Raw genomic sequence first — 72,089 nt, forward strand, 5'->3', positions numbered from 1 at the left:
GAATTCTGAATCTGAATTCTGAATCTGAATTCTGAATCTGAATTCTGAATCTGAATTCTGAATCTGAATTCTGAATCTGAATTCTGAATCTGAATTCTGAATCTGAATTCTGAATCTGAATTCTGAATCTGAATTCTGAATCTGAATTCTGAATCTGAATTCTGAATCTGAATTCTGAATCTGAATTCTGAATCTGAATTCTGAATCTGAATTCTGAATCTGAATTCTGAATCTGAATTCTGAATCTGAATTCTGAATCTGAATTCTGAATCTGAATTCTGAATCTGAATTCTGATTCTGAATTCTGAATCTGAATTCTGAATCTGAATTCTGAATCTGAATTCTGAATCTGAATTCTGAATCTGAATTCTGAATCTGCATTCTGAATCTGAATTCTGAATCTGAATTCTGAATCTGAATTCTGAATCTGAATTCTGAATCTGAATTCTGAATCTGAATTCTGAATCTGAATTCTGAATCTGAATTCTGAATCTGAATTCTGAATCTGAATTCTGAATCTGAATTCTGAATCTGAATTCTGAATCTGAATTCTGAATCTGAATTCTGAATCTGAATTCTGAATCTGAATTCTGAATCTGAATTCTGAATCTGAATTCTGAATCTGAATTCTGAATCTGAATTCTGAATCTGAATTCTGAATCTGAATTCTGAATCTGAATTCTGAATCTGAATTCTGAATCTGAATTCTGAATCTGAATTCTGAATCTGAATTCTGAATCGTAATTCTGAATCTGAATTCTGAATCTGAATTCTGAATCTGAATTCTGAATCTGAATTCTGAATCTTAATTCTGAATCTTAATTCTGAATCTGAATTCTGAATCTGAATTCTGAACCTGAATTCTGAATCTGAGTTATGAATCTGAATTCTGAATCTGAATTCTGAATCTGAATTCTGAATCTGAATTCTGAATCTGAATTCTGAGTTCTGAATTCTGAATCTGCATTCTGAATCTGAATTCTGAATCTGAATTCTGAGTTCTGAATTCTGAATCTGAATTCTGAATCTGAATTCTGAATCTGAATTCTGAATCTGAATTCTGAATCTGAATTCTGAATCTTAATTCTGAATCTTAATTCTGAATCTGAATTCTGAATCTGAATTCTGAATCTGAATTCTGAATCTGAGTTATGAATCTGAATTCTGAATCTGAATTCTGAATCTGAATTCTGAATCTGAATTCTGAATCTGAATTCTGAATCTGAATTCTGAATCTGAATTCTGAATCTGAATTCTGAATCTGAATTCTGAATCTGAATTCTGAATCTGAATTCTGAATCTGAATTCTGAATCTGAATTCTGAATCTGAATTCTGAATCTGAATTCTGAATCTGAATTCTGAATCTGAATTCTGAATCTGAATTCTGAATCTGAATTCTGAATCTGAATTCTGAATCTGAATTCTGAATCTGAATTCTGAATCTGAATTCTGAATCTGAATTCTGAATCTGAATTCTGAATCTGAATTCTGAATCTGAATTCTGAATCTGAATTCTGAATCTGAATTCTGAATCTGAATTCTGAGTTCTGAATTCTGAATCTGAATTCTGAATCTGAATTCTGAATCTGAATTCTGAATCTGAATTCTGAATCTGAATTCTGAATCTGAATTCTGAATCTGAATTCTGAATCTGAATTCTGAATCTGAATTCTGAATCTGAATTTTGAATCTGAATTCTGAATCTGAATTCTGAATCTGAATTCTGAATCTGAATTCTGAATCTGAATTCTGAATCTGAATTCTGAATCTGAATTCTGAATCTGAATTCTGAATCTGAATTCTGAATCTGAATTCTGAATCTGAATTCTGAATCTGAATTCTGAATCTGAATTCTGAATCTGAATTCTGAATCTGAATTCTGAATCTGAATTCTGAATCTGAATTCTGAATCTGAATTCTGAATCTGAATTCTGAATCTGAATTCTGAATCGTAATTCTGAATCTGAATTCTGAATCTGAATTCTGAATCTGAATTCTGAATCTGAATTCTGAATCTGAATTCTGAATCTGAATTCTGAATCTGAATTCTGAATCTGAATTCTGAATCTGAATTCTGAATCTGAATTCTGAATCTGAATTCTGAATCTGAATTCTGAATCTGAATTCTGAATCTGAATTCTGAATCTGAATTCTGAATCTGAATTCTGAATCTGAATTCTGAATCTGAATTCTGAATCTGAATTCTGAATCTGAATTCTGAATCTGAATTCTGAATCTGAATTCTGAATCTGAATTCTGAATCTGAATTCTGAATCTGAATTCTGAATCTGAATTCTGAATCTGAATTCTGAATCTGAATTCTGAATCTGAATTCTGAATCTGAATTCTGAATCTGAATTCTGAATCTGAATTCTGAATCTGAATTCTGAATCTGAATTCTGAATCTGAATTCTGAATCTGAATTCTGAATCTGAATTCTGAATCTGAATTCTGAATCTGAATTCTGAATCTGAATTCTGAATCTGAATTCTGAATCTGAATTCTGAATCTGAATTCTGAATCTGAATTCTGAATCTGAATTCTGAATCTGAATTCTGAATCTGAATTCTGAATCTTAATTCTGAATCTGAATTCTGAATCTGAATTCTGAATCTGAATTCTGAATCTGAATTCTGAATCTGAATTCTGAATCTGAGTTATGAATCTGAATTCTGAATCTGAGTTCTGAATCTGAATTCTGAATCTGAATTCTGAATCTGAATTCTGAATCTGAATTCTGAATCTGAATTCTGAATCTGAATTCTGAATCTGAATTCTGAATCTGAATTCTGAATCTGAATTCTGAATCTGAATTCTGAATCTGAATTCTGAATCTGAATTCTGAATCTGAATTCTGAATCTGAATTCTGAATCTGAATTCTGAATCTGAATTCTGAATCTGAATTCTGAATCTGAATTCTGAATCTGAATTCTGAATCTGAATTCTGAATCTGAATTCTGAATCTGAATTCTGAATCTGAATTCTGAATCTGAATTCTGAATCTGAATTCTGAATCTGAATTCTGAATCTGAATTCTGAATCTGAATTCTGAATCTGAATTCTGAATCTGAATTCTGAATCTGAATTCTGAATCTGAATTCTGAATCTTAATTTTGAATCTGAATTCTGAATCTGAATTCTGAATCTGAATTCTGAATCTGAATTCTGAATCTGAATTCTGAATCTGAATTCTGAATCTGAATTCTGAATCTGAATTCTGAATCTGAATTCTGAATCTGAATTCTGAATCTGAATTCTGAATCTGAATTCTGAATCTGAATTCTGAATCTGAATTCTGAATCTGAATTCTGAATCTGAATTCTGAATCTGAATTCTGAATCTGAATTCTGAATCTGAATTCTGAATCTGAATTCTGAATCTGAATTCTGAATCTGAATTCTGAATCTGAATTCTGAATCTGAATTCTGAATCTGAATTCTGAATCTGAATTCTGAATCTGAATTCTGAATCTGAATTCTTTTTTTTTTGTACGCTTTATTTTTAGAGGGATTAACCAAATGTTTTCACCCTCATTTTTAAGTTTGAACTTTCTACATCACACTAGATTTCACTATATAATGCACTGTTTTTAAGAAATTCAATAAGTTTTTTCTCACTATCCTTGTTGTTTTCAAGGATTTTTTCTAGTCCACCTTCTATTTCAAAGTTTTGTCTCTGGGTGGAATATTTTCTGCAGTCTGTCAAAAGATGTTTCACTGTTATCACTACACCACAAGAACTACACGTTGGTTCTTCCTTCGCTTCCAGTATGTGACCGTGAGTCAACCTCGTGTGTCCCGTTCTTAGTCTCGTGAGAATCCTTTGCTCCTTCCTGCTTTTGACGTCCGTCCATTTTCCTGTGATAGATTTTATTTCTCGAAGTGCTGTGTCCTGTTCGTTCCACCATTTTTGTCCATGTGATCTCCACAGTATTTGTCGAACCCACTTTTGCGCGTCCGCTTTGGGTGTTTTTATCTGGATAATTTCACCGTCTCTTCCAAGATTTGCCAGTCTGTCTGCTTGTTCATTTCCAACTATTCCAATATGGCTCGGAATCCAAACTAGTGCTACGTGTTTTAGATTTTTGTGTTTCAAAATGCTTTGAATGATTGGATGTTTTACTCCACTTTCTAGGGCTGAAAGCACGCTGGCTGAATCTGTGAATATTGCTGTTGATCTATTTGCAATCTGGACGGCCATTTGAATTGCTAGCGCTTCAGCTGAAAATATGGAATACGAGTTTGGCAGTTGACTAGCAATATTTTCATCGGCTTCGTGAAATATCCCAATTCCAACTTTCCCGTTTGCTAATGATCCGTCGGTATAGATTTTTTTGCTGCAACGATATTCAGTGTTGTTAAGATGAACATACATTGCAGTCGCAGATTTTTTATTTCCTCCGGTTTTAAATCGATTTTTTATGGTCCAGTCAATTTTGGGAAGATTATTATTCCAAATTTTAGCATTTTCAGTTTGTAGCTTTAGAACAGGGGGGATTTTGTGGTTAGTGATACCTTCAAGAAGAACATTAGCTCTGTTTAAGATATAGTTTTCGTTGAAATTTACCCTTTCAGCTATCCAAGTAGCTTTTCTTGTCCAGTTTTCGGCAGCAAGATATTCAAATGGAAGAACACCGTTTTCTACGTATAATGCTGATATTGGTGTAGTATAAAATGCACCAGATGCCGTTCTCAACATATTATGGTAGATGGTTTTCAGTTTTAATATTTCTTGCGGTTCAAAGCATTCCCATCCGTAGAATAGTTTGGATATCACAGTAGCAAAGCCAATTTTTAGTAGTGTTTCACGACTACCATATCTACTAATTATTTTAAGAAAACGATTTCTTATTTCACAATCCTTTTGCAAAGTTTTGATGTGAGAGTTGGCATTTCCTTTTTGATTTATGCTAACGCCCAATATTCGCATGTTTCTTTTTCTTAAAATTTCTGTTCCGTTTGCTGTGAGCGCTTTCAATCTATAGAAATAGTGCCGACCTTTCGTTCCGGAGCAAGTGTGAAGAAGAGAGCTCTTTTCGGCATTTATTGAAAAGCCATTTTTTTCTGCCCATCGTATCGTTGCATCAATCCCTTTTTGTAGGTTTTTTCTACAAATTGCAGAAAATTTACTCCCACAAATGAGTAAAATGTCGTCGGCATATATTAATACGGTTGTGCATCTAGGAATCGATTCGAAGACACCGTTTATCACCAACAGAAATAATGTTGGTGAAATCACGGAGCCCTGAGGTACCCCGGTTTCTTGTTGGCGTGCGGAAGAAAGTGCACCACTTACTCCCACGCGGAATATTCTATCCTTAAGAAAATTTCTCACCATTTGGTAAGTTCTGTTTCCGATTTTCGATTTAATCAGAGCTTGTAATATACTTTGTCGCCAGGTTCGATCGAAAGCTTTCGAGAGGTCTAGAGACACGAGCTCTGAATGTTTGTTTTCGTGACGGTGTTCCGTTAAAATATCTTTTAATTGGCTAAGATAACTAGTGGTGCCTCTGCCACTACGGAAAGCATGCTGATTTCGGCGAAGGATATTATTTTCTTCTAGGTAATGCTGTATTCTACGATTGATCATCCTTTCGTATATTTTTGCAATACACGAAGTCAGAGCGATTGGGCTAAAGCTTACAACTTCGCCAGGTTTAGGAATTGGAATGATTCTGCTTTCTCGCCATTCCGCTGGGTAATCTCCTTTTTGCCAAAGAACGTTGAAAAATTTTAGAATTATCCTTTTTGCAATGGGTGGCATGTTCGTAATCATGCTATAGGTAACATCATCCGGACCTGTTGCTTTACCAGCGCACTTGCTGAGAGCAGAGTTCAGTTCTGCTCCTGAGAAATCAGTATCCAAAGTTTCGTTGACGGAAATAGACGGGGGTAGCTGACACATGTTTTGATCAGGATAGTTGTGCGTGAAATTATCTTGGAAATTATCTGCAATGTGATTTGCTATTTCTAGTGGGTCTTCAGTATATTCTCCGTTTATCGTTAATGTAATGGTTCGGCCAGTTTTCTTTCCTGTAATTTTTCCGAATCTTTGCCACATTAGGGAGGCTGGTGTTCGGTTCGTACTGCAAGTTTCCGCTTGTGGGACGAACCACGCTAGGCCTACTATTGTGTGGTGGTTGCTACAATTCTATCTGTCTCAACCACTGCAAGGTAGTAGGCCCGTGAGGAACAAATCGATGAAATGTGATGAAAAGTTTTCAAATTAAAATTACCCTTCCGCTCAATTTTCAACATCTTTCATCTTATTCTAATCTTCTATCCGTCTATAATCTTTCAATTCTTGAATATTCTTTCTCAAAGAATATAAATTTCACCGATATAGCCGATAAATAATTACACAAAATAAAATTTACGGTGATTAACTCTTCATTTAAAAGAATCTGAATTCTGAATCTGAATTCTGAATCTGAATTCTGAATCTGAATTCTGAATCTGAATCTGAATTCAGAATCTGAATTCTGAATCCAAAAACTGAATCTGAATTCTGAATCCAAAAACTGAATCTGAATTCTGAACCTGAATCTGAATATTGAAACCCAATTTTGAGTCACAATGATAACATGATCTTTGAATTGTTCTTCAACATACACCAACTGTCCACTAGAAATGAGGTTGTCGCCGCATTACTGATTGAATCTTGACATAGCATATGAGATCCTCAGACCCAAAGACTTTTATGCACTTGAACCCCTTTGGCTCCAAGAACCTCATATGTCAACGTACCTAAATATATCGCTACTTTCGCTCGATGGGCTCTTGATGACGGAGCAAGCAAAAGGATTCAATTCTGTGTGTTCAAGGGATGTTCAGAAATTGTGTAAACGTCTTGATGGCTGACAACGCCGGTTTGAACGACATAGTTTCAGCTGTTGCTCGACAAAAGTGTCCTTTATTCAATTAAACATGAAAGGAGCGATCTGGTGCGCTGTCAGGTGCTATATACTAGCAAGGATGTAGAAGGACAAATTTCATCACGTGTCCGAATGTGTTACTGGATCAAACATATCAAACAATCCTCATCGCAACAAAGCTCAGGTAATTAAAGGCATTGCCCAGAGCTAGTATCATCTCACCATGATGATGCCGTCTCGTTATCGCCTCTAAATATGTAGGAACCGGCACTGTCCAGTACTCTGGTTGAGCAAACTAACGATTCCAGACTGTTATTCGTAGATACGAGTTTAAAGAGCCGCCAAATGGTTTACATATGTTGATATGTAGGTAAGTAGCTGCTAGTCCCACAATAGCATAGACCGGATTCTATGTTGTTCACTTTCCACATCCCCGATGTTCAGATCGTGCTCGAACTCGTAATACGCTGGTAATTGAAGTGATTTACATTCTTGTTTGCTAATTTTCCGATTATTCTGTTCCGTTTCCTGAACTCGGTTAGGCTGGTTGGCGAAGACCATACAAAGATTAATATATAGGTACATGTATAGGTAGTCGGAAAACACACAACATGTGGACGAGGTGGTATTTTGTCCCGGAAATCACTTCTTAGCTGGTATAGAAATTGGGTAGCTGCCCCTATTCTGAGGCTGTAACTATTTGCTAACGAATAGATGTAGGTAAGTGAAGACAAAGATTGGCGCTCAACTCTAAGCAATTCTGAAGGAGCTATTGTGAACATATTCGCTCAGTTTGCAGGATCGGTTTAAGTGCAAGCCAAGTCCTATGGGAAATTGAATGTATACACAACGCAAACAACCATGATCTTATGATTTAGATTCGATTCTCTTCAAATTGATCGAACGTCTTAATAAGTTTGCATACAATTTCAAACCAAGCAAGATTTTAACCAACAGCATTTAATTTTGAATAATTCCATGAAGCTATGGGAAATTGACGCATTTAACCATTTTTACATCGTGTCTTTATGATAAAAAAAGTTATCCACCGATAAAATAAACAAAATTCGGTGGTTAAATCGTGCGCAAAAGGGTAGACCCGTTAGCACAGAGAACAGACGTACAAGCTCGAACGAAAAAATCTTCCAAAAAGTGAGTAAAATTTTAAATGCTGACATCCAAAAAATACGTTGAAAATTGACTTGAAACAGTGCCATCAATTGCGCCATTCGAAAGTTACAAATCAAATTTTCAAGTGCTCAGTTTTCGAAAAGGCGTAATCGTATATGAACTGATTGATGATTAAACTAATGCCGTTCCAAAATAAACTGGTTGAATTTATTGCTCGATAAATGGAATAAGATCTAACTTTGGCTGGACAGAATTCCACTTCGTTTATTTTTGCACTACTGAGGCAGTCTAAATGACTAACAGTTTTACAATCAGTTTTTGCACTTCTTAGACGGTTATCGTCAGAGGAAGAATCGGCTATATCCAGTCAATGAGGAACATTCTCGACGATCAGCCTTACCCATCAGAACTGAACCTATCCATCTCAAAGCGGGTTATTTTCGAGTATCACTTTGGCATCCCATTGTTCAAAATTTAGTACTTAAAGCTTGAAGGAAATAGTTATTAGCTTTTAAGATATTTTTCCGTTATGCAACGTGACGAAAGTGTTACGAAACATCAACAGCTATTTTCTTGAATAATGCCAAACAGTTAATAAAAAACCGACCAAAAATTTTTTTCTTCAGTTCGGTTTTGACAGTTCTTTTTGGTGTGTTTGGAGACATCTGGTGGCCCAGCAAAAAAAACAAAAATTTGTTAAAAATGTTCGTTGGAAATTTTACAAAAGTTTCGTGGATAAGCTTGTACGTCTGTCATCGTGCCTTGAGTGTGGTGAAATTAAGAAAAAATTCGCGAAGCGAATCGATACAAAATTTATAACGGGCACCTGGCGGATCTCCTGTTAGAAATTTATCATCGAAAAGCCTCGCCTGAATGATTGGAAGAGATACGAGAGGAAAAATTATATCTAGTTCTAAATTTGGCAGACATTCTGCGAAAGATTAAAATCGATAAGGAATTCATAACGATTGGCTAAATCAACATCCAAATTTACCAAAAAATACCTACAAAAGCGACCGTTCTCCTTCCATGGCGCTTTCAAATGTTTCATAAAGTTTATACCTACTCTATTTTGCTTGGATCTGGATTCCTGCCATTAAGCTAAAAATGTGATGAAGTGATAAAAAATGAATAATGTTGTTTTCTTGCAGAAGGTGGATAAATCTGCTGAGCTCGTTATAGCCTAGATGGAATAGACAATATAGATGGTAAATATGCTGCCCAAATATTGTAGTCAATATACATTTTTATTAGATATCTCAAAAACAACTTGACAGACCGCCACAAAATTTTGCGCATGTGTGCGCATTACATTACTATGACCTGGATTACTATTTGAGTTTATCTTCAAACAACTGAACTGATTTTCATAAATTTACCATGTTGACAAACTGAAATATCACAAAACTGAAATAATTGAAAACCAACCACTTTTAATATTTTACTATGAGCTTCTAATCTACTTGAATTCATATGAATCAAAAGTTGTTCAATACGAGTTCAACGAAATCAGTCATCTTTGATACAAAACACCCACGTTTTAAATGACTTTTTGGGTTTAAGGTCGTTTTCTGAAAAATCCACATTCAAAACCCAAATCGGAACCCAATTTTTCAAAAGGCGTTTGATAGCAGACATTTGAACAATTTCAAAATAGTATAGTTGATGAAAATCGGTTCAGTAGTTTTGATTTTATAACCAACACTATAATCCAGGTCTTTATTGTTTATTGTTTATTGTTTATTATATTGGTATCATCTGACAAAGGTGGGTGTCTGAATGAATAAAACTTAAATCTAGGTTTACATAAATCGTTTTCTAGTTTCTAAGTCGTTCACTCATGCTATGCTCAATCCGTTGTTTGAAAGTTGCAATGGACACATTAAAATCGAATAGGGTATAATTACGGAGGAAGCATATTTTTGCGGCACGAAGGGGGTCGTTACTGCCATAGCGCGTACTTCGTGTTTCCAATGAGAGCCAGTCTCGATTACGAAGGGTTCGTTCTGGAGCATAAATGTTACAACGGGAAAGCAGCCAACAGCAGTCAATTTCATTTCTCAAGATCTTTGCCACGAACAGTGATCGACCAATGGAATGACGATCCGCCAGCGTATGGAGTCCAAGCAGAGCACATCGTTGTGGATAAGGCGGTAGATTTAACGGGTTTTCCCAAGGTAGTTCACGGAGAGCATACCGCACAAATCGCCGTTGAATTGCTTCGAAACGCGCAACCCACAAAGCCTCAAACGGCCACCATACCAGATTCGCAGATTCCAATATTGATCGAACCAGGCAGCAATATAAAGCTCGTAGGCAGACGGGATCGGTGAATTCTGTACTCAGGCGTATAATGAATCCCAGCATCCTGTTGGCCTTCTCGAGTACCACAGAGTAATGGGGCTTAAAAGTCATATGACGGTCCAATAAAACTCCAAGATCCTTTATCTGATCCACACGTTGCAGTGACTCACCCAGTATGCTGTATTCATATATGAATTGATGTTTCCTCCGACCGAATGTAATAACACAACACTTAGCAACGCTTAAAACCAGTAAATTATCAGCACACCAGTTCACAACCATGTCCAGGAAGCCTTGTAACTCGTAACAATCAGCTAAACTGTTTATGACCAAAAATATTTTTAGGTCATCCGCATACAGGAGAACTCCACAGCCAATCAGAAGCAAATTAATGTCATTACAGAACATTGTAAACAACAGAGGGCCCAAGTTGCTACCTTGTGGAACCCCAGACTTTGGAATAAAATCAGGAGATTCTGCACAACCAATTCTGACAGCTAAACGGCGATTCGTAAGATAACTTTTTATCCAAGCACACAGTCGTTCAGAACATCCCAAACGTTGCAATTTTTTCAGGAGAATATCGTGATTCACTGAATCGAATGCAGCCGAAATATCAGTATAAATTGCATCAATTTGCTTTCCGCCATCCATTTGTGATATGCAATATGATGTAAAAACTGTCAAATTCGTGGTTACCGATCGTTTAGGGAAAAATCCGTGCTGATTTTCAGAGATCCAGTTCCGACAAGCTGAGAAAATTACATCGTTTACGATCCTCTCTAATACCTTCGAGCAGGCAGCTAGTGATGTGACACCACGGTAGTTGAGAATATTTTGCTTATCACCTTTTTTATAGACTGGGCTCATAAACGATCTTTTCCAGAGGTCGGGGAATTTTTGCTGTTCTAGGGACCGGTTAAAGATGTGAGTAAGTGGTTTCACTAAAAGAGTACGACACTTCTTAAGAACGCACGCCGGAATTCCATCCTGTCCGGCTGATGTAGTATATTTCAGTTTACCAATGGCTTCAAGAACCATTTCCTCGCTTATAGAAAAAACATCCAGATTCAACACATCTATGGGTAACCGTGTGACGGCTGCGAAAATTTGATCAGCAGTTGGCGATAGATCAGAGAAAACACTGGAGAAGTGCATCGCGAAGAGGTTACATTTTTCGGCAGAAGACGTTGCAATTCTATCATTTAGTTGGAGTACCGCAGGCAGACCGGATTCCTTCCGTTTTGAGTTGACAAATTTCCAGAACTTTTTCGGATTGCGGCGAAGCTCCCTTTGCGTACGAGCAACATAGCGTCGATAGCAAAAACGGTTGAAACTGCGATATTTTCGTGTAGCAATGTTCAATTTCATTTTAGTGAAAGGGCACCTGGAGCTAGTGAACTTTCTAAGTAATTTAGAACGTAACTGTTTTAACCGCTTTAGGCGTCCATTACTCCAGGGAGGTCGAAAAGGAGGTCGCACCAAGGGTTCTGAGTTGTTAAAAACATCATCCAAAATTGAGCTAAATACTCTCACGGCAATATCAACGTCCGTACAATTGAGGAAATCCGTCCAATTGATTTCAGAAAGGACTCGATTCATCGTGTCAAAATCTGCGCGATTGAAGTTGCGAGCTGAAGTATCGAACGCCTCATCAAAAACGATAGGGTTTGGAAAAGAGATATCAAAATTGAACGGAGGATGGTTTATGAACCTAACCAGCTAATTGTCCTTTTTTGTGCTAGGCTACTCTTGTAACCCCATTCAAAAAATGAATTTTTATCTAAAAATTAGAAGTTTTAGAACTTTTCATTTTGGGAAAAAGCAAAAAATTTTGTGTATCTAGCTTTAGCCGTTCCTGAAATATCACAACGACAAGGTACAGTTCGGGTTGTATAGACCCTAACCGTATAGGAAGTAGGATTGTTCGATCTTGCAAGATGGATCCTTTAAACTCAAAATTCCGATTTTTTGGATCGCTTCTTTAGCGTTGGAAAAATCGATTACCTAAATCGGTTTAATTTCGATCCGATTTTTCGATCTTTAGAAGTTTTGTAACCAGCATAACCTTTACTGCTTGGTTTAGTGAGAATCGTTTTTTAAATCCGCGTATTATGGCAAGGAGGCGCCTTACTGGGTAAGGAAGAAGGACCACTCCAAAGTTCCCGAGAGCATCACCACCCAACGCGATTAGGTCAACTGGACCCAATTTGGCAACAGATGGTGCTGTGAGTCATTATTAGCAGCATTATCCCGCCAACAAGGACAATAGGGCATGATGGGAGGAATTTATGGATGGACCACAACGCCTTTGACCTTTGTACGGGGTCAAAAACCTCATACTTGTTCCGCTTCATTTGGATGAAAGAGTTCGAACAAACAACACGTTCCTGTGAATGCCAACAGCTGAAGTTTGAGTGATCCATACCGAGCATCCAGGTAGCAACCGTGTTGGACCCCGTACAGGCTAGCCACTAACAGCTTTCGCAATTCCTTCTCCCATCATGTCCCTCTACAGGACCCCGAGTTTTGGTTTGAAAAACCGACCATCCATCAAGATTGCCAGCGTTCGTCAACCCGTGCTGGTCGACCTAGGCGACACTGAACCTCGTGCTGCTACCGAATACGATCGCCCAACAAAAACGTGCGTCGTTCGAGTGCCCCGCAATTCTCCCTCGTGTGTTAGGGATTGCGCCATGGCCAATTCCGACTCCGACACTTCGGAGTCCAGCCCGGACCAGCCGTGCTAGTGCGTGAGAGCAATGCCGATTCCGTCGCCACGTGGGTCTAAGCCGTTGACCTTCCGGAGACCGCTATCCCGTAACCACATCAGGACCAAGCCTGGTCCTAGCCCGCATCGTCGGCTCGTTTGCTGCCCCGGCCTGCCGTTTGTACCAAGCGACCAAAAGGTAGGACAAAAACCACATAAGGGGAATATTGTGCCAAAGTGAATTAAGGTGTTATCGGGAAAATAAAGGTGGGACTTTAACTAAGCGCATTAAGGTGTTTCCTTGTTCCGAAACTAATCGAGTGTGCCGACCCTGAGGCTTAGAGGGGGGGTTCTTGCTCGGCTGAGCAGTCTGGGGAACCGTTGGTTACAGTTTTTTTCTATTTATTCCGAAGATTTTGAGATTCAGTTTCGACCAGCATTTTCATATCTGCACCATCCAAAAGGCTGCTTTTCATTATTGATACTGCCATACTACCAATATACTCGAGACCGACCAGCGTTTTATTCCTCTATACAATTGAAGAAAACCTGAACTTTTATCGAATGCTCAAGTAATCGAAAGTTCTATAGAACAGCCACTAGAAGGCTTACTCAGCTTTGAATTAGGCATCGATAGCATTTTACTCAGCTCAAGAATTAAGTTCTTATCGAAACTTTCAAGTGTCATAGTCGGTAGAAGGCTGTTCAGCTTTTAAATGAGACCATGATAAAAAGTATTTCTAGAAAATTAAAGCGTTCATTTTATATCTACATTTGAATTATTACATTCCCCAAATAGTTATTTTAATATTGTCTCAACTCTTAATAAAAACAATTGATACTTTAAAAATTTTAATGCTTGAAGAATCGAACAAGAGCCTTGCAGATGATAGCTGAACACATTACCTTTGTACCATGACCTATGGCTGAATTGATGGATTCAAAAACACCAGCAAACATAAAAACTCCAGAATGTAGCCTTTTCAAAATAAGCATTTTACCTATTGAACTAACTTAAAATGATTTAATCAGTTACAATTTTAAGACTCGGGACAAATATTTAAAAGATCGATCTTGCAGAGATCAATCCTTTTACTTCGATTTTTTAGGTTGATCAACCCTTGAACCATTCAGCTGAATCAATCTTTTAAAGAAGTACGAACAATCCTAATAGGAAAGTTGACGATTTTAATTTATTTAACAGCTTTGTAGATAACTGCAAAATGTTTTGCTTTCGAAATATATAAGATTCATTTTGGTTTAAAATTTCTTAAAATTTTGGTCAAATTTCTTAGAGCTTGAAAATAATCAAAAAGAAAACTTATGTATGTATGTAACTTTTTATCAGAAATCAAAATTACTCACAGTCATCGGGAAATTTTATTATTGATTCAAAACTTTAATTTTTTTAAATACACAGAATGTTTAGGGGCCGTTCACTAATTACGTAAGCACAATTTTGGAAATTTTCAACACCCCCTCCCCCCCTGGTAAGACAAAGTAAGATTTTTCAAACACCCCCCCCCTCCCCCTCTAGTAAGATCTTACGTTTTTTATTCATTGAGAAATTGACACGTTTTTTTTTTTAAATAGCTTGAAAATATTAAAAATGTGACATACATGCTTCAAAGCATAGCACTTTTGAAAAAAAATAAAAAACTGTATTTGAAAAGCACAATCTATACAAAAAAAAAAAACAGATGACATGATTAAAGAAAACATTATTCAAGACGGTAGCATGTTTGGGGTAACAATAATTTTCAATAAATTTCCAAAATCGAATAAACAATATAAAACCAAAATTCCGATTTAAAAAAGAGTGATCAGGTTAGCACAAGGTTCCATATAAAATTGTTTTGTTTTCTACCTGAAAATCATAAAAATCTTTTTTAAAAAATATCATTCTATACTACTAGTATTGGGGCAAAATGTTTAACTACAATCACGTTGTCAACTTACCTTAAAAGCATAGACTCATTCAGTGATAAGCGATAAAGTTTTAGGATTTTTTTAGGAATTCATAGACATTAAGAGATAAATAACATAACATCAAAATTAACCAACAAATAGGTAGTGAGTAAAAAACCTGAGAAATATGGTTTCGAATGGCTATGGCTGTGTTGAATTTTTAATGTAACATTTCTTACGTAAGATTTTTGGGAACCCCCCCTACCCCCCTAGTAAGAGATCGTAAGCAAATGTAAAACCCCCCCTATGTGCTTACGTAATTAGTGAACAGCCCCTTAGCCCTCCGAAACCAGTAAAAATCTCTTAATTTTTTTCTGCACAAATTAAAAAAATGGAATTGTTGCCTTATACTATCAGACATTGATCCTTCATGTCAAGCTTTTTGAATTATTTTTCAAAAATCGTTTAACAAAGTTGAAAATATTGAGTCTTTTCAAAAATAGAAAAAACAGCTTTTCACATTATTCATACATTCTTTGTTGCAAGTGTGTTACATTCTAAACAAAGAATGAAAATTCCATTTCATTCGTGTCAGTTGAATAAAGTTTTAAATTGAGAGAATTTTAAAATCAATCAACCTTTCTAGGATGTGAGAGATTTTGCAGCAATCTGTTGGAAAATTTCAATACAAAAATTTACTCACTGCATGGATGAAAAACTCTACGGGTTGTTATCAAAACTCGTATGGTTGGCTCTTCCATATCACAGATTTTTGGTTGAACCCATAATATTGCTTAATGAACATCGATAACTACGAACAAACTGGAGTTGAGAGCTTAAATTTTCTTGCAGGGCGCTGGCTGTTCAACTTCCACTGTAAAAAAATAATAGCATTTTGTTTCAGGGCCATGGCGGCGGCTACCCCAGCAGAAGGAAAAAATTCACAAACAATGCAGAGGTTAATATAAAAAATCATGATCATGATCATGATCGTATATATATAATTAAAAAAAATTAATAAAAATGCGTTTCATTAAAAACAAAAACAATGCATTTTATCTTTTCAAATTAATTTAATTAATATTTTGAATCTACGATGTCCTACGTTTACGGGGAGCAGCATTTACAGTAGAAACAGCCATACGAATGATTTAATGAAAATTCCTGTAGGATTCTTAGCATCGATGTGATCGCTAATTCAGCCATTGATCATTTCGTGGCAAAGTATCATCTGATTGTTGGCTTGAACGTATTTTCGGGTCAGAACCAAACAACCATATTTATGTTCATGTAGACGAGTAAAATAACTGATAAATCAATATATATTTCTCCGTGTAGGTAGTATCACTGAAAATTTCATCATCAATTTCATCCATCTATTAAAATGTTATTTACAAATTAAAGTGTTGCATTTTTTTTCGAATACAGTCCTTCATTTTTATCGTCAAAAATATTCTCATGCGCTTGGTTAGGCATGGGCTATGCTTCGAAGTTGTTTTAAACTTTATCATGTCGTTTATGTCATTTGACAAAAATTTATGAAATTAGGATCATTGATTTGAGCAGACTATTGCTGTATTAAGATGAAAGTTCCTTCCTTAGTATACCCTAGAAAAGAGAATAGGTGCCTTAAGATAGCATCATGTTAATTGAGCACTTGAAAATAACGGTCCATCCATAAAACTTTCAAGGAAAAGTAAAAGTTTCTGACAAGTGTATGTTCATTAACATTTTCCTCAAACAATATCTCAGCACCATAAACAATATACCGGCATCAGAAAAGCTTTCTCTACAGTTCCAAAGAGTTTCTTACAACAACTTGACACTCCCCACAAATGGATGCACAACGAATTTAAATCATTGAAGCATCCATGGTTCCACACCGGGGCAATAAATGTTATGACATTCATTCCAGCGCAATCATATTTTCGAGTCCCGGTTATGAATAATTGAACGACTTTTTGCTGTCAACATTCCACAGATCGGTAATCAATTTTATCACCTATCATAATACAGCGGCCAACCGTTTGACACGTGAGGGGAATGTGATAAACTAAATATTCAACCACAGAATATAAAAACGATTCGCAGATTATCTCCGGTTCAGTTCGTGGTGATTGAAGTTTCTTTAAATGATTTGAATTTCGATCTAAAGCCTCGAACAGTTCGACGTAGATTAGGGCGGTCCGAAATAATCTCGAAGTGTTTCGGAATAAACACGTTATGGGCTAAATTGGTCAATTATTCCTTCATAGTTCAACGGGGTTAAAAAAAATGTGACATCAATACGAAAAAAAGTATTTCTACAATTTCTGCAAGGTGTGAGCTGCTCTTCAAACTTGACGTTATTTAAAAACAAGTTTTTGAGACCGTTCAGTGATGTGTTGCCAAAATCTCATACAAGAAGAACATACTTGATTATCGTTGAGCTATTTCCGAAACTTGATCAAATGAACTAAAATTTAAACCTTATTTTAACACATAAAATATGTGCCGTTACTCTCCAAGATGTCAATCAATATTCAGCTATTGATTCTAACAGTCGTCCTTCTACCTCACATTTGTAGGTGGTAAATTTTTGGTGCTCCAAAAGTAACAGCATATATATCTAAGGGAAGAATAGAGGTGGCAATAGCAGCATATCGTTCGTCAGACTTTGTAACTCGGTGAAAGTTTGTCTAGCTAGGGAGATGGGGAATGTGCCAAAATCTGGCCGTTTTATGCCAGCTGACAAGTATACCTATTGCGGGCTTTTTTTCGGGAGCGATGCGGTGGAATGGGCGAGTTGATTCCATATTTCTGAGACAAACTTCAGTTCGAATTTTGTTAACCGAGCCCCTGATAGCATTACAAAGTTCGTCCTGAACAACCGTCTTCGATGTCGTGGATAGGCGAGCTGCTCCATTACAAAGTTCCTCCCGGTGATGTGTATGGAGGTAGAGTTATAAACTTTGGTTAAATTTTCAGATAGAATTGGGCTTGCCATGTACCACTCAGGGTGCTGAAAAAAGTTTTTTGTCTGTTTGAGTTCTTGTCACATTATAGCATTCAAATCGTTATTCTCTGAGGACTGTAAGAATACATTAGAACTATTTCGATTTGCAGTTTGCGTACTTTATTCAATCTCAATTGAAGTGCATCCTTTCGAGGTAATTGGTTTCGACTTATGGACGAATAAAAGCTAGCGTTTCTTTATTTATTTTTTTAAAAAACTACCTGCTCATTATTTGGAACGTCATTTATTCACCTGAAGCTCGATTCACTCAGTCGTTGGCTGCACAAAACCGACCAAATATGAATATAAGATCGAGAAAATTAACATCAGAAACTTTATACTCCCTCGTTTAAACAAAAACAATTCTACGTGGAAATAGGGAAATATTTCAGACTCCGCTCTAGAATACCAACATTAGAATATTATTCATACTTAAAGAGATGTATTCAAACTGTAGGATTTTATTTATATTTGTTAGGTTGATTAGGAAGGAAAACTCATAACATATTGATTGGTTTTGTTTTCACTATTCAAGAAGGCTTGAATATTTATTAGTTTTCAGTAACATCAATATAAATTTATCACATTGATGACAAAAAGTTTTATTGTCACTGAATATTCTTAAAAAGACCAACACTGCTAGCTCATCATACTATGCTGACAAAGAATATGCCCTTAATCTTTCTGACGAAATAGGGACAACATATCTACACTCAGAAAAATACTATTATGTATGCCATAAGATTCTCTTATGAAGTGGCGCCATAAGAAAAATTAATGAAATTCATAAGATTGTCTTATGACGCGAATGAATTCTGAAGATGAACGCCTACTTCAATGAGAGGTTGTTGCTTTTCATAAGAGATTCTTATGGAAACAGTAAATCACTTTCTAATAAAAACAATTCTCGATATTTCATGCTGAAAACATTCACTTTATTGTTTGCCAAATTTGTTTAAAATTAAATCCTTCATGGTCACCATCAGCAGCGCATCAACAGACGGCTCCATCAAAGTTTTTTGTCGCATCTTAATCTTCGACCTTTCGTTTTTTGCCGATCAGCTTGCTGAAAAGTAAACAAACAATGTATTTTAGTTTACTGATATACTCAACGTTCACACCAAAAACATCAAATCGAACTTACCATTCCGGAGATAACAATAACATTTAACATTGAAGGAAAACTATAATAACTATGAACTGGCGATTGCTTCGTACTGTTAGATTATGAAAAAAAAACTGATGCTATGAATGAATGTGTTCATCATTTTTTCACAATGCCGTTTCTTCTATTTTTCATTAGAACATCGTATGAAAATTGAAAGAATTTCATAAGACTCTTATGAAAAATTAGTTTGGACGCAAAAAAGTGGTTCATAAGATGTATCTTATGAAATTTATAATAAGATTTCCTCTGAGTGTACGTTTGTGATTGTATCCCGTCTGATATCTTTGTGCCAATCAGCATTAATCAATCATTCGTGCTGACGGGAGGACGATTCGGTGTACCGTTTTCTGCCCTCTAGAGAAAAACAACAAATGCCAGGATTTCGCGAAGTTGTCCTAGCTCGATTGGCAATACTGACGGAAAAAACAGATTGTGTTGACAACAGATTTTCGCCTTGATGACACATTTTTCCTTCAGCTTCGCAACAATTCGAGATCAACGTTCCACATGAATTGTATTTGGAATTTAGTCTGATACTTAGGCAGTCCAGATGAGTGAATGTGATTTTTGAGCGAAAAAAATAGAGTTAAACTTTCCTTAAAGATATGAATAAAACAGGAAAGTAATCTAACTATCTCCCACAATACTCTCCAAACCATCATGTGAACATAGTCCACTACCAAATATTTGAAAAATCTTAAGATTTTGCAATCTGACGCAATAAAAATGTTTGAAATCAGTTATTATTTGACGAAATGGCATGCATTTCAAATTGAGTGTTCTGGTCGGGGCGTTCGAACGTTTTGACGCCTCATTAACAGTGATGAATACCATTCTTAAAAATGGAAGCTCATTTTGAAGCTTAATAACTTTCTTATTTTAACTATCATAGAAATGTGGTCTTGGGATGAAATATTTTTCATAAAGGGTGATACGGTCAAAATTTAGTCAATATCAACTTGACGAATTTCTTTTAAATTTGCATTAAAAAAAACCTGAACACCCCTTATTTTGAAGGTGTGTGTGTAGAATGTTGCTCCTATTTTGATTTTGGAATTCACTCTTCAGTTTTCAAAATGCCGTCCAAGGAAGAAGAGCAGCGTATCAAAATTTTGCTCGCGCATCGCGAAAGTCCGAGCTACTCGCACGCAAAGCTGGCAAAATCGCTAAATGTTGCCAAATCAACCGTTACAAATGTAATTGAAGTGTTTGGGGAACGTTTGTCGACAGCCAGGAAGTCTAGATCGGGGGGAAATCGAAAACCGGAAGCCGCTGAGACGACAAAGAGAGTGGCCGGTAGTTTCAAGCGAAACCCTAACCTCTCTCTCCGAGATGCCGCAAATAAGCTGGGTGTATCGTCTAAAACCGTGCATCGAGCCAAAAACCGAGCCGGACTATCGACTTACAAGAAGGTAGTGATGACTCCAAATCGCGATGAGAAACAAAATACAACGGCCAAAGCGACGATGCTGACGAAGTTTGACTGCGTGGTAATGGACGACGAAACCTACGTCAAAGCCGATTACAAGTAGCTTCCGGGACAGAAGTTTTATACGGCAAAAGGAAGGGGAAAGGTAACAGATATTTTCAAGCACATGAAACTATCAAAGTTCGCAAAGAAATATCTGGTTTGGCAAGCCATCTGTACCTGTGGCTTGAAAAGCAGCATTTTCATAGCTTCCGGGACTGTCAACCAAGAAATTTACGTGAAAGAGTGTTTGAATAAACGTTTGCTGCCTTTCGTGAAGAAACACGGTTGTTCCGTACTGTTTTGGCCGGATTTTGTATCTTGTCATTATGGTAAAAAGGCCATGGAGTGGTACGCCGCCAACAACGTGCAGATGGACAAGAACCCTCCCAACACGCCAGAGCTCCGCCCAATTGAGAAATTCTGGGCTATTGTCAAGCGGAACCTAAAGAAGACCAAAAAAACTGCTAAGGACGAGCAGCAGTTCAAGGCAAACTGGCTTTCTGCGGCGAAGAAGGTGGACAAGGATGCTGTACAAAATCTGATGGCAGGGGTTAAGCGTAAGGCCCGGCAATTCGGATTTGGAAAAGCGGAAGCCAAACTGAATATTTTTCCTGAATTTTATACTAATTAAACTTGAAAAAGAAATTTAATTTGATTTTTTAAATAAACGATTTCACGGATTTACTCGCGTTTTCGCTTGACCAAGTTTTTTGACCGTATCACCCTTTAGTTAAAGTTTTTTTTTATAGGAGTTTAACCCATTTAGGTCATTCTTCCTCGATGAAAATGGTGTTTAACCCATTAGGGTAATTGGGGTGGTTTTTGGCTCAGACTTCATGCAGAAGATTGGCTTTCCGAAGGAAAGTCAGAACCTTGGTCTCTTCTTCCAGGCAGTTACTCAGTTTAAGCTTTTGAAAAAACCGAATTCAAAGAAATTAACCCTAAGGGACCAAGGTTATTGATGATAAACTGGCTTTTCATGTTTCTTCCGAAAAAAGGTCTCAAAAGCCGATACAAACTTCAAGCTCGTTGAGCGACCCCTACCCGTGATCTGAACTAGCCCAAAATGGGCAAGGAATATTGTACCAGCCCTAGAGTCAATTTGAGGTTGCATTGCATAGCTTTTTAAAAAGTTGGGTCATTTGGAACACTCTAATATACATAGATTGCAGATAAATCAGTTGTTTTAATTCAATACATTCAAGATTAGTTGCTTTCAAGAAAAAAAAACATTGAAAGTAATATTTATTATTTCGTAATTATTTCCCCAATATTTCAGAAAATTTTTAATAGCAATTCACTGTTGATGTGAATCTCCGATTTATTTTTAAATTTATAAAAACGTTGTACTAGCCCTATATAATAAACTTAAACTTTTGGGATGAATCATCCAATAGGATAAAAACCTTCTAAAAAAAAACTTAAACTATAGATTTCGAGAAAACATTCACAGGAATGATTCAGAAAATTAATAAATTTTCACAATAAATTATCGGTCATATTTGGCATGCATGCTAGAAAATGTATAAGTAATAATCCAATGAAGTTTTGTTCTGTTATCTGCAGAAAAATGAGCAAGTTAAACCCGGTCTCAAATCAAATGTTTCAAAATTCCAGACAAAAAACTGACTCGTTGAGCGACCCCTTCCCGTGTTCCAATCTGGCCCAAATTTATTTATGGGATCTTATGCTAGACCTAGGATCAATTTTAGCCTGCAGTGTTAAGTGCCAGCTGGTTACTGTGTACCCCGGGCAACCTGGAACCGGATTTGCGCCAGCCAAAAAGTTCAAAATGCTAACATTCAAAAAATACGTTAGATATTGACTTGAAATAGTGCCATCTATTGCGCCGTTCAAAAGATACAAATCAAATTTTCAGGTGGCCAGTTTTCAAAAAAGCCCAGCCAAAAAACAAAAAAAAAATTGTTCAAAACTATCGTTGGGAATTTTACACAAGTTTCGTGGGCTAGCTTGTATGTCTGTTCTCTGTGGTTTTATTTACGTTATGTAAATATCTTGTTTTACATTTTAATCAAGCATGTGCACAGGAAGCAGACAGTAAATCTGGACACTTGAATCTATATTCTCGCTAACGAGACGATACAGGGTATCCCATTATGACTAAGCACGATTTAAAATGAACACAATTTAGGAACAAATTTTTCATATTTATGTTCTCTATAGTATTTTTTAACAGTGAATCAATAAAAATTTAGATTCCAGTCAATCGTACGCCGGTGATTCAATATCTAAGACTGCTCATTAGCTTCAGCACAGACTGATTTGCGAAGACTTTGACCACTTTTTTCCAGTCTTTTGTGAAGTTTTCGATAGAATCAGCATTTTTTACATGTTTCCTCACCGAATACCAACTTACACCGATTTTCCACACAGCAGTTATAAATAATTTACGAGCTTTTGGTTCGATAAAGCCAGCTTGTTTTTGACTCGATTTCGGCTTCTTTGGTTTCAATCTTACTTTGGTACGATTGACAGTGCTGAGAGGGGATTCACATTTTTGGCCCCATCATGAACTGAGGCAGTTTTCTAACTGGCGGAAGCACGCATGACTTTCCGGTTCAAAGTTTTGTCCACCGGACCCGGTTTCAAACCAACTTTGTTTGTCCACGAAACTGCTTCATACTTCCGAAAAGAATTTCAGACAGCTCCAATGCTTACTTTTTCCATGTTCGGCAACTTGTCAGGGCCGTAGAAAAAATTATGTTTTAATTATTTTCAAATTTATTGAGTAAGCGTCTGTTAACTAGAAATAATTTGAATCCAATTCTAGTCTTTTCAATAATCATCTCGAAAATATAAATCTGAGTATTCGGATTCAGAAATGTATCTTATAGAGTGTTCCATTATGTCTCAGCACGATTACAGTGAATCCATAAAAAATTAGATTCCACTCAATCGAAGGCCAATGATCGAATTTTCGATCAAGGGATGAATCATCCTACAGGATGAAAATCCCAGAAAAAAAAGAATTTTCGATCAAAGACTGCTCACTAGACTGCCCCAAATTTGTATGGGAAATTCAAAACCTGTGAAATGTTATACGCTGCAGGCTAAAATTGATCCTAGGCCTAGTCCTAGATCTCATGCCAAATTTGGGCCAGATCGGATCACGGGAAGGGATCGCTCAACGAGCCTGAAGTTTGTATGGGATTTTGAGACATTTTGTTCGGGAGAAACATGAAAATCCAGTTTTTCATCAATAACTTTGGTTCGCGTCGGCCGATTTCTTTCAAAAACGGGTTTTCTTAAAGCCTAAATTATGAAAAACATTTCATCCGAAGACTGCATATCGATAAGAGTTAAGACAAAAAAGTTATTAGGCTTCCAAAATGGGCTAACTTTTTTAAGGATGGTATTCATCACTGTAAACGAGTCGGGGCGGTCGAACTTATTGACGCCTCATTAGCAAAAAAAGTTAGCCCATTTTGGAAGTCCAATAACTTTTTTGTCTTAACTCTTATCGATATGCAGTCTTCGGATGAAATGTTTTTCATAATTTAGGCTTTAAGAAAACCTGTTTTTGAAAGAAATCGGCCGACGGGAACCAAAGTTATTGATGAAAAACTAGTTTTTCATGTTTCTCCCGAACAAAATGTCTCAAAATCACATACAAACTTCAGGCTCATTGAGCGACCCCTTCCCGTGATCCGATCTGGCCCAAATTTGGCATGAGATCTTGTACTAGGCCTAGGATCAATTTTAGCCTGCAGCGCATAACTTTTTCAAAAGTCGGGTCATTTGGGGCACTCTACTGCTCACTAGCTTTAGCACAGATTGATTTGCGATGAATTTGACCACTTTTTCCAATTTGCGAAGTTTTCGATAGAATCAGCAGGCTTCACATGTTTCCTCAAATACGATTTGGCAAGGCCCCAAAAAGTTTCAATCGGTCTCGCTTGAGGACAATTTTTAGGATTCATCTCCTTCGGTACGATTAATTGTATTCATTGTGCCAGTAGTCACAAACGGTTCGAAAAGCATGCCACACTCACATATGGTTGCCAAACCATTGCTTTTTAACCGATTTTTTCGGTAAAAATTGGTGTCTCCGTCTCGTCAATAATTTGGTCATCCCGAACAGTGTAATACGGTAACGCACACCGATTGAATATCCACACATCAGTTGATCATATTATTTTCGAATTCTTGATTTGACAGAAACAACTAGTTTTTTACTTGGCTTCGGATTGTCCTGCATCTTATATGTATTTAGTACCAATCTTACCTTGGTACGATGGACTGTGCTGATAGAGGATCCACGTTTTTGGATTCATCCCAAACTGAGGCAGTTTTCTTACTGGCGTAAGCACGCATGACTTTCCGGTCCAAAATTTTGTCCACAAATTGTCTACGAAGATGCTTTCCTCTCCATACTATATTGAATTCAATTTCAAACCGTTCTAATGCTTATTTACTTTTTCCATTTTCGACAACTAACTCAGATAAATGTTGGACACAGTACACCGTTTGTGCACGATATATTTGCACTTTTCCGGAAAAATGCTCCTCATTTTTACGAAAATTATGAAAAAATGGAAGTTTTAAGTAAAACTGTAAACAGCAAAACCCAGCAAAAATAAGCTGTTCAAACGTCATCCAGAATGAGCAGGGTTGTATCAAAATCGTGCTTAGACATAGCGGGACATCCTATAGCCCTTTGCATGAATTAGGAACTCCGGTAAATACATTATCTTACTGTTGAACAAAATGTGTCTTAATATTTATCCAATATATCACTGGAAGCACAAAGATGGAACGAGCGATAAACTTTACCCTTAGAAGTGGAGGTAACAAAACAGTAATCGCTCGACTCGGATAAACATTGTCACAGGAGCTAGGAGCGTTTTTGTCTACGAAACGCGGAACGACGACGCTCTGCTAGCAGTGTTTACTCTTCATTTACATTTATTCAATTATCTCCCGATACTCGGCTTGGAGCACGCAGCGTGTCTATCTGTCCGGAAGGCCATACATTTCCGGACGACGATGGGGACTCGACTACACTGTCCTACTGGTTTGAACGGGTAGGAAATTGAATTTCACGCTCTATCGGTGCGTTCCGTCCGGTGAGAAAATTTATCATATCGAATCGATTGTAGTTAAACCATGTCTACACAATAGATTGTTTAGGTGTTGGGTAGATGAACACTAGGGTGTCCCAAAATTGCGTAACTTCTGGGAATCTGGGGGCTCACCCTCCAAATGGTAGATTAGGATGTGCAGAACAAACTTTTGTTTGGGGCCGACTGAAAAAAAAATGTTTGGAGGTTCCGCAAGCGCGATCTTTGAAAAAAGTCCCCTTTCAAAAGATTTGATTTTAAATAAATTCTGGGTCCAAAAATTTTCATGAAATTTATATATTTTATATTTTTTCAATTTTGTTCGAGTTAAATACTACACGTAAAAAATGAAAAATGAACCAAATTTCTATCAAAATGTAAAACAAGCAGGGTATTTCCAAGAAAAAAAATTTTTGGTTCAAAAATTTTGAATTCAACTGACCAAAATGTGTACCAAGCGTAAAATATTTTTGATGCCAATGCCATCAAAAGATGCGGATTTTCGTGCACTTAAACTTTGCTAAACTAAGCATGTTGTTTGTATCATCGTGTGAAGAGCTATTTACGGTTCAATGCTTAATAAAAATCACAATTTAGGATATTTTTTATTTAATTTATCAAATTTGTCTTAATAAATACCTACTTTAAAATCAAAATACTTGCAAAAAAGACTTGGATGGTTTAAGGAAGTCATCAAAAGGCCATATGCCAATTTTGAGCGGAATCGGACAACAGGAAGGGGTTGCACTGAATCTCAAGTGTGAAAGGGATTCTGAGACATAGTGTTCTAAAGAAGCATAAAAAACTGGTTTTTCATCATACATTTTTGTCTTTAACAATGGATTGCTTGATTATGTAAATTTTATTAAAATTTCAATTAAGACTAACATTTCTCCTGAAGACTGCAACTCGATTGGACTTAAAACCAAAAAGTTATGGCTGTTCAAAGATTGTATTTTGGTTACAAACTGTCCTGTAAAACGCAATGAGTAAAATGTACTCATTGTGTGTTAAACGACAATTTGCCACAAAAATACAATCTTGGAACAGTCATAACTTTATTGTTTTAAGTCCAATCGAGTTGCAGTCTTCAGGAAAAATGTTAGTCTTAATTGAAATTTTAATAAAATTTACATAATCAAGCAATCCATTGTTAAAGACAAAAATGTATGATGAAAAACCAGTTTTTTATGCTTCTTTAGAACACTATGTCTCAGAATACCTTTCACACTTGAGATTCAGTGCAACCCTTTCCTGTTGTCCGATTCCGCTCAAAATTGGCATATGGCCTTTTGATGACTTCCTTAAACCATCCAAGTCTTTTTTGCAAGTATTTTGATTTTAAAGTAGGTATTTATTAAGACAAATTTGATAAATTAAATAAAAAATATCCTAAATTGTGATTTTTATTAAGCATTGAACCGTAAATAGCTCTTCACACGATGATACAAACAACATGCTTTGTTTAGCAAAGTTTAAGTGCACGAAAATCCGCATCTTTTGATAGCATTGGTATCAAAAATATTTTACGCTTGGTACACATTTTGGTCAGTTGAATTCAAAATTTTTGGACCAGAAAATTTTTTTTTCTTGGAAATAGCTCGCTTGTTTTACATTTTGATACAAATTTGGTTCATTTTTCATTTTTTACGTGTAGTATTTAACTCGAACAAAATTGAAAAAATATAAAATATATAAATTTCATGAAAATTTTTGGACCCAGAATTAATTTAAAATCAAATCTTTCGAAAGTGGACTTTTTTCAAAGATCGCGCTTGCGGAACCTCCAAACATTTTTTTTTTCAGTCGGCCCCAAACAAAAGTTTGTTCTGCACATCCTAATCTACCATTTTGAGGGTGAGCCCCCAGGTTCCCAGAAGTTATGCAATTTTGGGACACCCTAATGAACACCCATTTTTCGTTAAATGATTTTCTTTTATGATGGATTAATTGATAGGCTTTGCAAGTATTACAGTAGTTTTTCGATTTTAACACGCTCAAAAAAATTCACCGCGAATATGGGGAAGCCGTGAATTTCGCGAAACTTTAAAAAAGTGCGAAAAAGACGTTATTCTAAATGATCGAATATAATGTCTTAAGTAGTGCATGTCCTACATTTCGGCCATGATCTTGGCCATCATCAGAGAAATTCTAAAAAAATGTATTGTATTAAAAATAATTTTCTTCTTCACATATTAAGTGTGTTCGATTTAGAGAGTGTGTAACGTAGGAAATTGACTAAATAAACTGTTTTAAACAATATTTTGAGTCAAAATTTTTGACTGAGAAGCCAAAACGTCCACAATATATACAATCATTTCCAACGTTCACGTTCGCAATAATAGAGGCAATACTTGTTCAATATTAGAATCATTATGTTCACTAACTGAGAGAAATAAAACAATTTGGAATTAAAGGGCTTAAGTGATGGTTTTACATGTTTCCGCGAAGAAAACATATCATTTCGAAGCTGTGGAACTTTGCGGTTAGTGTCTATATGACCCGAACTGCACCTTCTCGAAGCGATATCTCAGAAACGGTTGAAGCTGGATATATGAAAGAAGCTCTACAACTTCTATTTTTAGATTTTTAAATAAGGTTACCAGAGTCACCGATAAAAAAGGACTATTAGTAAGTTAGGGTCATATAAAGCCGCATTATCGTTTTGGATATAAAATCAATTGTAATAACCCGATTTTCATAAACTGTACCATTTTGAAATCGTCTCAATATCTTCTTTTGCATGCTTTTAAAATATTTTGGTTATATTTTTTTGTGGTTTTAAGAAATCGACATTAAAGAAGAAATGTCCTTAAAAATGGGTCTTTTGCGACAAACATTAATAGTTTTACCCAAGTCGCATTGAAAAACTTTTATTTATTCAAGTCTTTGACTTCCGTCATACAGACCAGGCCGTCAAATTAACTTATGTTTAAATTAAAGTTAAGTTAAAGCTAGGGATCGTCACGGGTTGCACATTTAAACATTGATTTTGTTACATTGAAGTCAAACAATTATGACACATCGTTGAAGACCTGACAACATCGATTAAGCGGGTGGTTTTGTCCGAAAACTTCTCTGCTTCTAGGTAGCCAGAAGGTGGTTTGGTTGCGCAAACGGCATGCTGGGGCATGCCAACTCAAGCTTTGGAGCAATTGTTGACAGTCAACAGTGTTTGTCAGGATATCGTATACAAACATTCTCTGCAAATATGTTCTTCTTTGACTCAGAGATATAACTGTCTGGACCAGAGGGGGCCAAACCTGAGCCCTCGAGTCCCTGGTCGTTCCTCTGGAGACTCAGTGGAGGGTTGGCACACAAGGCCTTCTTTTGTGGCTAGCTCAATCTTGAGCAGGAACGGAGCTCCTCAAGGTCGGCTTTTACAAGATGCTGCTGATCAAGGACCCGTCGGATATGGTTAAACACACTACCGCTGTAAAATTTAGTTTTAATGTTTTTTTATTAGAATACCTGTGTGTTGTGTGTAGTGTGTGTTCGTTGGGCCGGCCTTTGCTGCTACTGCTGCTGCTCCTCGGAACGCTCTGGGATGTGGATTCGTTGTGGCTAGGCAGTCGACGAGAATTGGCGATCACGATGCCAATTCCTCATCAGCTCCTCAGGCCGGAACGGAGAAAGGGCTACGTTCAGCTTACCAACCAGTGGACTCCTATTGGGAGGTCTCCTTCTACCCGGGCGGATCTTGGCTAACCAATCTGGTCCGAAGAGCAGACGCGTGGTACCAGATTGGAACTTGGTCGAAGCGAACTAGTCCTGGATGGCATAAGACTTATGCTATGAACTTTTGGATCCTGGAGGGATAAAGCAAGCACTTGTTTCCTTAGAGGGCTGCGTTTTTTCGCGAGGTTTGTTCAATATCGCGCTTTTACCTGATTCGCATATTGTATAGGGCACTTTTATATTTTTATACTTTCTTTTGTTACACTCGATTGAGGTGTTGTGATCCTCGATCTTCACGTACCAGTGGATCAAGCGGAAAGAACCCCTTTTTTGTATTTCTGGTAGCTTACCTCCAAAATTTGTGCTTTATACCAGATTTTTAGCGACTGGACTAATTAGCTTTTTTAATTTGTGCGTTCTCAGTTATCTCGTTCTAGTACAGCATTTTGTGTATTTGTTTCAGTGTACCTGTGTTAACATGTTGTGTTCTTTTGAGTCCTGTATTATATTTTAACTAATCCTACCTTGCTCTGATGAAATAATATATCAAATAATTAACTTACATTGAACAATAAACAAATAATTAAAGCAAATAAACAAATGACGACTTACTTTATGAAAACTTTACCGAGTTAAATATCGCAACGGTAACAGAGACTATATAGACAGAAGAGCGCACCTTTGTGGGTAAGGTGGTAGCCTTACGGGGTCTCTCCAGGGCAGTCGACGCAGTGCATAACGAAGAATTTTTTTTAAATTCGTTCGATCCGTTCGATATGAAAAGAGTGGTAGGGTGCACAAAACGGGTGCCGCATATTCCAAGACACTTCGTACTAAGAGCACCAGTACCGGTAGGTGCTATCCCAGGTGTTAACCCGGGACACATTTTCGGTCTTATTTTAGCTTTAGCAGCTTATTTGCGCACCGGTAAGTGCTAAACTGGTTTGAATTTTTGCCACTGGTGACGCATCGATAGGTGTTGTTGTTGTTTGTTGCTATTTTCTCTTCAAAATTTTCCCTAGACACTTTAGCACCTGTCAAATCAGGAGCTGGTCGGTATTCATATTTGACTCCTGGCTCGCTTTTTTAACACCCAGGAACAAAATAACACCTGGTTTGAAACCTTGCGGTGCGCCGTCGAAGTGTCAAAATGGAGTGTTATTATAGCTTTGACACCTGACCGCTGCTGATACTCTAAAGAGCAGAACACTGTATTGAGAGCATATGGGTCCTCAAAGCTCAAAGTATTTCGTCGCGGGAATCCAAGCATAGCGAAGGCCTTAGCTGTTGTTGTTGCGGTATGGTGATTAAACGAGAGCTTCTGATCAAAGGTTACTCCTACATCCTTAATGGTGACAACTTTTTCAAGCGGAGTGCCACCAAAAGCGTATTCAAAGACCACTGAGGTTCTGGTTCTAAAAAAGCTGATGCACTTGCATTTATCGGCGTTTACTTCCATCCCATGTTTTCCACACCAGTCTATTGATGTCTTCTTGAAGCGCAGCACAGTCCACTCTCGAGTCAATGATCCTGTAGATTTTCAAACCATCTGCGAACAGTAGTTTTGGCGATTGAAGGAAAGTTGCTAGGTCGTTAATGAAAATTACAAAGATAAGCGGTCCTAAGTGACTTCCCTGTGGAACACCAGACGGCATATCAAAACTAGTAGAACGAATCCCTCGAAAATTTATAAAACCATGACGATGTAACAGGTATGAATGCAACCATTTGGTTGCCCATTCTGGGAATCCGTTGCGCTTAAGTTTCTCCATCACGACCATATGCGGCACTTTATCGAAGGCTTTGGCAAAGTTGACATATATTGAGTCCACGTGCAGTTTTTTATCAGTTGCAGCATACAATTCACTGGCATAGCACATCAAGTAGGCCAATGTCGATATTTTCCGGATACACCCGTGCTGGACTTCGGCAAGTAACGGTGTAGCTGCTGGGCCTTTTGTACATCAAAACTTCAAGAACTTTTGAAAAACAGCAGAGGATTGAAATTGGCCGGTAGTTCTCTTCACGATGAGCATTTCCGGACTTATGAATTATCCTAGCCGTTGGAAAATCGAAGTGATTTTCCAACGGCTAGGAAAAAAACCTTTTGAGATGGATCGGTTAAAAATTAGACAAAGCGGTGTTGCCAGCGAAACAGCTATTCTCGAAACTAACGACGATGGAATTCCATCTGGACCTGAATCTTTCGATGGATCGAGCGTACTGAGAACGTTTAGCACCTCCTGATCGGTAAATAGAGGTTGCGGTAGCCTGACGTCATAGTTCGGCAGATTTCCAAAATAGGTATAAGCACAGTCAGGAGTTGAGGTGCTGCTGAAATATTCAGCAAATAACTTCCAATGATTGATATGTATCGTTTAAAGGCAGTATTTCGCAGGGCTGAGTACCCAACTTCTACACGAGATGAGATCGATTTGTTTAATCGGATTTCTCCTTGAAGTAACGCTTCCGGGCTTTGCGAACTGAATTACGGCTTCTTCGTAGTTCAGAGTTCCACCAAGGGAGAGAACGGTTTACGTCGGTTTGGTCGTCTAGGAGGGGTGTTCTCACGCAGTATATTTACCCCAAAGTTGGTCATATTTAAAAGGTAGAAAGTGCACTATCGATATCCAGATTGGCAAACGCTTGATATGCTTTTCTGTTCAACGGCAATCATTACTGATCGAAAGTGATAAACTTATTTTGAAGATACTTACCTATTTGAGTAGGGGAGAGTAGGGTATGATGGGCCACTTTTTTTCTTTGCTTCATAACTTCTATAATATAAAAGATAAAAAGAAAAAAAAAATAAATGGAAAGGTTTTCAACATTTTCAAGGTATCATTAGGCATTTTTTTTATTTTTAAAATCGATTAATTTCTCGAGTTCTGACTGTTTCGAAAAAAGTATTTTTGTTTTTGATTTTGGAAAACTGTGGGGAAACGTGGGCCACCCAATCCAAATTGACTATATAACGTGCAAAGTTTATGTATTGACCCAAAACTGAAATTTCATAATTCATTTAGATATTTTAAGGCAATTTAAGATAAGAAAATAAAAAAGAGAGCTGTGTATGATTGAATAGTTCTTAAAACCTGGCTCGCGAACGTTTCGCAAAATTCCCTATATATGATTTATGTTCGTCTCTATCGCATGAGAAAAGATGGACAAAACATTTTTCAAAACTCTTCATTTGGCATCAGAAAACTTTACAGATAGTAATAACTTATTTTAAGTTCTGAATGTGTATAAAAACACTAAAATATAGGTGACCCAAGATACCCCACAAAATGTGGCCCACGATTCCCCACAAGCTATGATATGCAAATTGGCTGTGTTTGTGTGACTTATTGATGTTTCATCAAAAATTCCTTTTCCACGTGAAAGAACATGACAAAACTAAGATCATAAGCGTATGAGCATATTTTTGTTATGTACTTAGGTCTCTCACGGATGTAATTTTGCGGGTGCTTGTTTAATTGTGTAAGTACATTTTACTAGTTAAATAAAAGGAGCATGGGATACGTACATAAGTCATATAGAAAAACATGCTTACGCAAAGCGACGACGATTACAGTTGGATTGGGATTTTTATCTCAACACACAGCTGAGATATTTAGAGTGGCCCACGTTACCCCACTCTCCCCTACGAAATCATATAAATTCAACATATTGAGGACCAAATGTGGGATGAATCGATTTTTTCTTTACGCTTTTCGTTAACCCCTCGTTTCATGATTTTTTTAATTTTTCCTTAAAAATCATTTTAAATAGTTGAAAATGATGTGTACATCATGAAAAAAAAAAATTAAAATAAAATACGATTTTTCCATTTTTCCATACATTAATTGTTGCAAATTTGTTACTTTATGAAACGAAGGGTTAAACAACTACTTCGGTACTTTAAATTTATCTATCAAATAGGGTAGAAGCACTAGTTATTGAACAGGTACCAGATATTGAACACTAGTAAAACATTTACCGATTAAAACAATAATATACAGTAGAAAAATGAATCAAAATTCGTTGTGCCACTATTGAAGCAATTTCTACCGATGTTCAAATTTTTATCAAGAATCTCGGACTCTTAAAGCCACAATCCCCGAAACTTGAATATGTGTTCAAATTTTTGCTTGGTTTTTTGACTGGATGAAGAAAACAGCCTATTTTTGATTGGGGGAAAAATTGGATAAAAGACAAATAAACGTCTAAGATAATGATATAGTGTTTTCAACTAAGTCGTTTTGAATGATTTCTGGAAGAGTGGCAGCCTTTATTATCCTTATTTTCTTAAAATTTAACAAATTAAAGTGTTCAATCATTGGATCACAGAAAACGCCAATGTTTCAATTATTGAACGTTCAATCTTGCGGTACTCGTTTTGTGAAGAAATGCATGTACCAGTTATTGAACAAACATCGGTTGGTGTTTGGAAATGTAAACAAACTGTTTCTTGGTTGCTAGCTCAACCAAAATCGCCCCTGCAAGGCATACTATCAAGCGAAATACCCCTGAATATATGCAATGATATTCAATGTTTACGTGTTCAATAATTAGAACATTGCCTGTTCAATATTTGAATCATTGTGTTTAATCATTGGAACAAAAGTAATTTTGGATCAAAAGGCTTAAACAATAATTTCAAAACATATTTCCACGAAAAAAATATATCGATTCGAAGTAGAGAAATAAGCTTAAGCTACGCTATCAAAATTTTATTAGAAAAACCTTTCGTTATTATTTATTGGCCACAAATGTGTTGAAGATGGTGTTCAATATATAGTGTTCTTACCCTAATATTGTTAGAAATGAAAAAATGAACCTTTGATTAACTCTCAAATATGAAATTTGCATATTTGGTCCATTTTATGTTGAAATAAGGCACGGCATATTCCGGAAATCTCTCATTGTGTATTTTTCACGGTTCTAAATGTAATAAATCACAAAAAAATGAAATTTAATGTTCAAAAAAAAAAATTATCAGCTCAGTTTTTTTATTCATTAAAAAAAAAACAATGGATTTCAAGAATAAAATCACTGAGTTTTTGGGTTTTTCTTAAATATCCATTTATGGCGTTTATGATTTGGCTCACCACACTCCCCCATACCAAAAAGCTCATTTGAGTCCCCTGATAATGAACGCTAACTGTTCTCAGCAACAAACAAGAAAATAACATTAAAAACTCAAACGCGGACAAACTTTAATCATGCTGAGAACGTAGAAAATATTATTTACTAGAGGAAGTATGACAAAACCAAAAAAGAGAATTTTACTCAATGAATCTCAGTGGAAGAATATTCCTTTGAAGAGATCCATTTTGATGATTAACAAAATAATTATTTATTTATGAGAATTGATAATAATAAACTAAAACTCAATTATTAGAACAAAGTTTACTGCTAAGAAAATTATCCAAAAAATAAAAATTGCTAAATTAACTAAAAACTTTTGTTACTTTACATGATTTTTTGAATCAGCTTAAATTTAGCTGATATAGTGGAATTTCGTTATTCAAACCGGGATAGTCACAATTTTTTTAAAAAAACATCTTTTTTTTTGGCCGTTTTGTTTTTCGGCTCAATTTTCATACGCCTTAAAAACTATAATCAAATTTTTTATTCATAAGTAGATTGGGAACATGTAGAAAATTACAAAATGGTATTGATTCGTCTAGACCATAGGTCGGCAACCTGCGGCTCGCGAGCCGCATGCGGCTCTTTGAATATATAACTGCGGCTCTTTAGTTCAATGTGTGAAAATTTTGAAAATCCTCGAATTTTTTTTAGAGTAAACGGACGCAACATAAGTTCCTTCAGTGTAGATAATATTTCCCAGAATTCAAAAGGAAGGAATTCTGAGAACTACTATAAATAGAACAAATTAACAGCATCTTGTAAGATTGCAACCCAGTTGAAATTAAGAAATCAGTGAACGTTCTTCAGAAAGGTCTGATATACCATTTGGAAGCCTGCAGAAATTTTTCTTCGGGGCACGGGAAGTCATCCGTTAAATTTGAACAGCAGATGATGATTCTAATAATGCTTTGAATACTGATAATAATTGTTTTGTGCATTAAAATTTCTTTCTAAAAACATTTTGTTTTCAAATTTTTCAAATATTGTATTCCATCTCTCAATGTTCTTTTTCAAATCTATGAAAAAAAAAATCAAGTTCTTCGTTCTAATATTGAACATGAGTTCAAGTGAACAAAATTTTCAAGTTTGTTAAAAAATATTTTTGTAAACCGGAAGCTGAGTGCTGGTCTAATTTTAGAATTTCATGTATAATATGAATATTTTTAAGAATTTATTCGAAGGAGAAACTTTATTTAGTAAAGAAGCATTTTCTTCCATAAACTTATTATATCTTCTAACAACTTTTACATCTTTTTTTTTTTAATTCTAAACCTTATTCCTAATTCTGTAATTATTTTTAAAACGTCATGGCTGTTCTAAAAGTCGATTTTGATTTTTTAGTCTTTATCAGAATTTTGGTTTTGGTTTATTCTATGAAGTGATGATCAAAATAACGTCAACAAACTAAAATTCGAGTTTAAAAAATCGGTTCGTTGAAAAATGAAATACAGCGAAGCCAAGCCAAAATTAGATGTGTATTATTATGTAAGATTTATTATTGTTATGGGAGATCCGAGATAGCTATGAAAACTTTCATCGGACCCCAGCATATTTCTACATCATCGGTTGAATCTATTCTTGACAATTCCAAAAATCCAAGATACACTGAAATACAGTAAATCTGTCAAGAATTAAAAGTATTTTAAAAATATTTTTTCGACTGTTTGAAACATTTGAATTTTTTTTTTGAAATATTGAAAAATTAGAACAAATTATTCACAGAACGAATCTTAAAACATTAAAATTTGTTAACATTTTCGGCCAGGGAACCGCCAACAAACTACTATAATGTTTAACAATACAAAGTCGCCGCAAGTGAAAACTGAGAATTCATTCAACAAATTAAAATATCTGTTTGAAAAAATCAAATCGATTAAATTCCAAACACTAATTGTATAAAAAATTTAAAATATGAATTTGTGATTAAAATTCATAGAAACTTTGACAGAAGGATAAATCTGAATCTATGATATATTTGAAACTCAGAGGTTTAGACATTATTTTTAAGATTTCATTATTATGGAGAAGAAACAAATTGGAAGGGTTATGATTTTGGACAGAATTAAGAATTTTAACTTAAATTGTCGTTATCGAAAAATATAATTTTTGTAACCTTTTTTTGATTGTATCAGAAATCAAAATGAGAACTAGAGAGCTGAATCGGAATGCTTATGCTTGTAATGAAAAAAATTCAAAAGATTTTTTATAACCACATTTTAAAGACCACATCTCTCGACCGATTATTAAATTTTGTCAAATTTTGACTAATTTTTTTTTTCAATCCGTAAAATGAGCATTTATGAATTAAAATTTGTTGGTTTATTTATTCTAAGGCCCGAAAAATATTTATCTATTTAAAATGATAGTTTTATGCGCATAACAAACAAATGAACCTCAATGGATTCAACGGATGTTTAAAATAAAAAAAAAATTGAACGCTTATTTGTAGAGTTTGAAGAAAAAATAATAGAGACTTATCCTCGTATAGTTTTTTATATTAATTTACATCTTGTAGTATGCATTTTTATGATATTTTCAATGCTTCTTTTTAATATTTCAACAGAACATATCGAAAGTCTATTTTTTATCTGGGAATATTTAGGTGTAAGGAAAGAATTGCACCAAAGTTTAAAATGATATATTTTATCAGGTCATAATGATAAATCGCCAAAATTTCAACGTTACTAAGCTGTACCCGTTATGAAAATGTATTGATTCAGAAGAATGAAAATCGCTTCCGTTTGCCAATAAACAACGGAAATCTGTGGCGTTGTGAAAAATGGTAATAAAACTAAGTTAACATCAGGATGCAATATATCCTAGCGATCACCATTATTTGTAGTAAGGATAAAATGAGTTGCGGCTCTTTGAAACTTGGACATTTCCTTAATTTGCAATTTTTGGCTCTTCTGTCTCAAAAGGTTGCCGACCACTGGTCTAGACCATGGGTGGCCAAACGTTTTCAACAGGCGGGCCATATATTGGAGATGATATGGGTAGGCGGGCCACATCACCATTTTTTTTTTTTGAAAATTCGGAGCGAATAAATGAATAACTGATTTAAAATGATGATATAATAAAATAATTTTTGTTTTCAGGTTTCAGGTTCAGGTTTCTGATGTTTCTATTTACATGGATTAATTTGAGAAATAATTTGAAAAATTACTGAGAGCTTGTTTCTTAGACCAAATTATTGTCTTCATTACTAAATTTGAAACATTTTACGACTATAATAGCGTATGTGTTCATCCAGACCAAATTTATATAGATGAGTACATATATGTGTATGGAGCAATAGTTATGTCAAATATATTAGTTTTGAATTTAAGTTTTGAATTTCTGTTGGGTTCATTTGTTGCAAAAATGTCTGATAGTATCGGATTTTCTGAGTATGTACATTAAATTTTGTTGATGGTCTTACAATTTTTCAAAACTCGATTTCACGGCTACGGAACCTTCTTCTCCATAGATAGTAGACCTTCAAATGTATTCAAGATGAACTAATTCCTTTATCATTAGAATTTCTCGCTGAACTCTGAGACTCTCAAGATTTTGCTTGACATGAAATATATCTTGCTTGGCAAAAAATATCGTTATACTTAAAAAAAATGATAAATTTAAACTTAGAGACGTCAAAAACAGAACAGATCTGGACCATTTTTTTATTTAAGTTTTTGAAAGTGGTGTTTTATTTTTTTTCAGCAATTTGCACAAGTTAATAATCATGGTTTAAAAACAATTTAAAAAACAGTAATCAAATATATAATTTTGATCATGACGGCGCGTTTTTAACAAAATATAATAAAATAATCGTTTTAACAGAATAATAATAACAAAGGTTTTCAGTGGTTTCGAACTTTTGCGAATTTTTGACAATTTTAAAATCTGACGGATTTGTGACAAGCTTTTTTAAATTTTCCCTAAAATAACAAAATATGATGTTTTGCAGATTTCAAAATTTATATTTTATTATATCAAATGTAAAATTTTTTCCGTAAAAATAGAACTTTATTTGAAACCTACAGAACTTTGTAATTTTCAACAGATATTAAAACATGACACATCATTTTCAAAGGAAAACATTTATAACAGTTAGTAGTGTAAATATATAATATTATAAATAAGCTGCAAAAACTGTTGAACGCTACCGTCTGCAAAAATGAGCAAATTTTAAATTGGGTCAAAATCTGAAGAAATCTTTCGAAAATTGTCATATAATGTATCTATTTTCCCATGATATTTACAGTGAAAATTTCGTTAGTTTCAATGGAAGCTGACAAATGAAGTAAATTCTTCGTCCTAAAATGCTTAAAATACTACAATTTGGCAAATTAATTGTTTAATTCGTAAATACATGTTTTGATATACGGCATAATATCGTACTGAATTTAACCGAGTTTTTTTTAAAATATCATATTATTCTCTCCGTGAAACCTTAAAGCCAGTCAAAATTCAAACTGGTGTCATGCATCCATTTAGGATAAGATTGTCAGAATTTTTTCAGCACGTATCCGGGACAGACAAATCCGGGCTATTTTATTAAAAACCTGGCAAAATCCGGGCTTTTGTTTCAAAATTGACAACCAAAAATCCGGGCAATATCCGGACAAATTTCAGTAATTACTCATCAAAACTCAGCACTCAACAGAAGATTTTGAATCGTTTTCTAGCCTTCAAAAGTACCTTTAATGTTAATTTTTACAAAACATTCATTTAGGACGCATAAATTAAATATTTCAACAACACAATTTGTATTTTTTTTTGTTTAAATTGAAAAATAAAGTGAATGAATCCGGATAAAATCCGGGTTTCTTTTCATTGAAATCCGGACTTTTCCTTAATTTTGTAATAAATTTCCGGGCAAACCCGGATAAAACCAGGAAATCTGTCAACCTTAAAATAGGAGCTCTTATCACTTTAATTATAATGGTACAAGCAATCAAATAAGAAAATTTCATCGCAATACACATTTGTTATTCGAAGGTATGTTCATGTGTCAAATATTGGAAAATTTAAAAAGTATACAGGTTTGTTCTCCAACTTTTGTTTCGAACTCTTTAATGATTGTTACAGATTTTGAATAACTTCATCTCAAAATGGTACAAATCTAAAGATCTAAGTTTCAAATGTGGTCATTCTGGAAAAGGCTTCGCGGGCCACAAAAAGACAGCCACGGGCCACATGTGGCCCGCGGGCCATGGTTTGGCCACCCATGGTCTAGACCATAACGGATAGTAAAAACACATCTTACTTGTTCAAGATAGAAACCAAAAATAAATTTTATTGAGTTTTCAACCCTTATTACAGTTTTTCCCGCGAAAAACTATAACAAATTAACAACAAAATGTTCAAACTGGCAACACTCAGCACAATACAAAACTGGCAAACGATTGGGTACAAAGTGACCAAACCTTTCTTTACTGATTATAGACCACACACAGCACAAGTAGTAATCTCAAAGATGGTATTCAATATTTGGTGCTTTTATCCTACTATGTCCTTTTCGTTTTGTAAATGAATATTTTTTTAATTAACAGCTATTATGTAGCTCTATTTCACTTAAAAACTTTCAAAGTTGGCACCATTAAAGGGGAAAATGCTTTCTTTGGAGGCAGTGCATTTTCCCGTTCGGAAGAAGTGCGATTAAAATAGTCGTTTTGATGATTCGCAGAGAAGCAAGCAAAAGATAAAAAATGGGCAGACGGAAAAGCCGAGTGTTTATGACATTTTGTTAAGCCGACCAATAAATGACTCTCTTAAGAGCACATCAAGTCAACACTTTTGCCGTAGTTTGGCTGCATTTCGTTTCCACTCGGCGGAGGGTTTCGGATAAACATATTCACGGTGCATAATTTACAATTACAAAAGGGTACTTAAGCTGGCTCGCTTCCTCTTTGGATTGGCTCTTCAATTACGGCCGCTTGAGAGAGAACTGGAAAAACATCACAGAGCAGCGTAGTCCATCGCAATTGCAGTGGCATTCGGGTGAAACAAACAAAACAACACAAAGAAGGGCGATTCTGGTTATGAAGTCCTCAACACTCCTTCCGCACCCCCTTTTTCACGGGAATCCCCATTTCCAGTGGGAGTTACGACTCTCTTATTTGATGACACTTTGCATGACTCTTTAGCACTTTGGCCGGGTGGTGTAAGTGTTCCAAGTTGCTCCCAGCATCCGTTCCGTCGTAAGTATACAAAAGGTGTAGCAAAGTGTACTTAACGGACGACGGCGTCATTGGTAAGTTGGTACTACGATCAAAACGGAACGGCCACGATGGTTTGGAAAAAGTGACGTTTGGCTAACGGAAAACTTGCTTCCACTTGAGTTTTCCTACGACATCCATACATTGACAAACGAGAGCGCACAAAACGATGAAAGAAAGAGCAATTGCATTGTTTATGTTTTTCAAGGGCTGTGCGTCCAATTAGAACCATAACCGGAAGGGCCACGTCCTTGGGATGGTCCGAAACATTGAAAGTTTAATATCAAAAATAACGTGATTTGAAAACCATTAATTGGAGTTAAATCCTGCTTCCAATTTAAATATTTTTGAATCATAGTTTTCATTAAAAAAAAAAACACAAAAACCATTTTTGAAGGAATTAAAGGAAAAGTTGATTCTTAAAAAAATCTTCAGCATATTAGTCTGGAACAAATATCAAATTCTTCTTTTGTCAATACCCCTCCCCCTTCGAATTTTCAGAAAATCCCGAAGGAGGGAATAAATAAAGTTCAAGGTATTTTATTGAAAAAAATTAAAAATTCTTGTATACAAATATACTAGTTTACTTAGTTTTACTTAAATTTACTTAGTTTTTGTCCATCTTGTACCAATTTATTGAAAATTAGGGTTAGTTTTTACTATCCTCCCATCCCCCAGTTATGAAAAATATTCTGTCAATTTTATTCAATGCGGTAGAGACGAACACAAATCTTACAAAAGGAATTTTGCCAAATCGTTGGGTGGCCCACGATTCTCCACCATTTTAAAAATCCGCAGCCCGTGGCGTAGAGGTTAGCCTTCAAGTCTTCTAAGCCAGCGGATATGAGATCGAATCCCGGTCACGGCATACATAGTACACTTTTTGTGGGTTGGTGGTTTTAGCATTTGCAAGATGATGCCATCATATCCTTGAAAGATGTACGCTTATAGTTAAGAAAAAAGGGGAAAAAACCAAGAATATTATTTTTTTAAACAGTCAGAAATCGGGGATAATAATAGGGGAGATAAGGGTATAATGGCCACATGAAGGACGCTAATTCAACCATAAAAAACATATGAGTTATTATAATATGTGAGTTATTTCATTGTTTCGTGTTCAGACATTTTCTAACGGGCTAAAACTTGAAAAAGTGAATAAAAACCTTCAAAAGGGCATTTTAAAACTTTTGGCCAAAAGCTGAAAATCAGTCACTGTAGGGGCATAATGAGAACCCCCACTGGGGCAGTATAAGCACCATTAATCGAGGCACAATGAGCATTTTCTGCCGTAGAATCTAGCAGCGAATTCAACTCGATGATGTCAACATAATTATAGAGCTACAGCTTATCTTGTTTCATTCGACGGTGTGGCCTATTGGTAAGCTGACGGAAAATAATTAGAAGACTAGAGTTCGATTCCTGGTCGAGGTGATTTATTTCCATTCACCATTCATGATCGATGCATTTTACACTAAACGGTGAGTTGTACATATGTAGATGCATCAAACAAAGCAATAACAAAATAATGTATATGTGTTTGTAGAACACTAACAATTCACACACACTCATTAATTATGTTTCTGGTGCTTTGTTTGGCGGATGATGCTACTAGCCGTATAATGCAACAATCGAAATAATCGATCATGTTTGGTAGATGAAAAAAATCTTCGAGACCAGGAATTGAACTCGAGTCTTCTGATTAACTTTCCTACACCTAACCAATAGGCTAAATCGTCAGATGTAAACGGTTTTTCTTTCTTATTCAGTTGACTTCATTGAGCAGAATCCGCTGCTAGATTCAACGGCAGAAAATTCTCATCGTGCCCTTATCAATGGCGCTCTATGCGTTTTTAAATTGATTACATATAGTGATTTAACATTTAATAATGATGAAAATTGAAGAACAATGTGTAAATTAAGTTGCAGTGCGTACTTCATTGATCAAGATGATTTAACGATTATAAGAGCTTATTTTCCGGTGCTCAAAAATTATAATATTTCCGTCACTTGAGAAACTAGTTGGTTTTTTAAATATTCTGTAAAGATGATAAGGAGATTTCTTTTTTGTTGAAAAATTAATACTGCAGGAACTACAAAACTGTTCCTCATAGAAACTGATTTGAGAAAATTCGTTCTTTCGTGGAAAAGAAGAGTGCTTACCATGCCCCGGGTGCTTTTATCTCCTGTATATTAATAAATTTAAAAAATTGCTTTAAGATACTTTAGAAATGTAGAAAACCATACCATTATTTTATTTTAACTTTTATAATAAAGGATAAAAAAAAATCCATCTTTAATCCTCTGTTTTAACAACACAACATCGTTCAACAAGCATCAGTTATCATAAATACAGTTTGAGTTAAATTGAATTAGATCTGAACAAAAAAATAATCTTTGTTGCATATTTTCATTAATTATAATCGGTCATAGAAACATACTTCTCTCAAAAACAACATCCTTTCTAAGCAGCATGATTTCAACGCTAAACGCTATGGAACATGAACAAACATTCATTTTCAGAGCGCCAGAAACGGTCTCCACTATCGGTAGCTTTATCGGTATATTTTATGGTAATAGGGTTTGATTATTTTTATGTCAAGTTCAACGATGAGGGAACGTTTTTATGAACCAAAAGCTACAGAAGATCATTTTTTCCATCCCCACAACTTCTTCGCCCAACGTCCACGTCTCATTTGCCTATTCTGCCTGATTCTTATGCCGCCTTCCGACGCATAAATTTCAATATCAAAAACATTAAATTTCGTGTGCCTTGTCACTTTCTTTACCTTCCCCATAATCAAGGCCTAGCCCAAACTACTAGTGGCCTAAAAATATCTCTGAAAAAACGGATGTTACTCTCAGCTCATTCAAGGGTAAATTATCATAGTGGCGGAGACTCAAAACCAGTAGTATATTTTTTGGTTATCTCTTCTTCACAACAAAACAAAAGTAGTACCTAAGCATTCGAAAAAAAATAAGCCGTTTTAAAAAAGAGCTGTGTTTCTCGTTTTGGGGAGAAGCGATAATTTTGTCTGTGTTGACTGTTTTTATTCTCTCGGTTCCTCGTTTATTAGTCCAAAGGTGACAACGTGTTGTTAGTCACGAGATTTACGCACGTAAAATTAGTGCAGGTAGGATGGCAGCCAAATTGAATTTGGCTTGACCAGAAGAAAAAGGTCGTCAAAGACAAGTTAAAGATTTTGCATTGAATATGATGAATTTGACCAATAGTAGATAATCAACAAGTTATACCGGATGTTTGATTGCTTCAATTATGTGACTACAGTAAAATAACCGTATGAACAAAACACAAGCACTAATTTAGTTTTTAAGTTTTTTTTATTATCTCTACATAATTTTCGAAATATAATCTTAAGCAGATTTACACCGAAGAGCTACACGAAAGGCAAACCATAAAACAATATTTTTTCATCATACTATCTGGCCCGGTAAACTTCGTTTTACCTTTGAATATTTAAATCGTTATACATGTTTAACTTCATCTACACGTCCTTAACTACTTCGTGCACGTGTATCAATTTTTATAAAAATCATCTAAGATTGTGGTCAAACTAAACTGAGTGTAAATCGATTTTCTGTTTATGAGAAAAATCAAAGTATCTTTCTTTTTGAAAAGTCGTAAAAAAATACTCAATCAAGATGCCGGTCGTCCTCGTCCAAATTGGCGAGACTTTTGTTCACGTCTGCCATCAGATTTTGCACAGTCACCTTATCGACGCAGAACGCATGTTTGCTTTGAACTGCGTCTCGCTGCTTACAGTTTTGTTTGGGTCTTCTTACGGTTTTGCTGAACTATCTTCCAATATTTTTCGATTGGGAGTTCTGGTGTGTTAGGGGGGTTCTTATCATCAGGCACAACCTGAATGTTGTTAGCGGCATACCACTCCATGGCTTTTTTTTTTCATAATGGCAGGATGCCAAATCCGGTCAAAACAGCACAGATGTGTCATAGAAAGGCGTCAAACGCTTTTAAGATACTCTTTTACGTAAATTTCATGGTTGACGGTCTCGACTGCAACGAAAATGTTGCTTTACAAGCCTCAGGTATAGATAGCTTGAAACTTTTAAAATACTTAGGTGTGTTGTCAATCGCAAAAAACACCAGTTTTTGAAACTCAATTTATCGCTTAGTAGCTATCAATATTTTTTCAAAAAGTATTTAAAACACTAGAAGAAGACCCAAAAGTTGATTCTATATACTTTTTAAGAGATTTCTGAAGTTAAAAGTCGTAGTAAAATGAGTTTTAAATTCATCGAAAATTTACACCTTTTTGATTACTTTATTTCCTAACTACAAAACGCCAAATATTTACCTGGCATCGCGGATTGCTTCTTCATCTGACTGTAAGTTGCGGCAAACCCGAAGCAATCGACCATGTGCCCGCTCGGCTAAAATCCCGAGTCGATGGGTGGGGTTGGGTTAGAGAAACAAGAGAGATCAATAGTGGGAAAGATCACATGCGGGATAGGGGAATAAACAATATAAAATCTAAATTCCGATTAAAAAAAGAGAGATCAGGTTAGCACAAGGTTCCATATAAAATTGTTATGTTTTTTACCTGGAAATCATAAAAATCTTTAAAAAATATCATTCTATATTACTAGAATTGGGGCAAAAATGTTAAACGACATACACGTTGTCAACTAACCTAATAGCTCTGACTCATTCAGCGGTAATCGATAAAGTTTAAAGATTTTTTTTGGTGAATCGTTTTAAAATTTAAAGTCTATCACTGAAAAAACTGTCTAGAAATTCATTATTTAAAGCGCCTTATATTGATTTTTGAAGATTTTTCGAAGTTTGATGGATTCAACGTGGATTTACAGCGCGCCATTTTCTTTTTTGTTTCTATAAATTTCTCAATGAAAAAGATTGTTATGATGGAAAGCGAAAAGCGACGATCTTTTTAATAATGTGATTTATTGTTTTTGATGAAATGTTGATTTGAATTGGCTCTATTAATTTTATAGAACCTGATTTTTTTTTTTTTTAATCATTGAAAGAAATTATAAGATAAATAACATAACATCAAAATTAACCAACAAATAGGTAGTGAGTAAAAAAACCTGAGTAATATGGTTTTTCGTATAGCTGTGGCTGTGATAAATTGTCAATGTAAAATTTCTTACGTAAGATTTTTGGAAACCCCCCCTTCCCCCCTAGTAAGAGATTGTAAGCAAATGTCAACCCCCCCCCCCCCCCCCCCTATGTGCTTACGTAATTAGTGAACAGCCCCATATACATACATGGTGAAGGTCCAGCAGTTAATCGGCAGAGCTTGATTGCTCGTGTTCGCCGGTTTCATCACGTTCACCGTGGTGAAATTGGCTAACGCGTCGTAGTACTGAAGCGGAGATTGCAGGTTCAAGTCCTGCCGGTGAGCCGTTGTATCTTTTTCGAAAAATTCATGATATTTACGGCTTATGTTCTCACGTCTTTTGATACCTCATGTTTCTCTAATTCTTTCCATCACCTACAAAAATGTGATCATTTTCAGGTACAAAGATGTACCAAGCGATTTCATAACATCCGTGTTGATTATTATAATAACTTCAATGTGTTCGAATTTAAGCATTTCAATTTATAATCCTTCAATAAATTGAGACAAAAGAAAACAAATAAGCTTATAGAGAATGTTAGTGCATAAAGTGACAATCAAACCTACAAATCCTTTAAAAACTTCTGACTTCATGAACTTATCTCCCCGTACATAGTTGCTATTATAATTAATGAATAAAAGCCCTAAACAAAGAGCATTCTGTAACTGCATTCACGACATCATGAAACCATCAGGACCAATAGGATACTTCCAGTCAGGGTAGCATCTCTACGAAAAAGGGAATTTGCAAATCACCATCGTCCTGGTGCTGCATCGATGCTCAACCATCATCCCCATCATCACCATCAGCATCATCATGATTCGCTGGGAGGCAACGGATCTGAAGCCACAGAGAAGCATCCTTTCGTCCAACCCGGCGCGTTCGTCGTCGTATTTGGTCGTTGCATTATTGCAGGCGGTAGCACATAATTAAACTGCAAGAGATTTACTGCCGAGTGCCGGAATGGACATTACTTCAGTCCAGTCCTTCCGGCAGCTTTACGACAGGACGCGACCATCAGCGCTGATGGAAGCAGCGGAGAAATGGTAATTTTGTGATTTATCGCGCGTTATTATTAGCGCTTTTCCATCAGCCAGCAACGAACCATCTCAGTCGTTGAAAGCTCTTTGATTTTGGCGAGGAATGGTAATAAATTTTGCCTCTTCTGAAAATACTGTACTGAATAATTAGGTTCGCTAAAGTTGAGGACTCTGATTAGGATTAGAAAACATCAACGTGTTCCACTGAATTCTGAATAAATTGCATTATGAAACTTCGCCGAAACTTTATGCGGGAAATACTTTTCACGAACAATCTTCGGCCGTACACAAAATACTGAAACAAATTGATTGTGACAATCATGTAGCATTAGCTTGGGCAACCACAACCACATGTTGCGACAAATTACACCAAACATTTGCGGTCGGTAACATCCCCGCCCCCGTCATTGAAGTTGGGCTCCTGGTGAAGGAGTGTTTGTAGGCTATTTTTTCATAACGTCTTAAGCTTGAAACAGTTCCGCCTTTTCTAATGCTGAGTACGTTTAAAGGCAAATTCATAAGTTTAAAATAGCATGTTTTTTTTCAAACAAAATTTTCTGGCACATGACGTTTCCATACTGTAGGTCAACCCCGGTGCCACGACCGCAATCAATTTCAGAAGATGAGGATTTAACAAGTCAACCGATAGTTAGCGAGCTGTGGTCTCTTTGATGTTTCGATACAACCCTTTCGGTTTAATCTCAGCTCTGCTCAGTGCTGGGCTAAGTGCTAACAGCGTGTGGGCGGTACTATATTTGTCAAACCCCTGCTGTCTGTGATTAAAGGCGGGCATCATCGATTCCGGTGAGTTCATAAATAACCAAATTATAAGCTGACGTTAATCGATATTTCTAGTGGGTTGGATGCAAGAACTCTAGATTGCCTTCGGCTTCTGATCTTTCATTGGAATTTTTTTTTCTAGAACCTATTGGAAGAGAAAGTTTTTTGCCTTGGCCTATAATACAATAGGGGAGAATGAGGATACTTGATCCCTGGGGATACTCGATTCCTTAGCTATATCTCGAAACTGGAATGTCTTACAAAGATCAAATGTTCTAGAAAAATGTGCCAAAACGAGCAAAACAACAATGCTTGTAGTTTAAAAAATTTTAACAAAATAATTGTTTGAGTAATTGAACTTTGTTTGAAAAATTTCACAAAATGTAACTTGAAGATCTTTTTTCATCACTTTTAAATGTTCCTTACATGGTAAAATTATGAAAAAAATATTTGTTCCAATGTAGCAATCGTTCGAGCGTAAAATGAACTTCATTTTGCCATATTTTCAAAGCAATGGAAAACTTTCAACTTTTTTCAGAAAAAGTTTTCTAAAATGTTGATTATGGGTACAATTGATCCCCTAGAGTTGGGTACAATTGATCCCCCTTCCAAACGGCATATTCTTCTTCTGAATTGATCGTTATGATTGCTGATTACGAAATTACTAATATTTATCCAAAAACTAATATTTATCAAACAATTGTCTGAAGTAAAGAGCAAAAATAATTAATTTTCTCTTAATTATAAAAAAAGCGCCTTTAAGTATGCAATGTTATTAGCGTTGAGACAAAGTTATACAATTTTCTTCTTATGTCTGCTATAAATTGTGAAATAAGAACAAACATGACCAAAATAGTCAATTAACATTCTATCTTGGGGTTTTGTTTGATTTTTATACAAGGATTAGGGCTTCCTGAATAAAAGATCAAGTCTCCTTCGATAGGGGATCAAGTCTCCCCTAACTTCAGAAAAATCGCAATTTTTTTACTCCCACGAAAATGCTTCTAGTTCATCAACGGGTTCAATGATCGTTCCAATTTTTGGAGCATAGAAACTTGAAGTTACAAGCTGTCAGAAAATGTCAAAGACGGCGAGTTGCTAAATTTTTCCAAAAAAATATGGTGAAAATAAATAAAGGGGATCAAGTATCCCCACTCTCCCCTATACATACATATTTAAACGTATTTTTGGAAACATAAATCTTCAGTTCATTTATTTCTTTTAGGCGTAGGGTTGATTCTTTTTAACTCTACTCATCCCGGAGGGGTCAAATGGCATATTTTGAACTTTGAATGGTGATTATTTATTTATTTATTTATTTATTTATTTATTTATTTATTTATTGCTTTAATTATGTAACGTAAGATACAATCTTATGATTACGCCTAATATAATTATTTTTGCGCGAATTTTACTTAGGGGAACCGGGGGTAAGACCGTCACCGTAGGAGTTTTACTAGAAAACCTAGATTTTTGGTGCTTTAAAACACTGTACATGTTAGTGATGCGCAATCGACTGTAATTTTTCGCGGATGGAATTTAAGGTTTAATTCGTGAAAAAAGCTCCAAATCCTATGTTGTTGGTGTGCAGTTGGTATCTTTCCTTGTTGGTTATCGCTGAGATTCGAGTTGAGGTAAGTTAAATCTTTAAAGCGGTACAAATTTTAATATTAAAAATATGCCTGTTGTGGGGGTAAAACCGTCACTCTTTGAGTAGGGTAAGCCCGGCATAGTTTGTGAATAGGCATATTTTCTCCTACTTCAGATGCCTGGCAAGTACCAAATGAAAACTATCCGGGTAGCTGGACCCAAGAGAGCCTTACTCTTGCGAAAGAAGCTATCGTTTCTGGGACTTCTGTCAAAAGTGACTCCAAGACTTTTAAAATCCCCAAGACCACATTTCAGGAACATATGTCGAGGAAGATGGCAAACTAGAAACTAGTGAATAGAGGTGTTGCATGAAGGAAAATAAATCAAGTCAGAAAACTGGCAATTCCATTTGTTCATGTCTTAAGACAATAGAAATTCCATGTATTCAAGGTTTGGGCAATTTAGAACTTCCCTATTCAATGGACAATGGACATTTATTTTTTTTTAATATATACATTTATTTTTCATTCGAAGGCTCATTTGCTGTGAAGCCTAAGGAACCGAGTTTTGTTTAATGTTTTCCAGAAGGGAATCCTTTTCCTGGTAAACGGTTCGGTTGAGACTGCATCCTAGGTGTTTCATCTTGCCATAGAAAGCTATCCTCGATCAGGTGATGTTTTGTAGTGGGAAACCATCGTCGAAACTCGTAGATCAAAGCTTCAGCAATCGTACAAGGACAATGGACATAAAAATTCTAAAAATATGTTGTTTAAACCCTAGACATGTAACACCCCTCCCTCTCTACCTTAATCAACTCCCTCCAACTTAACTGTCCACGAGAAATGTGGACGGCATCCTAAAACATTTAACATCACTTGAACTAATAACTGAATTTAAGTTTAATTTTATGTGTCGGGTGATAGCTATACACAATTTCTAGTTTCTTGATTGCATATTTTGGAACTTGTTTCGATAAAATCTTCGGAACTGATAAACTGATAAATGTCATACTTATGTCCATCGTACAGATTAATAATATCTTTCATTGAGCGGTTTTTGGATGTAAATCGGTAAAGCTTATGTTGAGAAAATTAATAATCAATTTCAGGTGCCGGTCTTACCTCCACTAGTTTATGAATACTGTTTTTGTCACTGTTTTTATAAATCATTACTATACTTATAAAAAAAGTTTGAAATCACTGTTAGCGTAGATATCCTATTGAAGACAATCTAAGCAACGATTTTGTGAAGAAAATAGAACAAAATTTGTTTTCAGTTCTTGCAAAATGATCAATTTCCTTAGGGGGCGGCTTACCCTCAGTTCCTTTCCCTAACCTACCTAAGGAAAGGGTACGATGGCCGAGATTAAAGATCTCCACTGTTGGCGATCCGGAGCCAGCGTCTTCACTTGCTGCCAGTCAAGGTTTGCGTCATCCGTGCAGATTTCAGCGGCTAGACTAAGCCGACACGAGCTTTGGGCCTGCCTCTTCTTCGAAGCCCATCTGGATCAGGGATGCTAGGTGGTTTTGTCAAAAATCAGGATACCGCGAAGAATAAATTCAGGATTTATCAGGACACTTCTTATTCATGAATATAATAAGTTTTACTTAGATTGCATAAGCAAAGGCGGAATACAGATGCAGTAAACGCCTTTCTTTATGCAACAGAAGCAAGTAGCTTCTTGGTTGGGCAGCACACATTAGGATTTTAGTTCGTTTTTCAGCAAACCAGGAAACCAGCAAACATGTTTCATTTTGCTGACGTTTCCAGCAATTGCTCTGGTTTGATGGAAATTTCCAGCAATCGATTCGTATTGCTAGAAAATCAGTATCGTAATCCGGGGTAATATTGATCACTTTTTTCAATATTTTTCGATTATTTTTCCTGTTAAAGGGAATGTGGCATGTTTTATAATTTAAAAACCAGTACTAGACTCCTATGAACGCAAAACATGGTTCCAGGAATTTATTGGACTACTTTAAATTTTATTTAAAAATCGATTTCGTTGTTGTTCAGGAATTGATGTTTTGGGGTTACATTGATCAGTCTCCATTTTGACGGTTTTAAAGAATATTCTTGATCATAAAAGATACAATACACCTCCATAATTGTTTACAAATTCTTATTTGCTTTTTGCTTGCTTTTTAATGTTTTCTTTTAAAAACAATTCTAATCGAAAAAAACAATGATGCTGCATACATCTAGGGGTAAAAATTATAATAATTGCTAAATTGTTTTAGCTTTAAAATACAAATGAAATTTTACCTCCAAGCATTCCCCTAGGCCCACCTACTATTTTCATTTTCATTTTTTCTTTAAAGTTAATCATTTGATAGGATTCCTATCCACTTTTCCAATAAGGGTTAACTCTCGGAAAATTTTCTTGCTTTTTAAATATCCAAAATTTATCATTAAATGATTATAAAAATCACCGTATCAAACGCAATCACAGATAGACTACATTTTGATTGACAGCCGGCACTTCTCGGACATCATCGACGTCAGATCACTTCCATCTGTACCGTTGAGCCGTCAACACGTACGCCGGAGCATCGTATCGTTGCTGTGTACCTGCAGGAACATTTTACATTATTTATTTTTTCCTTACCTGTATTTCAATCAGCACTTTTCAGTGCTAAAATTATTTTCATTTTCTTTTATTCATATTTTCTCTTTCCTTTCCAGCATGGGGAAGTCTTCGGCCGGCTCAAGGGCCGGAAGAAAACGGATTGCTGAACCTAATCCAGGGCCATCTGCCAAAAAAGTTGAAATTTCCAATTCATTCGATGTCCTTCATAACATCGGTGATGAGGAAATATTCATATTTAATTCTGATAAGAGTACTAAGAAACCTTCTTCTTCTTCTTATACTCTTAAAAACGAAAAGATTCCACCAATAACGGTCACGATTCCTGACTTCAATGCCTTTCGAAAAGAAATCGTCACTTCCGTCAAGGATGTGAAGATTTCTTTTCAGATCGGTCGAAGGGGAACTGCTCGTATATTGGCGGAATCTTTTAATGATTTTCAAAAGGTTTTAAATTATTTGAATAATAAAAAACACAAATTTTTTACGTACGACACTAGAAGTGATCGTCCTTTTAAAGTTGTACTTCGTGGTCTCACTGGCGATCAGACACCGGATGAGATCACAGCTGAATTAAATTCTTTGTTAGGTTTTTCTCCAATTCAAGTAATTCAAATGAGGAAAAGAACCAACACGAATAATATCAGTAGTGTTGGTTTTGCTCCTGAACTTTATTTGATCCATTTTAAAAAGGATCAGGTTAATAATTTGCAAATTCTTGAAAAGGCTCGTCTTATGTTTCATTGTCGAGTCAAATTCGAACCTTTTCGTAAATCTTCTACCAATTTTCTTCAAAATATTACGCAATGTCGCCGTTGTCAAGCTTTTTGTCATGGCACTAAAAATTGTAGAATGAATGCCAGATGCATGTTTTGCGGCTCATTCGATCATGAAAAATCTAAATGCCTTTTTGGTGGTGATAAGCCAAAAACAGAATTTTTTAAGTGTGCAAATTGCGCAGGTAATCATTCCTCGAATTCGCTAGACTGTCCCATCAGGGCAAAAATTATTGCTTCTAGGAAAAATCCCAAAGTTTCCAGAAAAGTTTCTTCTCCTCCTTCCTCTTTTTCGTCTTCACACGTCGGGCCGGCAAACAACCTGCCTGTTCGCATTCAGCCTCGGTCTACATTGGAATCACGGCTGGGTAATACCCGAAGTGATTTTAATGTTACCTGGGCTGATTCTGCGCCCCAGACTCGTTGTTTATCGTTCTCAGAGGTGGTTGAAAATGGGTTTCCCTCTTCAGGTTTAACTAATAAAAATGGGAAAAAACCAAGTCTCAACGTTCATGCGAAGGCTTGGGAAAATCCCCGAAATTCAAATACTTTTTCTTCTCCTTCCTCTTCTGATTCTAACAATTTTGTTGATTTGGGTGAGATTACTGAGGAAAAATTAAAATTTTTGCATCAAAATTTAATGGAAATGATGCAACTTATGTTGAAAGCAAATTCAATGTTTGAAGCTTTCCAAACTTCTTTTAATTATGCTAACAAAATTATTATGACTTTACGATTCCCTCATGGATCCAAATAGATGTTTAAATATTATGAATTGGAACGCTAGATCTTTGCTGGCTAACCAAGACGAGTTCTTTTTATTTTTGAAAACTCAAAACATACATATTGCTGCCATCACTGAAACTTTTTTAAAGCCAGACAATAACTTGAAAAGCAATGCTTTCTTTAAAATTTTACGAAATGATCGACTTGATCGACAAGGTGGGGGTGTAGCTATTGTCATCAATAGTCGTCTCAAATTTAGACTTCTTCCTTCTTTCAATACAAAAGTCTTAGAAACAATTGGAATTGAATTAGAAACTCCTATGGGGAAAATTATAATTGTTGCCGCATATTTGCCTTTTCAATGTAGCGGTGAACAGAAAAATTTTTTGAAGGGAGATTTACAAAAACTCACCAGAAATAAATCTAAATTTTTTATTATTGGTGACTTTAATGCAAAACACCGATCTTGGAATAATATTTCATCAAATTCAAATGGGAATATTTTGTTTAATGACTGCTCTGCAGGTTATTATACTGTTGAATATCCTAATGGGCATACTTGTTTTTCTTCAATTAGAAATCCCTCCACAATTGATTTGGTTCTAACGGATTTAGGCGAGCATTGTAGTCAATTAGTTACTCATGCGGACCTCGATTCAGACCACCTTCCAGTAACATTTTCTTTATCCCAAAGTCCCATTGAAAACCCTTTAAAATCAACTTTTAATTTTCAAAAGGCTAACTGGGAGCGATATATGAATTTTATTGAACGTAATCTAGATGTAAACGTTCCATTGAATTCAATAGAAGATATTGATTTGGCTGTAGAAAATTTGACAACTTCAATAGTCAATGCTAGAGCCGCTTCAATACCTAAAGTTAAACATAAATTTAATCAACCTTTAATTGATGATGATCTTCAGTTTTTGATACGACTGAAAAACATTCGTCGACGCCAATTTCAACGAACTAGGGATCCTTATTTGAAATTAATTTATTGCGACCTTCAAAAAGAGATCAAACGTCGTTTAAATTTCATCCGTAATGAAAATTTTGCTAAAGCAGTAGAGGACATAAAACCCTACTCAAAGCCATTTTGGAAATTAACTAAAATTCTAAAAAAGCCCCAGAAGCCAATTCCTTCTTTGAAAGATGGGGATAAACTTCTTTTAACTAATTCAGAAAAAGCTCAAAAATTAGCCCAACAATTTGAGTCTGCTCATGATTTTAATTTAAACGTTGTAAGTCCAATTGATGCTCAAATTTCCCTAGAATTTGATGATATTCTTTCTAAGCAAATTGTGTTTGAAAGTTCTTGTGAGACAAATATTGATGAACTTAAATTGATTTTCAAAAAATTTAAAAATATGAAAGCCCCGGGGGAAGATGGGATTTTCTATATTCTTATTAAAAAGTTGCCTGAAAGCACTTTAAATTTTTTAGTTAAAATCTTCAATAAATGTTTTCACTTGGCTTATTTTCCCAATAAATGGAAAAATGCCAAAGTAACTCCAATTTTGAAACCTGGAAAAAGTGCTTCAGAGCCTTCAAGTTATCGACCAATTAGTTTGCTTCCTTCTTTAAGTAAACTATTTGAGAGAGTTATTTTGAATAGAATGATGATTCACATTAATCAGAATTCTATTTTCCCTGATGAACAATTTGGTTTTCGTTATGGACATTCTACTACACATCAACTTTTGAGTGTAACTAATATGATTAACGCTAGCAAATCTGAAGGTTATTCAACTGGTGTTGCTCTTCTTGATATTGAAAAAGCTTTTGACAGTGTTTGGCACAAAGGTTTAGTAGCTAAATTAGCTCGATTTGATTTTCCTGTATATCTCACCAAAATTATTCAAAATTATTTGACTAGCCGAACTTTGCAAGTAAGCTATCAAAATTCATGCTCTGAAAGGATACCCATTAGAGCTGGTGTCCCTCAGGGTAGTATACTTGGGCCTATTTTATACAATATTTTTACTTCTGATCTTCCTGATGTCCCAGAAGGAAAAGGTAGAAGATTATTTGCTGACGATACTTTGCTTTCAGCCAAAGGTCGAAATTTACGGGTGGTACGCAGTAGATTGCAACAAAATTTAAATTCCTTTTTGAATTACTTGAAAATGTGGAAAATTTCTCCTAACGCTTCCAAAACTCAACTTATTTTATTTCCCCATAAGCCAAGAGCAAATTTTTTAAAACCTAATGAAAATCATTCCATAACTTTTAATGGGGTTTCATTAGAATGGTCTGATCACGTGAAGTACCTGGGACTTACACTTGATCGGAATCTTACTTTTAAAAATCACATTGAAGATATTCAATCTAAGTGTAATAAATATACTAAATCTCTTTATTCTCTCATCAACAGGAAATCCAGGTTGTGTCTGCGAAACAAGATGTTAATCTACAAACAGGTATTCCGACCAGCGATAATGTATGCAGTTCCGATTTGGTCTAGCTGCTGCGCGACGAGGAAGAAAGCCATCCAGAGGATTCAGAACAAGGTTCTGAAAATGATTTTGCGGCTTCCACCTTGGCACAGCACCGAAGATCTTCATCGGATTGCGGGCATTGAATCGATCGAAGAGATGGCCAACAAAATCATCTCCAACTTCAGAGGCAAATCGATGCAGTCTTCCATCGCAGAGATTCGTTCTCTCTATAATTAGTTTTAATTTAGGATAGTTTTAGTTTTTAGTAGTAAGTTTAAAATATTTTTTGACATTACAGGATGTTCTCCTACATAAAAATACATGATTGCACTCAGCAAAATTAATTCAAATAAATAAATTATAGTGATTAACTAGCAGACCCGGTAAACTTCGTCTTACCATGTTAAATTTGGCGTCCATTTTCTATTTTTCCTAGTTTTCTTTACATTTCCCTTCTTTCCCTTTACTCGAATCGTCCCGCTAAATTCTATCAAAATTAAACCAAAGAATTTAAACTCAACGGGTCTTTTAAAATCTGTATTCCATTCAGTAAATTTATTCCGTTTTGTTATATTGTTTTAATATCGGGACAATTTTTGGAGTATTTGCCGAATATTTTGCCTAACGCAGTGCTTTCAGCTCCCAATTAGCTTTTGATGGTGTATTTTTTAGAGCTGAAGAAATAAAAAAAACATAAGAAAATAAATTTTACTAAACTTTTTCAAACAGCTTTTTATTCACCATCTTCATCCTTCGAAGCAGTTTGAATTAAAATCCATATTTTCACCAAAATCATTTCCAAAAAGATTCGCCTGATTCTTAAGTTATAGACTTAACACATTTCAACTTAAAGTGTTCCCAAACAGCACTTGTCATGGCATTAAATCTGGCGATTTTGCGTATTACAAATTCCTTTTTTTTTTATTCAAGCAAAAAATGCTAATTAATTCCTTTTAATTCCTTTGAACTTTGAACAAAGAAAAGATTGGTTTTGAAAAGAGGAAAATATATTTTTAGATATATTCACCCATTATTTTAAAGATTTTAATTGAAGCAGTTCTGATTTCAAATTTTCGTGAACATTGTTGGTGGTGATCTGTGATTTCATTTAGGATTACGTTATATTTTTAAGACTTAATAACATTCAATTGAAAAGCAGATTTTTTTAAATTTAATAATTTTCGTGAACATTGTTGGTGGTGATCTGTGATTTCATTTAGGATTACGTTATATTTTTAAGACTTAATAACATTCAATTGAAAAGCAGATTTTTTTAAATTTAATAGATCGAAAAGAAATAATCTTTTCAGGCTTCGATGGTTTCATTTAATTCCTGGAAATTATCATATAAACAAAACCTTAATAAAAATTATGTGTCTATTTCACTGTAAATCTCAATTTTGAAAATTTAAACACCGGTTAAATCCTAAAGAATATCACCACAGTTCAACTTTCATATTCTCTGAAAAAAGGTATTTAAAAAAAAAAGTTATGTTGACAAAAAGAAATATCGAAGTATACATTTGTCCCATTTATTGGGGCAAGTGAAAACACATAGGTCTTTTTCAGATGCGTCAGTGAAAAGACTTTAAAATTAATTTAATACATGTTCTTGTTTGTCTGTTTTATCAACTTTCATTGCTATATCCTAAGTTTTTCTCCGGAATAAATTAATGCTTGGTACTTCAAATTCACTGAATGCTGTCTGCTGTTCAACCAAAAGACCTTGATTTACAAAGACCTTTATAATAATTTTGAATATCCGCTTCAGATTCAACACTCGGGATATCCTTTCTAGCCATTCTGGAGATAAAATTCTTAAATTGTAGATGTTTCATAGCTAAATGGCGCGTTTTCACTTATTCCATCTAAGAAATTACAGGAATTAATATTATTTTAAACACTTTCAGGTCATATTAAAAGTTCATCATAAAAATCTGCTGCCCCTGGAATATCAATCACGAAACAACTTTTCAACAAAACAGTGAATCAAAAGTCTCTTCTATATAGCCAAAATATGTAAAACAAAAACACGCTTTTCATATTAAGTTTGTACTTGAATTGTGTGTAAGCAAACAGTTAACGTGTAAACAGTTTTTTGGTGAATGATTTTAAAAAAAGAGTTAAGTATATTTAATTAAATTTTTTTTTGGCCCAACAATGATTTAGATGAAGAAATAATGTATATATTTTTTGTAAAAGTTGATAGCTTACATTTGCTCTAGTCTACTTTCTTATTTGAAAATTCTTCCAGAAAATGCATATCCTCACTTTTTGTCATTAAAAAGTAGATTATTTTATTGATAACTTCAATTTACGTTTGAAAAAAATCGAATTCGGTCTTTTAAAACTTCAATCCTATCTAATCCATTTCAAAGAACAGACTCTTGTTGAGAGGACGAATGACCAAGTTGGTTAAAATCCTCTATAAATAAACAAAATAGAATAGAATAGACTCTTGTTCAGTTAATGTGTCTAGCGTTCTAGGCGTATTGAATTATACGAAATTGAATGTAAAGCTTCCCAATTTCTTATTTTCAAACGTCCGCAAAGTGTCATAACATTATTTCATATTTATCTTTACCAAATTCATATTTTTTGGACAACAATATACTACTTAAATTAACACGAATTTAAAAATGGTTTTAATATTTGAAATCGTTTATATGGTTTTGATTTGATCGATAAAATATCAATCCGTGTCACATCTAGGCGTTATATATTACCATGTGCTGTGTACAAATAAGCAAGAAAAAAAAACACATCTAGGTTGCATATCGCCCCCACGTGCTTAAGAAATATAGGTACTTGGTTGAGAAATAGGCGCCTAATTTTAAAATTTTTCCAGTGATCAATGAACAGTATGCTTTGGTTACTATTATCTTGCAACGACGTTTGCTAGCGACGCCTCGCCCATGGAGACGAAAAACAAACCCCTCGAAGAAAAGAACATATCTAAAAATGGATGCCTGACTTTTCAATTCAGATTTTGGCAAAACAAATATTATATGTTTTATTCGATCAGCAAAATTCCAACCTGAGTCACATCTAGGCGACATTCATAACCATGTGCTGTAGAAATGAGCTAGGAATCAAGGAAAAAAAACACATCAAGGCATCATATCGCCACCACTTGCAATGAAAGTATGCTTGGTTGAGAAATACGCGCCAAAATATTCTCACTGATCAGTATGCTATGCTATGGTTACTATCTTCTAACGACGTCAGGTCGAGACGCCTCGACCTTGGAGACGAAAAACAAACCGCCCAAAGGAAAAAAAATCTCGAAAAAATGGAAGCCATGACTTTCATTTCATTCAAAAAACTACAAATTTAATAATTACGGACAATTGATGCTACTTTGTGTTGTTTTTATTCGATATAAACCGATTCGCATGGCTACAGAATATTCTAAAAATAATTTCATTCGAATCGTTTGGGTCATTTCGGAGGAGTAGTACTACAAACACCGTTACAAGAGAATTTTATATAATAGATAAACTATAGGGCTCTGAAAGTTCATTATTGAACCGAACACCTAATTTAATGTATTAATGTAATATAAATGTAATGATGAATTGGTACTAATAAAGATATATTTAAAAAAAAAAAAAAAAAATCGACGTCAGATCCTGTCGAGGCGCCAACATCGAGTCAGACCACTATCTGGTGATGGTGAAGATGCGCCCAAAACTCTCCGTAGTGAACAACACACGAAACCGGCGCCCGCCTCGGTTAAATATCGCACGACTGAAGCAACCTGAGGTCGCGGCAGACTACGCGCAATCGTTCGAAGCAGCGCTGCCGGCAGAGGGCGAGCTTGACGAAGCCCCTCTCGAGGACTGTTGGGATACCATCAAGACAGTCATCAACAGTGCTGCGGAGAACGTCATCGGTTATGTGGAGCGAACTCGACGGAACGACTGGTTCGACGAGGAGTGTAGGAGGGTGATGGACGAAGAGAATGCCGAGCGGGTGGCAGTAGTGCAAAGAGGCTCCCGTCGAAATGTGTAAAACCATCGACAGCGTAAGAGGCAGCGAGTCCGAATTTTCCAGGAGAAAAAGCGCCGCCTGGAGGAGGAGGAGCTCGAGGAGCTAGAGCAGCTGTATCATTACCAAGAAACACGAAAGTTCTATCAGAAACTCAACGCATCCCGCAAAGGCTTCGTGCCGCAATCCGAAATGTGCCGGGATAAGGACGGGGGCATCCCGACGAACAATCGTGAGGTGATCACAAGGTGGAAGCAGCACTTCGATGAACACCTGAACGGCGCACATGCAGGAGATCAAGACGGTGGAGGAAGGTACATCGCCGGCGTAGCCAACGACGTAGAGGAGCCACTCCCAACGATGAGTGAAGTTAAGGAAGCGATTCGCCAGCTGAATAGAAACAAATCGGCTGGGAAGGATGGCATCGCAGCTGAACTCATCAAAATGGGCCCGGACAAGTTAGCCGATTGCCTACACCGGTTGATAGTCCGGATCTGGGACAGAACAGCTACCGGAGGAGTGGAAGGCGGGGGCAATATGCCCCATCTTCAAGAAGGGCGACAAATTGGGCTGTGAGAACTACCGAGCGATCACTGTCCTCAATTCCGCCTACAAAGTGTTGTCCCGAGTCCTACCCTGCCGCCTAACGCCACAAGCAAACAGATTCGTGGAAAGTCATCAGGCCGGCTTCATGGAGGGACGGTCTACGATGGACCAGATATTCACATTACGGCAAATCCTCCAAAAATGCTGTGAACACCAAGTCCCTACGCATCATCTATTCATCGACTTCAAAGCCGCATACGACACTTATCTGCTTTGCCGATGACATTGATATAGTCGGCAGATCATCTGCGGCGGTGGAGGAGATCTACCGCAAACTGAAACGCGAAGCAGGAAGGATTGGGTTGATGATTAATACGTCCAAGACGAAGTACATGCTGGCCTGCGGATCCGAGACCGACCGAATCCGCTTGTCCAGTAATAACAAGGTCACAATCGACGGCGACGAGCTGGAGATAGTCAAAGACTTTGTCTATCTCGGCTCCCTGGTGACCGCAGACAATGACACCAGCCGTGAGATCCGGAGGCGAATTATCAGTGGAAGTCGTGCCTACTATGGACTCCACAAGCAACTGCGGTCAAGAAGACTTAGCCCTCGCACGAAGTGTAACCTGTATATGACGCTCATTAGACCGGTTGTTCTCTACGGGCACGAGACATGGATATTGCTCGAGGAGGACCTGCGTGTCGTATCCTGAGTCACTTTTCACTTTTCGTGACAAATTTCCTCGCGTTTGGGAACGTTTATTTCGACGCGACTTTCTTCGGCAACAATCAGAATGTTTTACTCATGTTTGCTGCTCTCTCATCCATCCTATCAATTTATTCCTCTCTCTTTTACGCATCAGCAATTCTATATTCTGGAAAATACCATATCTCATTCAAATGGTTACCTAAACGTTTGCGCTAAAACACTGAATGAAATTCACTTCTAATTATTATTAAATCCTTCATCAGTAAAGCTACATTTAATTGAGTAATTTATTAGTAATCTTTACCTTATTCACTACACTGCGTACACTCGGAGTATTCGAGCGATGAGTGTTAAGAACCATCTTTGGCGGCGTACACGAAAACGGAGTGTGGAGGCGAAGGATGAACCACGAGCTCGCGCGACTCTACTGCGAACCCAGTATCCACAAGGTAATGAAAGCTGGCCGGATACGCTGGGTAGGACATGTTGCGAGAATGCCGGACGACTGTCCTGCAAAACAGGTGTTCGCTACGAATCCTGTAGGAACAAGACAAGCGGGGGCGCAACGAGCGAGGTGGTTAGACCAAGTGGAGCGTGATCTGGCGAACGTGGGTTGCCCGAGAAATTGGAGAACGGTGGCCATGGACAGAGTGAATTTTAGGAATTATGTTCGTCAAGTTATGTCGTGAGACGGAATACTATGTAAATAAATAAAATAACCTCAAAAACGACTATATTTGTCGACTGGTTTATCGATTTTTGTACCGAAAGTTTTTGAGGCCAATCATCCCGTCTCATCAAACTTGATTTTTTCAGCACTCGACGTAATTATCCAACTCGGAAAGTCTCGTTGAATAAATTTACGACTTGTGCTGAACAAATCCACTTTTTACAACTTGTTGCATAAATAACTGCAAAAATATTTTTTTTCCTGCACGAGTCGTAAATTTGTCCCACGAGGCTTGCCGAGTGCCGACAAGCGATGAAAAAAGTCGAGTTTTACAACGATTATTCGTTAGAAAAATCAGAATTTTTCAAAACCTTACTTCGTAATGAAAAACAAACATTTTATTACGGAGTTGCAATCAGGGATGCCAGGTGGTTTTGTCAAAAACAAACACCATGAAGAAAAAATCAGGATTTTTCAGGACACCCCAATTCTGCATATGATGCATAAATAAAGGCGAAATACAGGCACTGTAGACGCTTTATTTTATACACTTAGGCAAGCATAACCTTGGCTCACCTACAGTTGATTTGGAAAAAGACCATTTTAATATTATCTGAACCGAACATTACTATCGCTTATACTATTTTATTACGGATTTGTTCGATATCCTGTTAATTTAACTGTAAATTCCATCACAGTTGAGATATTTTTTGAAAATCGGGTCAATTCAGTACATTTGAAAACCATTTTTAAAAATGAGGACAATTTAAAAAATCAAGAACGATCTTTCGAAAATCACAACAAATCCTGATTTATCAGGACACCGGGCACTTCTGGTTGTAATCAAAGTTTGATGACAATCATGACATTATAATTGTGTTTTGCAGATGAAGAAAACAGACAATTTAAATGAAATGGGACTCCTTTCAATCGAAAGAAGTTAGTTTAACAAAAACTATCCAAAGTCCCCAGCAGGTTGTCTGGATATTCTGTTCAAGTAGTAATGGAATACCTAGTTAACTTCTAATGTACAACCACTGACCATGGCCAGTGGTATAACGTATAACTATGTAGAAATAGAATAGAGACAAAATGGTTAACGATAATTTATGCGGAAAACTACACCAGCACGGATTGGGAGGGAGAAAGAGAACGAAGGGCGTAGAGATAAACTGCGAATTGAGTGAAAGGGAAGAGAGCGCATCTTCAAGGCAATGGACAAACACAACTGTTAGCTGGCGGGTAGTTCAGTGGGCTGAAAAACAGGGCTCATAAAAGTGGCGACCTCTTGCCTGCAGCCGTATCTGATGGCGTGGATCTTCGTGGAGCATTATTCGGTGGTTTAGGATAGGTTTTCGAAAAGGGCACCCAACAGCGGTAGCAAAAGCGATATGACAGTTTTATAACGTCACAAAGCACCACTTTTTACTGACGTACGACAAACTCGAAGAGGTTACCACGCAATTTGATTTGAATTTTTATGATGTGTCTGGCCGGGGTGTTCGTTTTTTTATGATTATTTTCTAATTCCTGCTAGGAGTGATCCTGGAGAAATGAAAGATGCATATGAAGGACGGGAACAAGCGAGATCCAATCGGATCGTTGGCGTTTTGTAACCCCATGTTAGCTGCCGAAGAGCATGTTCGTTATCGTATCTTTTTAGCATAATTTATGGGATACCTAGAAACATGTAGAAGAAGAAAACATTGAATGAGGAAGCTTTTTTTCTATATGACAATCAACTATGAGGTTAATGATATCTTACTCGTGACCTATATTTCAATAAAAAAAAATATCTGAAGTTAACACAACTACTGTTTGTCAGACCATATGTAATTTTTTCTCCGCGGTAAAAAAAAAATGAAAAAAACTACGCGATTTCCATGACTTTGTTTGCAAAATATCGTTTGCGCTTTCTACCGTCTGGTAATTGATAAAAAATCCTAAATCCGACTTGTTATTTAACTAAGTTGACAGAACATTTGCCTGTTGAGCCGATGTCCATGCCGTCCGCCAACTGCATCGTTAAAATAAATTTGCGAATGACACAAAGATGTTTAAACGACTATAAAGGGTGATACGGTCAAAATTTGGTCAAGGGAAAACGCGTGTAAATCAGTGAAATCGTTTATTTAAAAAATTAAATTAAATTTCTTTTTCAGTTTAAATAGTATAAAATTCAGGAAAAATATTCAGTTAGGCTTCCGCTTTTCCAAATCCGATTTTTTTTTTTTTTTTTTTTTTTTTTTTTTTTTTTTTTTTTTTTTTTTTTTTTTTTTTTTTTTTTGTAGCGGCCCACCACACTCCCCCACACCAAGAGGCTCAATTGAGCCCCCTGGTAATGGACGCTACTGTTCTCAGCACGTCTGGCAGCAAAACAAAGAAATTTCAACGCGAACAAAATTTTAATCATGCTGAGAACACAAAAGTTTATTATTTACTGCGAGGAAATGTATGCTATAATTAAACAATATTACGATAAGGATCTCAATGGAAGAAAATTTCCTTTAAAGAGATCCATTTCTTTTTTTTAATAATGTTAACTAATCAAATATTATGCTACATTTACTTAAGTTTACTTATTAATAGTTAAAAATACGACAAAAGAAAACTACGATGCTACAAAAACAAACAAAATTTGATTTAAAAAAACTGGTTGTTGATCGACTTTTTTAACGATTCAATTTTTCTTTTAATAACTGTACTACTTTGACTTTAAACATGGAACGGTTGTTGATGGTCTTTATTTCAGTAGGTAAAGCGTTGTATATTGTAGGTCCTATAAAAGAAATTCTTTTTTGCCCTAAAGATGTCATGGATCGGCATCGTTGCAAGTAATTATTTTGACGGGTATTGTGGGTTCTTAATCCCGTAGTAAAATTAAGGTTTTGGTTATTGCTACTCGAGTGTATATTATCATGAACATATATAACGGTTTGCAAATTACAGAGTTCGGTTATTGGAAGAATGTTGTGCGTTCCCAGAGAGTATAGCTGTTGGGTAGGAAAAAGCAGGGGTAGTCTGAAGATGTTTTTCAAACATCTATTCTGTAGGGTCTGAAGTTTTTGAAGATGTGACAAGGAGGCTCTTCCCCATATCAAAATAAGATAGTTTAGATGAGACTGAATAAATGCATAGTAAAACTTTAAAAGAACATGTTGGGGTACTAAGTTGCTTAATTTCCACAAAACACCGCAAAGAGGAGAAATTTTTTTTACTAGGTTCTCTGTGTGACAACTCCAAGAAAGTGTTTCATCCAAGAAAATTCCTAGGTACTTGAAGTAGTGAACTCTCTCAATAACAATTCCATCCATAATTGGGTCATTATTTGACAGTATTTTTTTATGTGAAGAACGAAACAACATATATTTGGTTTTTGTATAGTTTAGAGAAAGCAAGTTGCATTTAAAATATTTTGATAGTAACTTCAAATCATTTTCAATTTGTTGAGTTATAACATTCGTTGATGCAGCTGAATAAAAAATAGCTGTATCATCAGCAAATAATCGAGCTGTGCCTTTCAGTGGTAAATTACAAAGATCGTTTACATACAAAAGAAAAAGTAACGGACCAATGTTGCTTCCTTGGGGTACACCAATATCAATGTTTCTCAAATCGCTTCTAGTATTTTCGATCGCTACGAATTGTTTCCTTTCCGATAAATAACTGCGAAGGATGTTGTTAGCAGCACCTCTTATTCCGTATTCATTGAATTTGGACAATAATATGTCGTGGTTTAGTGTGTCGAAGGCTTTTTTAAGATCCAAGAACAAAGCACCAACGATATTCTTTGAATCAATTTTTGAAATAATAGAATCAACTAACTCTGTGATAGCAATTAGCGTACTCGATCCAGGTCTGAAACCGTACTGCAATTTGTACAGTATATTTTCCTGATTTAAAAAATTTTCAATTCTATTCATTAGAAGTTTTTCAAAAACTTTACTAAAAACACTTAAGGTTGAAATTGGACGGTAATTATTTACGTCATGTGGATCACCTGCCTTAAAAATGGGAATAACTTTTGCAACTTTAAGACAATCCGGATAAACTTCTGTCTCTAACATGTGATTAAAATATTGCATGAGTATACCAGAGAAAATTTCGTTGTTATTTTTTAACGCATCTACAGGAAATCCATCAGGTCCACGACTCTTTTTATTTTTAAGAGATAGAATTACTAGTCGAACCTCGTTGACACTAGCTGGACGTAAAAATATTGTATTTTGTACACTATTAATATGCGACAAAGGATCACTGCCGGGATCAGATGGGATTTCATTAGCTAGTTTTTTCCCAATCGTAGAAAAATGTTTGTTAAATTTTTCACAAATCTCAGAATTGTTTGTTGTTACGCCTTCTTCATCAGAAAGATTTATTGGAGCGGTGATTTTATTTTTACCAAGGAGTGTATTTATGTTTCTCCAAAGCTTGGAATGTGGAGTGTTGTTTAACAATCGCTCGTAATATTGTTTTTTGCATTCTTGTTTTTTAAAGTTTAACTTTTTGTTTATATGATTCAACATTTCTTTGAGTTGGACATTATCGGGATGCCGTTTACAACGTTTCAAATGGTTATTTTTGATTCTAATCAGTGTCCAAAGGTCTAGAGACATCCATGGACAATAATTGCCTTTTAGTTTTACCTTTTTATTGAGTGTTTTAGTAGACATTGAGAGAAAACGGTTGTAAGTTGTTGTAATGTGCTGTAGGCCATCATTAACATTTTCTGGTAGTTGAATATTATTTAAATAATTTCGAAACAAATCGTTAAGTTTGGAATGATCAATAATTTCTTTCTTCAGAATTGTTTCCCTCTTATCACATAACAATTTTAGGGATGTAACAATTTGTAAATGGTCACTTACATCTGTAAAAATAGTATCGTTTTTAAGTCGGTCGATGTCAATCTGCTTCGAAATAACGTGGTCAAGGATATTTTTTGTTTTTGGTCTTGTTGGAAAAGTATTTGTGCAAGCATAACCGAAAGATTCTAAAATTGACTTATATTTCATCACAGTGTTTAAATTAACTAAATTCACGGGGATATTAAAGTCACCAACAATAAGACTCGAATGGTTAACAGGAACAGATGCTAATAAGGATTCAATTTCATCACAAAACAGGTTAAACGAGAACGCTGGTGGTCTATAAATACCATGAACACTGAAAATTTGACCACTCAGACATATTTCAACACTTATTCTGTGAAAACCCTCAACAACTTTGTTTTCAATTTCTTTAAATTTCAAATTCGTTTTAATATACATCACTAAGCCTCCATATGGTTGATCACGACATGAAAATATTGAGGTGTATCCTGGAATGTTATAAATATTACAATTATCTTTGACGAGCCAAGTTTCACAAATGACAATAACATCAATACAATTATTTAATTGATGAATAGTTTGTAGCACAGAATCAAATTTACATAAACTATTCATACTGCAAATATTCCACTGCAAAATTCTTAAATTACCCAACTCATTAGCACAAGTACTTAAATTAAATTCATCTATATTTTCATAGTATTTATTAATTAAACTATCCATTAAATTATCTTTATACTAAGGTTAAACACTTACAATTTTTTTTTTGAATGTTATTTACTTGATCCTGAATCAGCATTGTTCCTTTTACGTTTTGGTGACGGAGTTTCTTTTGGAAGTGTGGAACTGCTCTTTCCCTGTTGAATAACGTGTTTGCTCATGAAACGACTCAAATCTAGTTTTGTTTTTATAATCTCAGGTTTAGAAATGTCTGTTTGTTTAATAAGAATGGCACCACCCCTACCAGGCCAAATATATTTAACTCCCAGTAAATCTTGGTACTCGCGTAGTTCATTTAAGATTTCCATAGATAAAGGCGTAAGCTCATCTCTAACTGTGACGTTTAAAGGTTTTCCGTTTACTAAAAATGATGGATCCACTAAGGTAGAAACAAGTTTTCCAAAACTTCGTTTCTTGCTAAAAATTTCTTCCTTAATAAGTGTATCTTTTAGAAATACTTTGATTGGTGGGAAATAATCGTTTGATTTATTAGAAGAAAACAATCTGACAGCGTTTTCAATGTGCTCAATTTTTAATTCATAGCCGAAAGACCCACAAATTTTACGGACCAAATCTAGGGTGTTCTCACCACTTTTAAAAGGCACCCCAAAAATCATCATGTTTTTCGAAATAGCTTCTTTGTTAAAACGGTCCAGGTTAATTTCTAACTTTTGAACTTGATCCGTGAGTTTAGAATGTTTAGATTTGAGACCAGATACTTCTGTTTCTAGAGCATCATTACGGGATTTTAAATCTTCGAAGCCTGTCTGAATTTCGTCAAATTTCGAAGATAAAAACTCCTGTGACGCCTCTATTGCAGACGTAACTGATCTCATATCCGTTTTAATAGAATTCATCTCATTGGAAACAACATTGTGAACAGTCTGCTCTATTTTCATGTTTATGCTTTCTATAATTGTTTCATGATCTTTACGCAACGATATTATTTTGGCATAAATGCACGCGCAATTCGAATCGCAAAAGTATTGTTGTGCCTTCATTTTTCGAGCGGCACTGCCAATCAAATTTTTACAACGCAAATGGACACTTTTAAAACAATACGAACATGTAATGATTTTATCAAGATTGTTTTCCACATTTTTGCATTCAGTACAAATTACTTCATCATCCCCGTCCATGTTCGTCAGACCAAAATAAAATACAGCTACAAAAGATTAAAAAAGAAACAAAACTTGTTTGGATACCTCACAATCAAAACTTAAATTAAAACTGATATGACTTTTATCAATGTTATATTATTTACAAGGAAAAAAAGTATGCGATAAAATGAATAAATAGATAAATAAGATAAATAAGTGGCGAAATTAAAATAGTTTAAGCTGCAAAATACTAAGGACAGCACAGGACAAAGACACGTAAAAAGATAAACAGTTTAAAAAAAAATAACTCAGTATCAAAATATAATATGTGAAACAAAAATTATGCGGAATCAAATAAAAATATTAAGGACTAATTAATTGGAACATATTAAAATCAGTTTCAGAGAATAAGAATAATAAAAAAAATTATTGAGAAAAGAAAGAGAAAAATCTGTCGATAATTTTTAACATTGCTTTCCAAAAGAAACGATTTCCAAGTTTATACAGTACATTTCACGGCAATCAATCAAAGTACCAGTGACAAGTCACCAATAACCAGCAAGCGCTGATGTTGTGTGCTACTGACGGAAGCAAAAAACTCTTTCGGTCATCTACTCGTGTGTGCTGGCTGCGTTTGCCTAATCTTCACCGCTAGCGATCGAGATTCACTAACAAGCTAGCAAGTGCAAGAAACACAACCCTTTGAAGTGCGCAAATAACAGAGTCACACACTTTCGCTCTACTCGAGTGTTCCGAGGTTGGCTAAAACTACACCGCTCAGCGACGAGATTCACTAACTGCTGAACAAGTGATAGAACCACAACCGTTTGGGCCAAATGGGCCGTTTTTTTAATTGATTAACCGAAACAAAGCGGTGATCGCAGCAGATACGATTGGAGTACCTGCTTCGTCAACGATTTGCTGCTGTTGCGGAATAATTTTGGAAACGTTTGTTAAGGATAGGAATGAAATATTCACTTTACTCACCAATCTAGAGACAAGTGATACTTGATCAACAGCTCACCTCACAATAGCTTTTCTGTTGTTGTTTTTTCGGCGTCGAGAAAAACTGAGTTTTTACACTTATCAGCTGTTAACGGCACATAAATTTAGTACGTGATTGCACATTAAACACTTAATAACGCCACTATGATGTATCACAGATTTAAAAGAAAGTATTTTCAATAAAATTATCAACTTAATGCGAGATTACGAAAACAAGACGTGCGACCAAAAACCAGTGCTACCAGATACTGCCGGGCCTTACGCTTAACCCCTGCCATCAGATTTTGTACAGCCACCTTGTCCACCTTTTTCGCCGCAGAAAGCCAGTTTGCCTTGAACTGCTGCTCGTCCTTAGCAGTTTTTTGGTCTTCTTAAGGTTCCGCTTGACAATAGCCCAGTATTTCTCAATTGTGCGGAGCTCTGGCGTTTTGGGAGGGTTCTTGTCCTTGGGAACCACCTGCACGTTGTTGGAGGCCTACCACTGCATGGCCTTTTTACCGTAATGGCAAGATGCCAAATCCGGCCAAAACAGTACGGAACAACCGTGTTTCTTCAGGAAAGGCAGCAGACGTTTATTCAAACGCTCTTTCACGTAAATTTCTTGGTTGACAGTCTCGCAAACTATGAAAAGCCAGAGGTACAGATGGCTTGCCAAACCTGATATTTCTTCGCGAACTTTGACAGTTTCATGTGCTTGAAAATATTTGCTACCTTTCCCCTTCCTTTTGCCGTATAAAACTCCTGTCCCGAAAGCTGCTTGTAGTCGGCTTTGACGTAGGTTTCGTCGTTCATTACCACGCAGTCAAACTTCGTCAGCATCATCGTGTACAGCCTCCGGGATCGCGCTTTGGCCGTCGTGTTTTGTTTATCATCGCGATTTGGAGTCACTACCTTCTTGTTAGTCGATAGTCCGGCTCGTTTTTTGGCTCGATGCATGCACCCAGCTTATTTGAAACTACCGGCAACTCTCTTTGTCGTCTCAGCGGCTTCCAGTTTTCGATTTCCCCCCGATCGAGACTTCCTGGCTGTCGACAATCGTTCCCCAAACACTTTAATTACATTTGTAACGGTTGATTTGGCAGCTTTTAGCGATTTTGCCAGCTTTGCGTGCGAGTAGCTCGGATTTTAGCGATGCGCGAGCAAAATTTTGATCTGCTGCTCTTCTTCCTTGGACGGCATTTTGACAATTGAAGAGTGAATTCCAAAATCAAAATAGGAGTAACATTCTTCACACACACACACACACACACACACCTTCAAAATGAGGGGTGTTCAGGTTTTTAAATGCAAAATTGAAAGAAATACGTCAAGTTGATATTGAACAAATTTTGACCGTATCACCCTTTAAGGCCGGAACAAAATTGAAATCCTTCTTTTGTCACTTGTAGTTGAAACATCAGGAGGGAGTTATGATAAAAGATTACACAAGGTAACAAAATTCACATTTTTTTTCAGATCCCAAAAATTTTAGAGCTAATTTTGATTTAATATGGATTTTTACATTAGATCTTTAGTTATCATATTGGCATCCAAGCAAGAAGAGCTACGAATCAAATTTTTGAACATGCGAAATCCACACGCACGCAGAAATATCAAAATCGTTGAATGTGACCAAAGTTCGCCAAGAAATATCTCGTTTGCAAGCTATCTGTACCTGTGGCTTGAAAAGCGACATTTTTGTTGCAACCGGGGCCGTCAACCAGGAAATTTACGTAAAAGAGTAGGTATCTTCAAAAGCATTTGCTGCCATTCCTGAAGAAACATGACTTGTCTGTGGCATCCTGCTACTATGGAAAAAGGCCATGAAGTGGTATGCCGCTAACCACATTCAGGTTGTGCCCAAGAATTAGAACACTCCAAACACACCAGAACATCACACAATCGAAAAATATCGGGTGATAGTTAAGCGGTTAAGCAGAACCTTAAAAAGACCCAAATAACTATTAGCAGCGAGAAGCCGTTCAATGCAAACTGGCGTTCTGCGGCGAAGAAAGTGGATAAGGTGACCGTACGAAATCGGATAGCAGACGTCAAACGAAAGGTTCCCCAATTGGGAATAGGTCAACCGGAATCTTAATTGAATATTTTTTCCGTCTTTTACCCATAATGAACTTAAAAAAATGATACGTTGACTTTTTAAATATACAAATTATCGATTTACATCGCAATAAGAAAATCATTGGTTTACATTTAATACATTTATTTATTCCTGTGATACATTTATTTATTCCTTACAACATCTTTATTTGTTCCAAATAAGTACTGAACTTACTGGTACATTTAATTTCACTTTATTTTTTTTATCTTATTTTAATCGCCGCCGGGATATATTCTTATTTAATTTTTGGCATTTCGGCGAGTTGTGAAATTCAAGGTAGAATATTTAGAAAGAACATGAAAGTATTATAGATGGAAAGATCAAAGCTAGAGCGCTTTGGGTAGACGAAATTGAATAGTTGGTGAAAATGTGAGCAGGGCTTTTGTTTTATGAACAGCTTTTGAACTACTTGCGTGATTCTTTGCCGCGCGCCGTTTCAATGTTTCAACATTGAAACGGCGCGCGGCAAAGAATCACGCAAGTAGTTCAAAAGCTGTTCATAAAACAAAAGCCCTGCTCACATTTTCACCAACTATTCAATTTCTTCTACCCAAAGCGCTCTAGCTTTGATCTTTCCATCTATAATACTTTCATGTTCTTTCTAAATATTCTACCTTGAATTTCACAACTCGCCGAAATGCCAAAAATTAAATGAGAACTTTTTTTGTAAAGAAATGAATCCAACTTAGATGAAATT

The sequence above is a fragment of the Uranotaenia lowii genome, chromosome 1 (genome assembly GCF_029784155.1).
Source record: "Uranotaenia lowii strain MFRU-FL chromosome 1, ASM2978415v1, whole genome shotgun sequence".
NCBI lineage: Eukaryota > Metazoa > Arthropoda > Insecta > Diptera > Culicidae > Uranotaenia > Uranotaenia lowii.